The sequence below is a fragment of the Apium graveolens genome, chromosome 8 (assembly GCF_009905375.1).
Source record: "Apium graveolens cultivar Ventura chromosome 8, ASM990537v1, whole genome shotgun sequence".
Lineage (NCBI taxonomy): Eukaryota > Viridiplantae > Streptophyta > Magnoliopsida > Apiales > Apiaceae > Apium > Apium graveolens.
Genome location: NC_133654.1, coordinates 90,523,512 through 90,595,600, shown reverse-complemented (window position 1 = coordinate 90,595,600; position 72,089 = coordinate 90,523,512). Strand labels below are relative to the sequence as shown.

General features: G+C 34.5%; 2 protein-coding genes across 5 annotated transcripts; one reads left to right on the top strand and one right to left on the bottom strand.

Moving 5' to 3' along the window:
- Positions 1–41,452: 41,452 nt before the first annotated feature.
- Positions 41,453–57,535, top strand: LOC141676484 (mediator of RNA polymerase II transcription subunit 16). Of its 2 annotated transcripts, none has more exons than XM_074482136.1 (17): positions 41,453–42,002; positions 44,793–44,861; positions 44,992–45,080; positions 46,771–46,883; positions 47,078–47,179; positions 47,270–47,354; positions 48,161–48,754; positions 51,024–51,642; positions 51,852–51,931; positions 52,029–52,111; positions 52,704–52,940; positions 53,494–53,665; positions 53,855–54,375; positions 54,581–54,757; positions 55,132–55,509; positions 56,177–56,352; positions 56,881–57,535. In XM_074482136.1, the coding sequence occupies exons 1-16, from the start codon at positions 41,677–41,679 to the stop codon at positions 56,321–56,323; spliced, it is 3,792 nt and encodes a 1,263-aa protein (XP_074338237.1). In that variant the 5' UTR covers positions 41,453–41,676; the 3' UTR covers positions 56,324–56,352; positions 56,881–57,535. The 2 variants fall into 2 exon arrangements, with proteins under 2 accessions (XP_074338237.1, XP_074338236.1); XM_074482135.1 differs by having other exon boundaries at positions 56,849–57,535.
- A 2,190-nt stretch (positions 57,536–59,725) lies between these two features.
- Positions 59,726–69,973, bottom strand: LOC141677341 (splicing factor U2af large subunit B-like). Of its 3 annotated transcripts, XM_074483223.1 has the most exons (18): positions 69,752–69,973; positions 68,805–68,977; positions 68,368–68,469; positions 66,869–66,930; positions 66,192–66,262; positions 66,057–66,101; positions 65,915–65,974; positions 64,858–64,918; positions 64,642–64,754; positions 63,780–63,895; positions 62,573–62,671; positions 62,360–62,435; positions 62,001–62,089; positions 61,237–61,303; positions 61,062–61,154; positions 60,814–60,895; positions 60,201–60,268; positions 59,726–60,100 (listed from the first exon to the last, which is right to left on the bottom strand). In XM_074483223.1, the coding sequence occupies exons 1-18, from the start codon at positions 69,830–69,832 to the stop codon at positions 59,963–59,965; spliced, it is 1,596 nt and encodes a 531-aa protein (XP_074339324.1). In that variant the 5' UTR covers positions 69,833–69,973; the 3' UTR covers positions 59,726–59,962. The 3 variants fall into 3 exon arrangements, with proteins under 3 accessions (XP_074339324.1, XP_074339326.1, XP_074339327.1); XM_074483225.1 differs by lacking the exons at positions 66,869–66,930; positions 68,368–68,469; positions 68,805–68,977; positions 69,752–69,973 and adding an exon at positions 66,422–66,561 and having other exon boundaries at positions 66,192–66,326; XM_074483226.1 differs by lacking the exons at positions 66,869–66,930; positions 68,368–68,469; positions 68,805–68,977; positions 69,752–69,973 and adding an exon at positions 66,422–66,542.
- Between the last annotated feature and the right edge of the window lie 2,116 nt (positions 69,974–72,089).

The window sequence follows — 72,089 nt, the reverse complement described above, 5'->3', positions numbered from 1 at the left end:
TGAATTTGATGAGAATTTAGAGTGGTAATTATTTTGGGAATCGCGTAAACATAGCCGTCGTAATGCCCGATTTAACTTAGACTATTTTTGTGCTTAGCTTCAGGACCCGTGAACTCCCTATAAGATTCTAAACTTTTCCATATTTGGCTAGATCATTTCGTAAGCTTCGTTTTGTTATGTGGTTCGCTTAGATCCGATATACGGTTTAGGAGAAACGATCATTTTAAGTAACGGCGTTTCGCGAGCGAACCATTACCCCTCGCTTAATTTTGAAACCTTGTTTAAGGCCCTTAAAAGACTAATTGGATTACAAAACAATTATTTAAGGTGGATTAGAAAGTTTTTAAAGTATTCACGAAAGAATCTCCTTAAAATTTATAACGGTTAATTTATTAAAATTAGTGGATCCGAGGGTACGCGAGCGATTAATGCAAATCGTTAAGCGTATAAGCGACCGAAAGCGACCGCTAGGGTATGAGTGAGTATTGACTAGTTTCTTAAGCGAACGTGGTCTAATTCCGGCTTATGTTGTTGTTCATAGGTAACCGGACCCACTCTAAGCTTAAGTCTAACCCGGAACACTCAGACAAGTTTTCTACCCGTTATACTGTTGTTGTGATGTAATATATTGATGCATTATCTTGAGATAAGTGCATGGTTATTATTAGCAAAGTCTTGCGATATATTGGAGCATGTGATATGATATTTATATGCATTCCTGTTTCGTAATCTTGATATTTTATTATCAATTCAAATGCTTATAAGTTGCATAATACCTATGCTAGAGATAAGCAGTAGTTGCGTATACCCTTAGCATAGGGGACCCAAAGGTGAACATTTTCTAAACCGAGAGTCGATGTTCCCGAGTATAATATATATATATATATATAGTTTTCTATAACTATTAATCGAATAAGGTATGTTCGATAGTTTTGAATAATAATAAAACTGATTTTCGATTATTCAAATAAAGATCGTACTTTCGTATAAGTATATCTTTTGTTATTTATTATTCGTTTCAAGTATGAGTTTTTAAAACTTCCACTTCAATTATTTTATTAAGATTATCCTAATGGGAATATTATTTAAATAATAATATTCAGATATGTTCTAACATATCAGGAATGATTTATTTTATTAAATCATCATTACTCTAAACATTCTTTAAAATATTTTCGAGTCTTCAAAATGATTTTAAAAGTTAGAGCGGATCCCAAAACTCATTTTCAAATTTAAGATACTCCTTTCGAAGGGGATTTAAATACTCGCTCAAAACCTAAGGGATCTGGCTCCGTGGTGTATTTTTGGAGCAACGAAGTTGCTAACTTGATAAAAGAGTTTGATTACTTGCCCAACATTCGGGAAGTAAGCCCAATCGAAATGCATCGGCATAAGCAACATGGGCTCAATGGGGTCCATGAAAGTGTAAGTGGCTCAGTGGGAGTCCATCAATGCGTAAGTGGCTGAGTGGCAGTCCAGCATAAGGTCCTAATGCGGCCAGGGTGATGACCAGTGGGGGATTCATCCATCTACTAGTAGAAAAGGTGACTTAATTGGTATCTTTGCCTGATTAGCAAGATATCGGGCTTATGCCAAAGTTTTCTTCTTTTCAAATTTATTGGGTATTATAACTCTGTTTATACTTTTCATAACAGAGGGTTTCAAGGAATGTATGAGATATATATATAGGTGTATATATATATCGAGAATTAATGAAGTATCTAGTAACTTCATTTCTTTAATGGATATTTCGAAGATTGAATCTATTCAAGTCTTATCTTGTAGTCTCATCTGTGTGATGAACTTTTGAAACTGATTATAACTTGAATGGTGGTAGTTCAAGTAGTATTCGGAAAAGATATAAGTATATTGGAGTATCTTGTAACTTCATCTTTTCAACTTATATCTAGTTAATGATTATCTTATGCATGACAAAGATTTTCAGAAAAACGTTGAGACAAGGTTAGATATATGAGATCACCTTGCAAAGATATTTTTATACAGTTATAAACTGGAATCCTATGTATATTATGCATGGAAAAGGATTTCCAAGATTTTGAAAAGTAAATATACATATATACTGATTATTTTGCGACTTGGTCGCGTTAAGATATCAAACTTGGTTCATATCTGCTTGACCAAGACTTTCATGAGTACTATGAGAATGCTCATATAATGTTAATTATTATACATATTATTTCGGTGGGCTTGTTGCTCACCCTTGCTTTCTTCTTTCATCACACAACAATAGATTTCGCGAGTGGATAGGAAACGTTTCGCAGTTTCCTATAGGCGTTGATGCCGTTGTAGCTGAGGTAGTAACTACCAATAGGCCAGGCTTTCAACTTTTGATGTACCAGACTTATGTATCTTTATGAATTGTAATAATGGCAAAGAAATGTAAATTTATTCAGAAACCCTTTTGAGGTATAATGACTAATAATTATGGAATAAAATGACTTGTATTATTCTGGTATTCATCTCTGAGACTATAACTTGTGGTGTGTGTGTTTATTTTGGGGTCACAGTACGCAGTAGTTGGTTGTTTATTAAGATTGGGTGTTATTAAGGGAAATGGAACTCGTGACAACCCGGATCCACGACCCCGAATTTGGGGGTGTTACAGTACAGGACTAGAGAATTTCTCATGTTACCCTACAATTAATATTTAAAATCAGTTAGTGTTTTGAAGGACCCAGACTTGCTTGGATCTTTTGGACTTTTTAAGTTTGTTAACATATGCAGCAGAAGACTTCATATCAGAGTTTATGTTAACATTCTTACTATCAGTATTTACAAATGCAGAGACAAATTTTGCTTTTTTTAAAGAGGATTTCAGTTCAAAATAATCATAATATAAACTGTGATACTCTTTACATGTATAAATAGAGTGCCGCACACTACAACAATGAAAACAATGACTCTGTGATTTATATCTAATTGATTAATTCCTAAACTCTGATTTGGGAGGAATAATATTTATCTCTTTATTCTTCCTGCAAGAATTAACAAGATGATTAGTACTACCATAGTTCAAGCAAGTTTTTCTAGGTGCATTATGAGCAGTTACATAATTACCATTCTTGTTAACACCTACCTTGCCATTCCTGTTTTTCCTAGGCTTTTTCTCCTTATTTTTCATGTATAATTCCTTCAGCTTTTGCTTAAGCTATTTCTAAGTCATTAAACCAATATTTACTGATCTTGTGTGAACTAGTTCACTCTTATCGGTATTTAATTTTGATCTAGGTGCTGAGGTTGAACCTACCTCATTAACTGACTTAACAACATCAGCACTTGGATTAAACTTAACGGGCTTCAACTAAACCTTGTTTTGTTTAACCTTAGTATCAGTATTTCCAGATTTAGTTTTCTCAGTTTCTTTTTCAATTTTCTTATCAGAATTAGATCTATTTGCATATCATAATCCTGATCCCCAACATCCATTCTCTAAAATTTCCTGAGTTGTTTTTCCTGAGTTAGTCCAAAGCTTAATAACCTCTCTTTCTTTAGCTAACTCGTTTTCTAGATAAGCATGCTTTTTTAACAATTTTTTTTAACATAAACAATATTATCTCTTTCTTTTTGAATTTCTAGCATGGAAAGCAACTCAATTTCTAGGTGATCATTCCTTTTCTCTAACTAAGAATTTTCACTCTTGATTATATTATTCTCTAAGATTTGATCCTTATAACTAACATGCAGAGATTTAAGAAACAATCTTAATTCATGGATATCGTCAATATCAAAAGCAAGGGTGTTTGAGGTACCTTTAATTCAGCATTGTCAGCCTCAGTATCAGCATTTGCCATGAGAGCATAGTTGACACCATCATCTGAATCTGATGAATCATCCCAGTTTTTATTCTTTATGATCAAGGCTTGTTTCTTCTCAGCTTTTGGTTTTCTGCAAAGTGTCCAATTCCATCACAGTTGTAGTATCTTTCCTTTGACTTATCAGATTTTCCAAACTTTGATTCCTTCATATCAGTAGTTCTGCTGTCATTCCTCTTATCAGAGTTTGAGGAACTGGAACCTTTTCTGAAAAACCTTTTCCCTTTCTTAAAGTTCTTGTAGACCATCTTCTTGAAGTTTTTAACCAATAGAGCAGCCATTTGTTCCATGTCTTCAGTGTTGTCATGATCACTATCAATATTTGATTCACTATTGGTATTTGAATCATCATCAGAGTTTGATGACTCAGTATCATACTTTGTAATCATATCTTTTCCTTTGGAGTAACCTTTTCTCCTAGATTTCTCCTTTGGATTCTCTTCAATTTTAAGTGCAACTGATCTAGATTTTGATCCTTTTTTCTTACTTCTTTGCTCCATCTCTAGTTCATGAGTTTTCAGTATGCCATAGATCTCATCTAGAGGTGTTTCATCAAGTTCATAATTATCCCTTATTGATGTGACCTTATAGTCCCACTTTTCAGGGAGTGCAAGCAGAAACTTCAAGTTTGAGTCCTCAAAATCATATTCCTTGTCCATAAGAGATAAGTCATTCAACAGCTTTTGAAATCTGTCATAGATCTCAGTTAATGACTTATTATCTCTTGAGTCAAAGTGCTCATATTCTTGAGTAAGTATTGTCCTCCTATTTTTCTTGATAGCAGTGGTGCCTTGACACTTTACTTCTAAAGCATCCCAAATTTCTTATGTTGTTTTACATCCAATTACCCTATTGGACATAACACTATCAAGACTGCTATGCAAGATATGTCTGACTTTTGCATCCTTTATAATAGATGAAAGATCTTCAGGAGTATAGTCCTTCTTGTCATTATTAACAATCTTTTCTTCTTCTCTTGCAACAACAACAACTACCTTCATTGGTCTATGAGGACCATCATAAATCCTACTCACGTATTCAGGATCTGTTGCTTCCAAGCACATGGCCATCCTAACTTTCCAGATTGGATATTCATGTATCTTCGGGATTGGAACCTTGATGGCTTTATACCTACTCATATTACTGCTAATCTGTGAAGTGGCTGGGGTGGTAGTGGATTCTGTGGTGCTTCTTTGTCTACCATTAAAGATTGATTTTCAGATCTAAAACTGTTTATATGTCAACAACAAGCTCTGATACCAATTGTTAGGTCCATAATCAACTGTAATGGGGGGTGAATACAGTTTATGCAAATAATTCGATAAAGCTTTAACAGAATCAACAGTTTTTATATTAATCTGATAAAAACTGATTACAAAAGTACTCTCTCAAAGGATGAACAATTATCCTTGAGAGCTGCTAGGTTATCTAAAAGATATTACAATTCGTGAACACATAAAGTGTAAACCTAATATGTGCTTATATAGTGCACAGTTACACAATAAATAAGGAATCCTATTCTATTACAATAAGGAAACCTAATACATATCCATGTATGATTGCTTCTGAGATAAGTCCTTCACCGCTTTGAATTTCTGCTTTCCTTTTCCTTCTTGAATATTAACTGATGTGACTAAATCCTGATGACATCAAATGCTGATCATCAAGTACTGATGGACAAGTTCTGATGACGTCACCTTTAGTAAATCCTGATATTAAGTCCTGATAGTTTATCTCCTGATATCATCAATTATATCTAACATATGATGATAGAAGTGATGTTGATTTCTCCAAGATCAATATATTGATCTAGATCTTGATGAAGATTTAGATGAAATCATATTTGATGAAGATATGCCAGAAATGAGAGGCAAAAACTGATCAATGCAAGGGTAGCTAAAGTCTCTAAAACTTATGAAGCTGAGGAATAGAACTCTAATGGAAAGATCACACTTATCCTATGACTCTTCATAATGCTTGCAGACTACAGAGTCTGAAATCAAGAATCCTTCATTGATTGCTCATCCTAAAGCTTCCACAATGATGATCAAATATATATATATTCCACAGAAGCTAAGGCTCAAACCCAACTGGATGCTCTCAAAGATTATGAGGAATAAAACTCTAATGGAAATATCACACTTATCCTATGACTCTTCATCATGCTTGCAGACAACAGAGTCTGAAATCAAGAATCCTTCATTGCTTGCTCATCCTAAAGCTTCCACAATGATGATCAAATATATCTATTCCACAGAAGCTAAGGCTCAAACCCAACTAGATGCTCTCAAAGATTCTTTCCATGAGGTTAACTTCAAATCAGAGCATGCCCTTCAAAAGCAATTAAAGCCTATCATTGCCAGACAAGACAAAATTGAAGCCAATCAGGGTAAGTTGGAAGTAACTCAAAATAAGATGTCCGGGAAATTGGATGAGGTACAATGATCAACGGAGCTGATGATCTCCCTCCTGCTTGGTGATGTAAAAGGGGGGGAGAAAATTTAGAAGTCTAAATGCAAATAGCTCCAGCTAAAGGCTGATGCAATCCAGATGATGGGAGTAAAGGTGGAAAGTCACTTGCGAGATTTAAAAGTGGAGATCTAATTGGATCTAGTGGTGCTTTTAAAACCACTAGCCAATCTAGAAAAGGCGGAGAAGGAAAAATGGAAAATAGCAAGTCTCAAAAACTGTGCTTATAAAAGAACTGACTGTGACTACAAAGCGAACTCTGACAGTCATAAATGCTGATGAAGACCAAGCTGTTCTGGAGATAGAAGTTTTTGATGAGGCAAGTCAGTTTTTACAAACTCTGAAATATAATGAAAAGAAGACAACTCTATTCTAAAAGGATCCTAAAATAACAGCTTATGATTCTGAGGTGAGTAAAAGGATTTTTGAAAAAGAAAATCCAGGAGTTGATCTTGACAGCTGAAGTTCATAAAGGAAGAATTCAAATCTTTGAGACCAGTATATACTGATATTGTCTCACCATATGCTGATATTCCTAGACAAAGACCAACCAAAGGTGTCGTGATCAAAGAAAGCAGCCAAATTAAAGCTGAAAGACATGTTCTAAGGTCTCAAGTTATTTTAAATATTGATAGGATGTATAAGAGAAATAAAAAGGTTGGTGAATCTTCAAAGCCTGCATTGGAAGACTTAATTTCTGATTCTGACATCTCAGCCCCTGACAAAGTTCATGTTAAAGACATTTTGGTAAAAGCTGATGAAGTTGCAAAATTAACCTCTGACATTGCTCAAGTTAAGGAAACATAAATTCAAACAGTCACAACCTCTGATTCTACCCATATTATTGACAGTACTGCTCAACGAACAAAAGCTGATCATATTATTTCTGAAGGAGACTTAAACTCTGATTTAGAAGGCTTAAACTCTAATAAACCAGAATTGACCTTTGAAGAGAAGAAAAAGTTGTTATGGGGAAGCAAGACACCTACACCTAAAAGATATTCTTCTAAGACCATTAAAAAGATCTACAGTGATAATTTACAAACTAGAATGGCTGGCAGAAGAGGTGGCTTGGGACTTCCAAATGCTGATAACTTCACAGGGAATTCTTTACTTCTAATGGAGCCTGTAAATCTAACAAGGATAGACGAAAATTTGAAGCTTGAAGATTTACAAAAGATTATTTCAGTTTAAATAATGCTTGATTTGTTTGATACAAATAAACCAAAAGAAAAGATGTTATATTTTCTTGAGTTTGGGAAAAGGTTGAAGATCTCACTAGAACAAATGAGAGATAAACCATGGTAGGAGTTGGAATATGTCATAACTTTACTAAAGGTAATTAACTCTACAACTACTATGTGGTCTACTTATTTAAAAGACTTAGTATTTATGAAGAAGAGAGGAATGACTTATAAATCAAAATACACTCCAAAGTACATTGATGAAACTGGAAATACTGTTGATATGCCTAAAAGAGGATCCAGAGTTACTACATCCATTGGTATAAATGTTCTTACTTTCAATCCGAATGGCAAGAAAGTTGGATTCTTAGACCTGGATGATTTTTCACTTGGAAGATCAAAAAAATCATGACCTCAGAGCTGCTATATATCAGAATGATGAATCTACAGAAGAGCTCAAGGATATCAAACAGAGAATGAAGATGTATATGAATGTTCTTGAAGAAAATCTACTCAAGAAGTTCTTTGATGATGCTATTGGATTTGCCAAGGTAGACTGAAGATAAAGTCTAATACACTGACTGTAAGATTATACATTTGTTAGTATTTCTTTAGATAGTTTTGACATCATCAATTAGAAACTTGTACATATTTACATATTACAAAAGTTGGGGGAGATTGCTAGATGAAATTGATGATATCACTATTTAGCTATTAGAGTTTGCCATCGGCATTTGATATCCGAGTTTGACAAAGATGAGGTCATCAACATTTATCATCAGTATTTACTGATCAATACATGTCATAAGTATTTGTTCATATCAGTATTTATCAAGCTGGAAATCATGAGATATCAAAGGAGAATTTATTTGTAGAGATATGTCGGTGTAGGACTTTACTTAATGAAACAATCAATAGTTGGATATGTATTAGGATACCTTATTCAATTATAACATATCTTCTAGATTGATTATGTAGTTGTGCAGTATATAAGCACAGGTTAGGTTAACATTATAGGTGTTCGAACTTGATATATTATTCATATAACCTAGCAGCTCTCAAGAATATTTGTTCATCCTTTGACAAAGTATTTTAATCAGTTTTTATTTATTAATATAAAAATGTTCATTATGTTGAGTTATTTAATTCAATTTGATTATTTAAACTATGTTCATCCCCTCTACAGTTGATTTAAAGGCTTAACAGAATCTGATGAGGAGCGGAACCCCTCAAGAACGTGCCAAAAGTGCCCCCGGTGGGCTCTATATGTTGATGAGGCCCTTATCTTTGGCCTTAGGACTGAGCAAAACTGAACTGAAACCGAACCGTGCTAATTCGGTTCAGTTCGGTCCTGATTTTTCAGAAATTTGGTCTATTCGGTCCGGACCAAATAGACCGGAATAAAATTTGGTTCGGTCTGGTTCTTTTAAAAAATATTTAGGTTCGAACCGAATAGACCAAATATAAATACTATAATTTTATATTATATATATATTTTACATATATTTTACATATATCTTAAAAATTATAATCATAATTTTTAATTGTATTTATACACTCTTAGTACTTTATATATCACCTTACTTTAATTATATTTTAGATTTTATAATTTTTGGTTTAAAATTTCAATACAATTTTATTTTATTTTAAAAATCGGTTCGTTCGGTCCAAACCGAATTATTTTGGTTCGGTATGGTCCATTCCATATTATAATTTCGGTCCGGTCCGGTCCAAAAAAAATGCTAATTCAGTTTTTCGGTCTATTCGGTTCGGTCCGATTTTGGACCGAACCGACCGGATGCTCAGCCCTACTTGGTCTCAAGCTAGCTCCCGAGTTGAAGGGTTGAGCGCATCTCTAAGGATTAGAATCAAGAGGCAGATGCATTGAAAAAGTTGAAAAAGTTGGACTCTAAAAAAAAGGCTATATTGCTTGGAATTATTTCCCTTGAAATTTCAAGTCAAAACTAGCATGTCTAAAGAATTAACCATGGATTATAATATAAAATATATATCGAGTAACAAAGGACATTCTATGTTATTTATAGCAAGATTCTCTATAAGGTAAACTTCAACACATTATCATTGAGGTGTGTGGATAGAGAAGAGGGAACCCACTTCTAATAAAATACATAAAGACGTCGGTGTCAACCACCCCCTAGGTAGTTTTGATAAGGCCTCATGCCCCCGGGGTTGCGTTAAAGAGATCATGTGACCCGGTGTAATGTTGAACAAATGGAGTTAACTCAAATAGTACAAAAAAGCACTACAATATTTTTATTCCTCATCACATCTATAATGATAACAGGGAAACGGGAGTAGTGGCATTATATTAACACATACTTTGACATGACATATGAAAATTCCAGGGCAAGACCAACATCTAGCGACGCGTGGCAGCAAACCTGACATCTTGTAGTATGAGACCTTTTGGCCACATTGGCAATCGATGATGGTTTAGTCCGTAAGTCTTTACATCTTGCATGTGCTAAAATCAAGTTATAAGCATAATGGAAATATTTATAAATAGTAGCATGAGGTATTTTGAGTCTCGCTAGGCCGGTGAATGATGGCATGTGGCTAGAAATATGTATACAATGTAAGGTCAACATGGGTTATGTAACAAATTTTACGAGGATCTTACCATAACATGAGGGAGACTAGAAATTTATTTTTGGAGAATTCAAAATAATGTACAAAAAATGAAGATGCATCGATCAAACAAGCTAATTTGAGTTCCAAATGCATCCAAACAAGTTAAAGAAATCAAGTCCAAAAGTGCAAGGCAAATAAATGGAATGCCCGCATCTCCAACGAGTCTAGTAGATAAATTCTAAGAAGAATTTAAAATTGAAGATCATGGAGCCCCATTAGCTGCTTCCTCCTAAGATTATCAGCAAATTTCTTAATTTCTTCACCTAATCGGTACCAATCAAAGTCATCAATCCTATCAAGGAAGTTATTCATGACGTTAACAGCTCTCATGTATTCAACCTTATCAATGATAATGGGGAGAACATCAACATCATCCTTAACTTCTTTCTTCAACTTAGCAATGCGATATGTAAGGTCCTTGAACTAGGACTCCATCTTCTCTTTCCCAACTACATGATCCAGCTTGATTTTCTCTTTGGCCGTATTCTAATCCTGAAGTTTAATTTTGTGCTTCTCAACTGCATTCTCAAACTTCTTCTTCCAAAGTATCCTTTGAGCCCTCTGCATTGGCCTGAGTATGTGCAAGTATAAATTCGAGGGTTGCTAGTTTTTTGCTCATCTTTTGGTTCTAATAAGCCAAAGCCTGAATCTCCTTGTGACAAGTGGTCTGATGATAGAAAAGTTCAGCTATAGCTCGAGTTATGGAAGCATTAGAATTCTTCATGGACTGTTGGGTCCAGGTATACATATCATCTTCTGCAATATGGATATACGCCAATTTTCTAAACGGTAGGCTGACTTGTCCAGGAGGATGATTGAATAAATATCATGTGTTTTTTTTGGTCCGCTTTGGTGGTGGCTCTTCATGAGTGACCATGATCTCAGTATGCTTATTTCTACTAGAACAACATGGTTAAGATGTTCGTCAAAGATACTTGGTATGGGTTATCTGCTTAGGAGGCCCAACAAACTCTCACGCCAGGCCTACATCCCTTAAAAAATCCAATTATAAATTACCCAGACATGAGACCTCATGAATAGAGATCACTTCTCGTCACTATGCATACCCCCATCTAGGGGTCGCATCGCTAAAATAACGAATATGGGAACCATCCCAATTTGGGGTCACATCTCATCAATATCTCTAGGAAAAGCTAATCTTAGCTACTACAAGAGAAGAAGTGAGAACATGCTATCTTATCACATAAAGGTCACTTCACTATCTGAAAGGAATATGTCCTAAGTCCAATCATGTATTAGGATTTAGGAATAACTTCCTGTGTAATCTGTTTTGATTTCATTGATATTAATAAAAGACTTGTTTTGTTTTTATTACGGGTTCTATCTATTTAAGTGTTTAAATAAGATATACCATAGTTTAGAGTAAAGCTTTTTATGGATTATGATGAGATCATAATAGTGAGACCTAAAAGATGATAACTCTAAACTTAAATAGTTCCTGATCATAGGATTACTAACTGGTAATTAATAATCCGCAAAGATCGGTACATACTATGCTTGCTTCATTATGAAGGATGTCTGTTCTCATAGACATTTGTGTGGTGACACTATAGCTAGTATGTAGGTGCTTATTATAGAATAAGTTCACTGAACATGACTCGCACAGCTGAACAACTGATGGAGTTCATTCACGTGTCAGCAGTTGTTAACATAGTGATAGTTGTACAAGTATCCTTAGACTTGAGATCATCATAGTCATCTTGTGTACACTGAACTATGCTTTGGTTTAGTTCTTAGTCTCCAGGGACAATTATTAGGGCTCTACTGGGTATAGGAATTTGTACACGAAGATAGTGTATGATCAATAAAGGATCTACCCCTTCCAGTGAAGGAAGCGAATGTTCAAGGCTGATCCACTTATGCTAGTTCAGGAATCTCTGGCCAGAGTGAATGAAATTAGAAAGGAGTTTCTAATTTGCATAGAACTACGCATAGTAAATGGTAAGCAAGTGATTGAATTAGATAGGCTTGACACGAGATCCATGCCTTGTATTTAATCGGGACATTGTAGGGTAGAAGGAGTTTATTGTACGGTAACTATTCACTGAATAGGTTCTTGGTATTCTCAGCAGTGAATTCGTATTATCCGGATAGTCGGGATATGCTGAGAAGTATCCCTCACGATGTAGAATAAATGTGATTAATTAATTAATCATATTTAATAAATTAGAGAATTTGTATAAATAATGATAAAATAGTTTTATTATTATTTATTTCTACTACCGGCTTAATATTGAACCTACAGGGTCACACCATAAAAAGAGAATGATTTAATGGTGGAGGAATTAATTAATAATGGCTAATAATTATTTATTTATGAAATAAATAATTAACTGGCAAATTTAATAATTGATTAAATGAGATTTAATTGATTATAAATTAATTAAGAAAAGTTCTTAATATTATTAATTAAGAATTTAATTTTTGGAAATTAAATCAAGAGAGAGAATTATTTCTAAAGTGTTTAGAAAAAGGATTAATAATTAAAGGTGTTTTAATTATTAATGAGAATAATAAATGGGATAATAATAATAATATTTATGGAAAAATTTCAGCTGAAAATTTTGCCTATAAATATACTATTATAAACCCTTTTTTTATTCTAACCCCAAAATTTTATAAAACCTAATTCTCTCCACCACCTCCTCCTCATTAACGTCGTTTTCTTGGTGGATACCGGTGGAGTGCTTCACGTTTGAGGAGCAGCTGCTAAGGATCTCCGATTGTTGCTCTTGGATCGCATATTAAAGGTTAGTAATCGATCCCTATGTTTTTACCACGATTTATATGCTTTTATTTGGATTTTATATGTGTAAAAGTGTTTTACCATGCCTCCGCTGCGATTAAAATCCATCAATGGCATCAGAGCTTAGGTTGTATGCATATAGATCTGTGGTAAAAATTTCAGAATTTTATGTGCTTGTATGAATTAATTATGTTTTTTACAAGTTATATCATGGATTAATTTTATTTGATGAGAAATCATTTCTCAGAATAATTTTGAATGTTAATCTGGGTTCTACAAGTGTTGTAGATTGTCTGGGTATTTTTTTCATAATTTTATGATGTATAGATTTTTTATTATGAATTTTTAAAGATCTTGCAATTAAATTCGTAATTAAATAAACATATATATATATTATTTGTTAGTATGTAATATGTATATATATCTTTTCTGCTGTTGTTTGCATTATCTGTGTTTAATGTAGCACGGAGAAAGAAAAGACAGGCACAGAGTATAGTACGGTGGCACGGTGACCAAGAAAACAAAAAAAAAAGCGGCGACTCACAGCAGAACGAAGGACCGCGAGTCGACCACGCGCGCGTGGGGCTCACGCGCTGGCGTGCCACGCGCGGCGCGTGGTAGACACGCGCTGATGACGTCGTGCTGACGTCATGCTGACGTCATCAGATGACGTCAGCATAGGAGTTAGGGCGCGTGTGGCGCGTAGGGCGCGTGGAGGAAAGTCAGACACGCGCCGTCAGGCGCGTGTGCGCGTGTGCGCGTGGGGGCGCGTGGGAGACCTTCTTTCGGCGCGTGCGGGCGCGTGGAAGCTCAGAATTGGGTGATTTTGGTGCCGTTGAATTTGTCTTTTCGAGACGCTTCTAATGGTATATTATATGATATTTTATGAAATTGTTTCTAACTGTTTATAGCTGACAGAAGTGTTTTTAACCTATTTTTGACCGTTTTAATTGCTTTTAAATGCTTCATGTGATACATAGAGATGTATATTGCTTAGACTAATATACTAGATGATGTAACATGCCTACCTTGATGTTTATTCATGTTGATATATGTGATATATGCTTAGTTTATCATGCGATGATAGATTTAGGTGAACTTAAACGAACAAAAGGCGTTTGTTAGACAACCTAGTATAGTGAAATTGTTTCATAACCTTAAGAATAATATTATGAATACAATCATGAGATTCTTGTGTTTATGAAACACGTAATTGAATATGAATTTTCGATATGAGAGAAAGGATGATTCTGTCAACAACAGATTTCTATCTGTAAGAAAGGGTTATTAAGTGACGCCTCTTGACAATGCTCCACCCGATCTGGGAATCATCTGATTATTGATTATTGATTTGAAATATTTAATTTAAAAGGAAGAATCTCTTTATAATATGATTATGATTGTAACGTAATATAATCCCTCTAAAATTAAATAATATCAAGTAGTAATTGGCCAATGACACAACGTGTAATAACCCCAAAATTTTTCAACTTTTTGTAACCCTTGTGAATAGTGTTTTAGCTGAATGAGAAAACTTTTCGCGCCACACTATGTAGGGGTTCTGTTATGGATATTCTGGGATTTTATTAGTACTCTATGAAGTATATAAGTGTATGTAAATATCGTCAGAATCCAATTCCGAACACTTTGGTTTTTCCCGGAAATCCACAAGATACGGAGAGAATTGAGTATAAGGTAACAGGATAAAAAGGATTTAAATTTAAGGATTATATTAGAGGATCATAAAAAGGAATATAATGTATTGAGAAAGGTTAAGGGAACCTAAGTAATAAGATCCCGGGTATGATCCTTCAAACGATAAACGAGAACGAAAGTTAAGCGAACCGTATAACAGATCAGCGGTCATTAGGCAAACGATTAGGAAGTTAATCAAAGGGATTAGTGGGAATGATGTCATCCAACCAATAGAAAGAAGACAAGGAAGGAAGGATGACATCATGAGGATGAGGTAAGCATGACATGGGAAGGAAGGAGGTGTGGTTGAATAAGGACCACACAAATTCAAGGGCAAGGTAGTAATTTACTAAATCAAATACAAATCAAGCCAACCAAGCTAGCAAAATCATTTCATCAAAAAATCAAAAACAACCAAGGCATTTGTTCTTAGGAGCTCTCGGCTTTTTACATTTTAAAGGCATAGATTTTTCAAAAATCAAGATCCAAGCATCCTAAATTGGTAAGAAAATTCCCTAATCATCTTTATGCTTAGTTATGGCTATATCATGAGTTTAAGCCATTAATTCTTTCTCTAACTTCTTCATTTAATCAAGGAAGAAGACAATGAATAGTGTTTTCAAGTTTTTAACTTGAACTTTTTCTTGTTTTTCTTGAAGATCCAAGCTTTCCTAAGGCTTCTCAAAGCTTCTTAAGGCTTCTTAGCTCCACCCACCACTTCAAGGAAGGTATACCATTTCCAAACCCTAGGTTCATATATATTATAAGGTGATTTTGAGTAGTGGGTTGATATTGTATCTTGTTGTTATGATTTAGAGTTTGAGATTTGGTATGGTAGTGAATGGAATGGTAATTATTATGGTTTTGATTTAAAAGAACTTAAGAATGATTAAAGTTAAGTTTAAGCATAAGTATGAAAGATTAAATTGAATTGGTTGGGGTGGTTATGATGTGATAAGGATGGAGGATGGTTGTATGTTGGATTTGAGGTTGATTTGGGTTGATTGTGGATGGTTTAAAAAATGGGAAATCGCGTAAACATAGCCGTCGTAACGTCCGATTTTCTTTGGACTGTTTTTGTGCATAATATTAGGACCCGAGAACCCCCTGATAGATTATGACCACTGCCATGTTTAGATAGCTCATGTTACGAGCTTCGTTTTGATATGTAGTTCGTTCGATTCCGATGCACGGTTTAGGAGAAACGACCGTTTCAAGTAACGGCGTTTCGCGAACAAAACTTTTCCCCTCGCCTTACTTTGAAACATAGGTTAAAGACCAATAAGGGTTAATTAATGTATGAAACATTTATGGTAAGTGTGTTAGGCAGTTGGTAAGACACTCGCGAAGGAATCGCTTTAAAACTCGTAAAGGTTAAATTATTAAAAATGGTGGAGCCGAGGGTACCCGAGTGACTTAAGCGAATCAGTAAGCGCAAAACAAGCGTTAGAGTCTAAGTTAGTTAAAGTATAGATTTACAAGTGATTTTGGTTTAATTCCAACTTACTTGTTGTTTATAGGTTACCAGACTCGTCCCGAGCCTTTTATCACCCCAAGTCGCTCAGGCAAGTATTCTATCCGTTATACTGTTGTTGTGATGTATACATTTGTATATGCATGATCTTGCGATAAATGCGTATTGGTTATTTAGCAAATTCTTGCGATATATTGTAGCATGTGATATGGTATATATGCATGCCTGTTTCATATTCTTGGAATATATATCTGTTGGTTCAGTTGATAATACCTATGCTAGAGGATAGCGGTAACTTGCATATACCCTTAGTATAGGGACCCAAAGGTGAAAATATTTTCTAAAACCGGGAGTCGAGGATCCCGAGTACATTTTGTATATATGGATATGGATATATATATATATATATATATATATATATTTATATATATATATGGTTATAGTTTTTCCAAACTATTAATCGAATAAGGTTTATTCGATTACTTTAAACTTTATTTTATTATTGAGTATTATTTTGAATATTATTCGAAGGCGTATGACTCCTTTATATTAAATGAATATTATTTTGAATATTAATTCGAGGACTTATGACTCCTTTTATCTATTTATCTGAATATTATTTTGAATATTCATTCGAGGGCTTATGACTCAGTTTATATTATTTAATGAATATTATTTGAATATTCATTTGAGGATCTATGACTCCGATTATTTGCTGAGATATATTCTTTATTTTATTAAAGAATAAGGTGTAAATAATCAAACTTATTTTCGATTATTCAAATAAAGATAATACTTTCATATAAGTATATCTTTGGTTATTTAATACTCGTTTCAAGTATAAATTTTAATACTTCTACTTCAATTATTTTTATAAAGACTATTCTTTATGGGAATATTATTTAAATAATAATATTCGGTCATTTTCTAAATATTCTGGGGACTGATTTACTTCATTAAATCAGCTTTACTCCAAACACTCTTTAAAGTGTTTTCGAGTCTTCAAAATGATTTTTAAAAGTCAGAGTGGATCCCAAAACTTTTTTTATATTTAAGATCTTCCTTTTAAGGGGATTTAAATACTCGCTCAAAACCTGGGGAATCCGGCTCTGTGGTGTATTTTATATTCGCAACGAGGTTGCTGTTTTGAGAAAACAATTTGATTACTTGCCCAATGTTCGGGAAGTAAGTCCATTTGATTGAGTCGGCATAAGCGACAGGCCGGGGTACGGTCTATTATTGTGTAAGTGGCTGGGTGGCAGTCCATCAACGCGTGAGGGGCCGGGTAACGGTCTAGCGCGAGGTCCTAATGCGGCCAGGGTGATGACCGGTGAGGAATTCATCCATCTACAGTAGAAAAGGTTACTTATTGGTATCTTTGCCTGATCAGCAAGATATCTGGTTTATGCCAAAATTCTTTTCCTTTCCAAAATTCATTGGATGTTTCAAACTCTGTTCATACTTTACATAACAGAGGTTCCAGGAAATGTTTAAAGGGATATATATATGTGGATATATATATATCGGGACTAAATAAAGTATCTCATAACTTTTTCATTCAATAATATTTCAAAGATTGAATCTATTCAAGTCTTAACTTGTGGTCTCATCTATGGGGTGTTTTTCTTAAAACTTATAATACTTCGAACGGTGGCAGTTCAAGTAACTTTATATATGATATAAGTGTGGTGAAGTATTGGTAACTTCATTCCTTGTTTTTACTTATATCTAGTAAGTAATTATCTTGCATATGATAGAGATGCTATTAAGTATCCATTTAGATACTTATATTATTGTTATCACTATATATATTATCTTGCGAGCTGTAAGGCTCACTCTTGCTTTATTTCTTCATCACACAACAACAGTTAGGAGAGATGGCCAGACTCCAGCAGACCCAGCGCAAGCGCGTGGGAAGCGTCCCGCGTCTTCCCGATGATGTTGTAGCTGCTATAGCTGCAGAGGTAGATCCATTGTAGTTTAGACCATCTACTTTTGAGAATCAAATTATATATAATTATAACTTGTGGCAGATAATGGCAATTAACTGTAAATTATCAAGTAATCGTTTTGGGTTGTAATAATTTTAAAATTGTGGATTTAAAGACTTGTACTTATTTCAATTTCATCTCTGAGACTATAACGGGTTGTGGTGTGTGTTAGTGTGGGGTCACAGTATGAGGTTATTTATTATTAATTAAGTGAAGTGATATTGTGGAAAGAAAGACCGTGACAACCCGGATCCCCGACCCCGGATCTGGGGGTGTTACAGAAATGGTATCAGAGCTAAGCGTTATAAACCTCAGAGATGATGGGACGTTAAGATAATAAGTTCACTAAGATAATAAGAACTCTTGCCAAGTTCATAGTCGGACTACCTAACGTAGTACTGACAGTTAAAACCCTTATGGGAACCCATATAAATGTAGCGATAGAAGCGTAGTTCGTTATCGTATATGGTAGCGGGACTCCGAACCCTGAAGTTGAGGAACATCAACGCGATGATGTTTTATTACTAATTGGAGATCAGATTGTGGATCCAATAGAGCGTCCTAACGCAGGACCGGATGATGTTGATATTGAGGATGTAGCGGTTGAGGATGTTGTCCTAGAAGGGATAGTTGCTGAGGAGGATCCCATGGAGGATCCTGACGAGATTGGATAAAGGACCACTGATGAATTGATGACCCTGGTTGGGTCGACTACCAGAGGTAGGATTGGCCGGTCACTACCAGAGGTTCGTTCAAGTTTGTAAAGATAGTAGCCCCTTTAACGTGGCTTACTCATAAGACTGAGAAGTTCGAATAGACAGAGAAATGCGAGAACAGCTTTTAAGAACTGAAGCAAAGGTTGGTGACGGCCCCTATGTTGGCGTTGCCGGATGGAAAAAGGAGATTTTGTGATTTGTAAGTGACGCTTCGCATAAGGAATTAGGGTGCTTCTTAGCACAGCAAGATAATCGCGTCTGCGTCAAGACAATTAAGGTAATATGAAATTCGATATCCCCGCCCATGAGCTTAGGCTCGTGGCAATAGTTTTACCCTAAAGATTGGAGGCACTATTTGTATGGAGAGAAGTGCGAGAATTACCTAAGCCATAAGTGCTCTAGTACATTCTTACGTAGAAAGAGCTCAACATACGCCAGAGGAGGCGGTTAGAGCTAATCAAGAATTATGATTGGGAGATTCTTTATCATTCGGGGAAAGCCAATGTGGTGGCTGATGCCATTAGTAAAAAGGAGAGACTCAAGATGATAATGTCTTTGGGAGAGTTGATAAGAGATTTTGAGAAAATGGAAATAGTAGTGAAGGTAACCGGAGCCGGTACCGAAAAGCTGTTTGAGATTGTAATACAGCCCGAATTATTGGAAAAGATCATATTGTGCCAGAAAAAGTTATGAATGAAGGCAGGGAGCCAACAATTAGATAAAAGATTAATATCGAGAAAGATGATAAGGGAATAATGAGGTATTCCTATAGAATTGGGTTCCGAAAGTTCAAGAGCGTAAGGATGAGAACTTAGATGAGAGCCATAGTTTGAGGAATAAGATTTAGAGTAAACCCTGAACGTGATAGTCAGGGAGGTAGTCATCAAGATAGAAGGAACCCATGACATAATGGAGTGGAAAATAAGGATTTTAAATTAAAAGATGACCCCAATTATGGGGAGTAGGATGAAACATTTCATACTAAGGAAACAGAAAGTCAAGTAAGGAAAGGAGACCCGAGACGGTACTCCTATACGGCAATTCATGGACCTGTCTAAAAAGAACTTAGACTATTATCCCCAACCACCACCCTGAGGAGACAGTGCGGTGAGAAATTCTTTCATGACCTTTAAGTCGCTAAGCTCTCAGAGTTCCAAGGAACAAGCTGACCCAGCCGAGGCAAGAGCCTGGCTAAAGGAAATATAGGAATCATTTGAGATTCTAAATGATTGACGAATCTCAAAAGGACTGTTTTTGTCACTTACCCTCCCAAGAGAGAGACCACCCGCTGGTGAAAGGCCAAGGAAGGCACGGAGCAAGAGAGTATAATAAACTGATTAAAGTTCAGCCAATTGTTTTCGGGAAAGTAATTCCCAAGGTTATGGAATAGTGTAAAAGCTTTAGAGCCAGAACAAAGGCAGACGAGTATGATGAATTATGAATCTAAGTTGTAAAAGTTATCAAGATTCGTTCTGAAGACACGAATCCAGAATGACGGGATGTTTGAAATCAATGCTTATGTTGTGTTGGTTCATGAAATAACGATAAGAGAAAGGAATATAAAGGCAAGAGAGTTTGAGGAATGATAAGGGAGTTGGGTATGAGGAAACCCTAAAGACTCGTAGAAATAGAAATAGAAGAGTATGTAATCGTCAGGATGAGAGTGATTCACCATGAGTTAAAATTGATGGTTGAAGGCATAAGAGTTATGTATATTTTATCCCCTTTAAGTTGGGAGGATTCGAGGAAACCTTGAGGTAATTCGAAGGATAAATAATGAGACGCGGATAGACTGAGGAGACAAGAAAGTAAGAAATTAAGAAAATTGGATGAAGGAAGTGACCTTCAAGAATGGGAAATGTAAGACCGGTGGCTTGATACCCAGAAAGGGAGACGCCAGGTATGAAAGATATCCCAACATTGAGGTGACTGTTGAGATAAACAACAAAAGTAAATAAGGAATTATTAAGAAGAAGTTCACGTTGAACACGACCAATATCTTCCAGAACATCCTTGTTATCGTTACCAAATTAGGCAAGACTAGCGGATAACCGTTGTTATCTTTTGGAGGCCATATGAATTGACCTCAATTTGAATAAGGATGCTATTATGAAGTTAGGTATAGACTATCGAGGTGGGAATGATGAATATGATAATCTATCAAGGAAATATGACTTGATTTATTCGTGGAAGGATGCAGGTACCTTTTAAAGGTGGAATTAAGGATAGAACATTGGTAACTTAAAATGAATCCTAGGGGACTGCATAAAGGTTGGCATGTCACCCTTAATAGGGACAGTATGAGTTTTGACAGTATGATTGGGAAAGGGTTAAGGTAACAACAACCTTTAAGAATCAGTGGAGAAATTTTGCAGAAGTATATAGACAATGGTTCTACTATTAGTAAATGGTATTGTGATATGCCCTGTATCTAGGGAATACAGGAGGAACGATTGAAGGATAACCTTAGAGGTTTTATAAGGAAAAAGGTAATATTCAAAATTCTCAAGAATAGAAATGTGGATAAAGGAAATATGACGTAATTATAATGATGCCAAGTGGGGCACGTGTTAAACCACGAGAAAGTATGGATCGAACCAGTAATGGTCGAAATTGTTCAGGGCAATTAGGACTTAAGATAAAAAAAAATGTTCTAAGTATGATTGAGAGTCAGTCTTGACAGTGATTAGCCTCTAAAGAATGAGGCAATAACTTATGGAAAAATGGTGATATTTTTTTCCCATCTGATTTTAAGGAAAACATCTTCACTCAAGCAGTTATCGGAAATAAGGTAGAAAATTTATTTGGAGGTGGTTAAAATGACATTGACTGTAAGGAAATTTTACTATCAGGAAAGGCCAAAGAGGTGGCCGACACTTTAAAGGTAAGTGGATAATTATAGGCGCGTGTGCCAAAAGAATACAGTGATGATGGTTAAAAATGTGAAGGTTGAATTATGGTTTGGAAGATTGACATTCCTTCTGATGACTGTGCAATACCCAACCGTAATAGTAGTTGGTAAAAGTTTAATTCGTGTAATCGCCATGAACGGGCTATCTATCTTAGGAGGTCCTATCTTGGGATAAGCCAGGACCATGTTTCCAAAAGGACTAGACGAACCTTTGAGTTAAGTCTTCTATTTAAGGCATATGATTAAGAATGGTATTAACCTGCTATCGTTGCTTTGATTGAAACTCTTCTGCAATTTTATCTGCTTCACGTCATGAATGTACGTCAGGATCAGGAGTGTTCTTCATGAATCAAGAACGGTGATCATGTTACCTCCTTAGAAGAATTCGATATGATATGAATGGACTCCGTATGGTTAGCTATTAAAACTTCATGGAAAACGAATGACTACAGTAGGTCAACGGTGGGCCATAGTAATGTAGGAATGATTCTGAGAGTAATGAGCTGATTACTTACAACCGTGAGAGTTGTATTGGAATGGATGTTGAGAGTAAGTACCACTAATCGGGTCGTGGTGGTGTATAAGTTATCATTGATAGACTAATTAAGTCAATTATCTACCTATGATATATTTATTCCTTCTTATCGATAAAGAGTAGTATTACCCATACGAAGAAGGTTGCGGTATAGAAATGGATTCTAGTAACGATGAGGTCTAGAATGAGATCTCAGATTCGATTTTCGATATCGAGGGAGTTTTAAAGGTGATTGTGTATAAGCTCGAGGAAGAGCATGGGTCCATAGAATGATGGACGGAATAGAAATATTTAGGCATGGGAAATACGATGCTATAATACTTGATGCTGATATAAATACGTTTATGTTTTGTTCTCCTATGACAAACCTCTATAATTCAGAGGTAGGTTCCAAGCCAGATATTTTGTGGAAGTATATATTTTTTTCTTTTTTTTTTATATATACAATTCTCTTCAGTTCGTTCTTTTCTCTTCTTTTCATTTCATGTAATCTGAGAAGAACAACCCTTCCAGAAGGGGAGGTATTGCCGAATGACTATCTATCTGTGTGATAGAAGCCTAGTAGGATACCATCTATTGTTTAATTGCTTGTCAAGTACTAAAGGCTGGCCACCTTCTGTACTAACTATGCAATATAACAAGTGTTCATGATCATAGTGATCTCTCAACAAATTCCTTTACTTCTATTTGATTGATCAAATTTTGGAAAATAGAAACAACTGAAAAAGGAGTAATAAAGTAGTGGTAGTATGCGGAATGGAAACACATTCGTGATACTAAGGTTGTCGTGGTCATTAAAAGGTTATAGAACGCTAACGAGCAAAAGTATAACTAGTATAATATTAGGAACGGAAGGTTGTAGCGATTACGAACTAGAAAAGAATGGGTATTGAGAAGCAAAAGCTCTAATGCTAAATGCTATAATGAGAGTCTGTGCAATAGACTTGAAAGAATTTGGAATGATCACTTAACGCGGATTTAGTTATATCACGACAATAGATCATATGTCATTATCGAGGTGTCACCTTATGAGATCCTTGAGGGAAGATAATGTCGATCTCCCTTATGTTAGGATGAAGTTGTAGAGCGCAAGATGCTCGGACCCGCAGTAGTCCAAAGGACCAGGGATATAATAGATCTAATCAGAGGACGGCTGGTAGTAACCCAAGATGGACATAAGAGGTATGCTGATTTGACTCAAAAAAGGACAAAGAGTATGAAATAGGGGGCCTAGTAATGTTATAGGTATCCCCTTGGAAACCCTTGAAAAGGATTGATGAGGTTCGGAAAGAAAGGAAAGCTAAGTCTACAATTTGTTGGACTCTTGGATATATTAAGACGTTTGGGAAGTTAGCATAGGAGCTAGCCCTACCCCCGAACCTGTAGCAAGTTCATAACGTGTTCCACGTATCAATGTTAAGGAAGTCTAATTCGGATGCCAGACAAATAGGGGCATATGAGCGCATAGACATGCAACCAGACGTAACCTATATGGAGCAACCAGGAAGGGTATAGAGTAAAAAGGAACGAGTGCTTAGGAGAAGGGTTATCAAACTAGTAAGAGTTTGATGGTAGAACCACAATGTGGGAAAATTTACTCGAGAGTTAGAAAGTGCAATGCTCAGAGAGTATCCCTATTCACTTTCTATCTGATTCCGGGACGGAATCCTTTTAAGGAGGGGAGATTGTAATAACCCCAAAATTTTTCAACTTTTTGTAACCCTTGTGAATAGTGTTTTAGCTGAATGAGAAAACTTTTCGCGCCACACTATGTAGGGGTTCTGTTATGGATATTCTGGGATTTTATTAGTACTCTATGAAGTATATAAGTGTATGTAAATATCGTCAGAATCCAATTCCGAACACTTTGGTTTTTCCCGGAAATCCACAAGATACGGAGAGAATTGAGTATAAGGTAACAGGATAAAAAGGATTTAAATTTAAGGATTATATTAGAGGATCATAAAAAGGAATATAATGTATTGAGAAAGGTTAAGGGAACCTAAGTAATAAGATCCCGGGTATGATCCTTCAAACGATAAACGAGAACGAAAGTTAAGCGAACCGTATAACAGATCAGCGGTCATTAGGCAAACGATTAGGAAGTTAATCAAAGGGATTAGTGGGAATGATGTCATCCAACCAATAGAAAGAAGACAAGGAAGGAAGGATGACATCATGAGGATGAGGTAAGCATGACATGGGAAGGAAGGAGGTGTGGTTGAATAAGGACCACACAAATTCAAGGGCAAGGTAGTAATTTACTAAATCAAATACAAATCAAGCCAACCAAGCTAGCAAAATCATTTCATCAAAAAATCAAAAACAACCAAGGCATTTGTTCTTAGGAGCTCTCGGCTTTTTACATTTTAAAGGCATAGATTTTTCAAAAATCAAGATCCAAGCATCCTAAATTGGTAAGAAAATTCCCTAATCATCTTTATGCTTAGTTATGGCTATATCATGAGTTTAAGCCATTAATTCTTTCTCTAACTTCTTCATTTAATCAAGGAAGAAGACAATGAATAGTGTTTTCAAGTTTTTAACTTGAACTTTTTCTTGTTTTTCTTGAAGATCCAAGCTTTCATAAGGCTTCTCAAAGCTTCTTAAGGCTTCTTAGCTCCACCCACCACTTCAAGGAAGGTATACCATTTCCAAACCCTAGGTTCATATATATTATAAGGTGATTTTGAGTAGTGGGTTGATATTGTATCTTGTTGTTATGATTTAGAGTTTGAGATTTGGTATGGTAGTGAATGGAATGGTAATTATTGTGGTTTTGATTTAAAAGAACTTAAGAATGATTAAAGTTAAGTTTAAGCATAAGTATGAAAGATTAAATTGAATTGGTTGGGGTGGTTATGATGTGATAAGGATGGAGGATGGTTGTATGTTGGATTTGAGGTTGATTTGGGTTGATTGTGGATGGTTTAAAAAATGGGAAATCGCGTAAACATAGCCGTCGTAACGTCCGATTTTCTTTGGACTGTTTTTGTGCATAATATTAGGACCCGAGAACCCCCTGCTAGATTATGACCACTGCCATGTTTAGATAGCTCATGTTACGAGCTTCGTTTTGATATGTAGTTCGTTCGATTCCGATGCACGGTTTAGGAGAAACGACCGTTTCAAGTAACGGCGTTTCGCGAACAAAACTTTTCCCCTCGCCTTACTTTGAAACATAGGTTAAAGACCAATAAGGGTTAATTAATGTATGAAACATTTATGGTAAGTGTGTTAGGCAGTTGGTAAGACACTCGCGAAGGAATCGCTTTAAAACTCGTAAAGGTTAAATTATTAAAAATGGTGGAGCCGAGGGTACCCGAGTGACTTAAGCGAATCAGTAAGCGCAAAACAAGCGTTAGAGTCTAAGTTAGTTAAAGTATAGATTTACAAGTGATTTTGGTTTAATTCCAACTTACTTGTTGTTTATAGGTTACCAGACTCGTCCCGAGCCTTTTATCACCCCAAGTCGCTCAGGCAAGTATTCTATCCGTTATACTGTTGTTGTGATGTATACATTTGTATATGCATGATCTTGCGATAAATGCGTATTGGTTATTTAGCAAATTCTTGCGATATATTGTAGCATGTGATATGGTATATATGCATGCCTGTTTCATATTCTTGGAATATATATCTGTTGGTTCAGTTGATAATACCTATGCTAGAGGATAGCGGTAACTTGCATATACCCTTAGTATAGGGACCCAAAGGTGAAAATATTTTCTAAAACCGGGAGTCGAGGATCCCGAGTACATTTTGTATATATGGATATGGATATATATATATATATATATATTTATATATATATATGGTTATAGTTTTTCCAAACTATTAATCGAATAAGGTTTATTCGATAACTTTAAACTTTATTTTATTATTGAGTATTATTTTGAATATTATTCGAAGGCGTATGACTCCTTTATATTAAATGAATATTATTTTGAATATTAATTCGAGGACTTATGACTCCTTTTATCTATTTATCTGAATATTATTTTGAATATTCATTCGAGGGCTTATGACTCAGTTTATATTATTTAATGAATATTATTTGAATATTCATTTGAGGATCTATGACTCCGATTATTTGCTGAGATATATTCTTTATTTTATTAAAGAATAAGGTGTAAATAATCAAACTTATTTTCGATTATTCAAATAAAGATAATACTTTCATATAAGTATATCTTTGGTTATTTAATACTCGTTTCAAGTATAAATTTTAATACTTCTACTTCAATTATTTTTATAAAGACTATTCTTTATGGGAATATTATTTAAATAATAATATTCGGTCATTTTCTAAATATTCTGGGGACTGATTTACTTCATTAAATCAGCTTTACTCCAAACACTCTTTAAAGTGTTTTCGAGTCTTCAAAATGATTTTTAAAAGTCAGAGTGGATCCCAAAACTTTTTTTATATTTAAGATCTTCCTTTTAAGGGGATTTAAATACTCGCTCAAAACCTGGGGAATCCGGCTCTGTGGTGTATTTTATATTCGCAACGAGGTTGCTGTTTTGAGAAAACAATTTGATTACTTGCCCAATGTTCGGGAAGTAAGTCCATTTGATTGAGTCGGCATAAGCGACAGGCCGGGGTACGGTCTATTATTGTGTAAGTGGCTGGGTGGCAGTCCATCAACGCGTGAGGGGCCGGGTAACGGTCTAGCGCGAGGTCCTAATGCGGCCAGGGTGATGACCGGTGAGGAATTCATCCATCTACAGTAGAAAAGGTTACTTATTGGTATCTTTGCCTGATCAGCAAGATATCTGGTTTATGCCAAAATTCTTTTCCTTTCCAAAATTCATTGGATGTTTCAAACTCTGTTCATACTTTACATAACAGAGGTTCCAGGAAATGTTTAAAGGGATATATATATGTGGATATATATATATCGGGACTAAATAAAGTATCTCATAACTTTTTCATTCAATAATATTTCAAAGATTGAATCTATTCAAGTCTTAACTTGTGGTCTCATCTATGGGGTGTTTTTCTTAAAACTTATAATACTTCGAACGGTGGCAGTTCAAGTAACTTTATATATGATATAAGTGTGGTGAAGTATTGGTAACTTCATTCCTTGTTTTTACTTATATCTAGTAAGTAATTATCTTGCATATGATAGAGATGCTATTAAGTATCCATTTAGATACTTATATTATTGTTATCACTATATATATTATCTTGCGAACTGTAAGGCTCACTCTTGCTTTATTTCTTCATCACACAACAACAGTTAGGAGAGATGGCCAGACTCCAGCAGACCCAGCGCAAGCGCGTGGGAAGCGTCCCGCGTCTTCCCGATGATGTTGTAGCTGCTATAGCTGCAGAGGTAGATCCATTGTAGTTTAGACCATCTACTTTTGAGAATCAAATTATGTATAATTATAACTTATGGCAGATAATGGCAATTAACTGTAAATTATCAAGTAATCATTTTGGGTTGTAATAATTTTAAAATTGTGGATTTAAAGACTTGTACTTATTTCAATTTCATCTCTGAGACTATAACGGGTTGTGGTGTGTGTTAGTGTGGGGTCACAGTATGAGGTTATTTATTATTAATTAAGTGAAGTGATATTGTGGAAAGAAAGACCGTGACAACCCGGATCCCCGACCCCGGATCTGGGGGTGTTACACAACGGGCTTGTGTCGGTCATAGCCTTCCAACATGATAGAAAGTAGTTCTTATTTTTAAATCATTGTCGTTTCGTGCCACAGCCGAGGGCTTTGATTTTGAAATAAGAAATACTTGTCTATTACATAGAGATGGTTACATTGAATAAGAATCTAAAGGTCATTACGTGCCACAGCCGTGGGCCTTTGGGGACTGATTCAATTGTACGTAATGTCGGGTTAGACTTGACTTAGAATATTGAGTTTGTCGTGCCACAGCCGTGACTCAATTACTCAAGAGGCTAAAGTTTGATTAGGGAATAACATTAGATGTAATTGACAAGAGTTGTCTGCCTATTGAACATTACATGGCGTTTCGTGCCACAGCCGGGGTTGTGTAATGGAATGTAGGATCCCTATTCCCACTAGCATTATGAATGCTTAATTTTTCACGTAGGGGGTTGAATAAATTAGGTAAACTAGTGGGAGCCACTTATGAATAAAGACCCGATTCATATAGTGTTTTAAAATGAAATCGAATATTTTCTAAGTGTTGTTATGTGTTTATCATTTACAGATTTATAATATACATTATGTCTTTTGCACTATCACTCAGGAGTATACTGGATGCTCACAAGTTGACTGGTCCTAATTATGTTGACTGGCTTCGAAACTTGAGAATTGTTCTCAGGATTGAGAAGCTGGAATACGTGATTGACTCACCTAAGCCTACTGAACCTGCTAGCGATGCGCATAATGATGAACATGTTGTGTATCATAAGTGGATAGATGATGCAAATGTTGCTCAATGCATCATGCTAGCTTCCATGAACATTGAGCTACAGAAGCAACATGAGCATATGGATGCTCACACTATCCTCATGCATCTACAAGAGTTGTATGATGTGGCAGGGAGGACAGCTCGATATGAGATATCGAAGGAGTTGTTCGGTTGTAGGATGTCTGAGGGATCATCTGTGAATGACCATGTACTTAAGATGATCAATTTGATTGAACGTCTTGGACAACTTGGTTTTGCCATGGATGGGGAGCTGAGCCAAGACTTGGTCTTGCAATCGCTTCCGAGTTCGTTCTCGCAGTTTGTTATGAACTTTCACATGAATAAGTTGGATGTCAGCCTGCCTGAACTCCACAACATGTTGAAGACTGCGGAATCGAATTTTCCCCCTAAGAAGAGTTCTGTTCTTCTAATTGGTGAAGGTTCCAATCCTAAGAAAAGGAAGAGGAACCCTTCCAAGAAAAAGAAAGTAGGTGAGAAAATGCCGGTTCCACCAAAAGCTGAAGACCCCAAGAGCAAAGTTGTTTGCTTTCACTGTAACAAGGTGGGGCACTGGAAGAGGAACTGCAAGGTTTACCTTGCAGAATTGAAGAAGAAGAAGGGTAGTGAGACTACCGCTTCTGATTCAGGTATGTTCATGATAGAAGTGAATATGTCATTAAATCAAATTTCTACTTGGGTATTAGATACCGCCTGTGGTTCTCAAATCTGCAATTTGTTGCAGGGACTAAGGAGAAGTAGGACTCTTGAGGAAGAGGAGGTGATTCTACTGATGGGAAATAGAGCAAGAGTTGCTGCTGTAGATGTAGAATCATTTCATTTACATATGCCTACAGGCAAGACTATTATTTTAAATAATTGTTATTTTGTTCCCTCGACTGTGAGGAATATTATTCCCATATTAGACTTGGCTGGATTTTCATTTATTATTGAGAATAATGAATGTTCTATTCTTAGAGATAATATTCTTTATGGACGTGGTGCTTTAAATAATGGTCTGTATATATATGACATAATTTACTTCAGATTGAACAAACTAATAAAAGAAAAGGGATGATGAAAATCTCACTTCATTGTGGCACTGTAGTCTCCATTTAGTAGACATGGAAAAAGGACTGCAAATTTGCTAGGAATGGTACACACAGATGTATGTGGACCAATGTCTAAGCAAGCCATGGGTGGATTTTCATACTTCATTACTTTCATGGATAATAGATCTAGATTCAGATATGTGTTTGATGAAACACAAGTCTGAAGCCTTTGAAAAGTTCAAAGAGTATAAGTATGAAGTGGAGAAACAAACCAAACATAGTATTATAATTCTTCGATTAGATCGAGGTGGTGAATACTTGAATGGAGAGTTTCTAGATTATCTCAAAGTAAATGGTATAGTCTCCCAGTGGACTCCTCCAGATTGGTATCTGAAAGGAGAAATCGAACTTTGTTAGACATAGTTCGGTCCATGATGAGCTAAGAGAATCTTCCAGTATTCCTATGGGGTTATACATTGGAAACCTCAGCATACTTACTGAATAAGGTGCCTTCCAAATCTGTTCCTTAAACTCCGTATGAGATATGGAAAGAAAGGAAATCGAGTCTTAAACACGTTAAGATTTGGGGATGTCCAGCTTATGTCAAATAAGTTGACCCAGATAAGCTGGAATATCGATCCGTAAAATGTAGTTTTGTGGGATATCCTAAAGAGACTTTAGGGTATTACTTTTACACCGATCATCGGGTGTTTGTCTCCAGACATGCTACCTTCTTGGAAAAGCAGTTTATCCTTGAAGGAAATAGTGGGAGCAAAATTGAACTTGATGAAGTTCAAGAAGCACAAACTACTACGGATCAAGTGGAAACACCTGTTCTGACTAAACAACCTTTTGTGGAACAGCCCATTCATAGATCAGGGAGAGTGTCTCGCCAACCTGAGAGGTAATATGGCCTTGTCATTAAGAATGACAATGAGTTGTCGATCATTGATGATGACGACCCTGTGACCTATAATGAGGTTATGAGTAGTGTTGACTCAGAGAAATGGCATAGTGCCATAAAATCCAGAATGGAATCTATGTATACGGTATACAAAAGATAGATTATAGCAGATGGCCAGGTGGAGACCTATAAGGCCAGGCTTGTGGCAAAAGGATTCAAACAAAGGCAATGGATTGACTTTGATGAAACCTTTTACCTGTAGCCCTGTTAAAATCAGTTCGGATTTTGCTTGCGATTGCCGCTTACGATGACTATGAGATCTGGCAAATAGCCAGATGGTTTTCTTTCCAAGAGAAAAGAAAACCTAGTGTGTAAGCTGCTGCGAACCATATGTGGTTTAAAGCAAGCTTCTCGAAAGATGGAATATTCGTTTTGATGAGACAATCAAAGAGTTTGATTTTATCAAAAAACGTAGATGAACCATGCGTCTACAAAAGGGTTAGTGGGAGCGTGGTAACATTTCTTATATTGTATTGAATTAGAGTTGACACACATAACAACATAGCAGACCCACTCACAAAGCTACTTTATGAAAGTCACTTTGATCATCATAAAGACAAGATGGGTATTAGATACCAGAGTGATTGGCTTTAGTACAAGTGGGAGATTGAAAAGAATATGTCCTCAGTCCAATCATGTATTAGGATTTAGGAATAACTTTTTGTGTAATCTGTTTTGATTTCATTGATATTAATAAAAGACTTGTTTTGTTTTTATTACGGGCTCTATCTATTTAAGTGTTTAAATAAGATATACCATAATTTAGAGTAAAACTTTTTATGGATTATGATGAGATCATAATAGTGAGACCTAAAAGATGATAACTCTAAACTTAAATAGTTCCTGATCATAGGATTCCTAACTGGTAATTAATAATCCGCAAAGATCGGTACATACTATGCTTGCTTCATTATGAAGGATGTCTGTTCTCATAGACATTTGTGTGGTGACACTATAGCTAGTATGTAGGTGCTTATTATAGAATAAGTTCACTGAACATGACTCGCACAGCTAAACAACTGATGGAGTTCACTCACGTGTCAGCAGTTGTTCACATAGTGATAGTTGTACAAGTATCCTTAGACTTGAGATCATCATAGTCATCTTGTGTACACTGAACTATGTTTGGTTTAGTTCTTAGTCTCCAGGGACAATTATTAGGGCTCTACTGGGTATAGGAATTTGTACACGAAGATAGTATATGATCAATAAAGGATCTACCCCTTCCAGTGAAGGAAGCGAATGTTCAAGGCTGATCCACTTATGCTAGTTCAGGAATCTCTGGCCAGAGTGAATGAAATTAGAAAGGAGTTTCTAATTTGCATAGAACTACGCATAGTAAATGGTAAGCAAATGATTGAATTAGATAGGCTTGACACGAGATCCATGCCTTGTATTTAATCGGGACATTGTAGGGTAGAAGGAGTTTATTGTACGGTAACTATTCACTGAATAGGTTCTTGGTATTCTAAGCAGTGAATTCGTATTATCCGGATAGTCGCGATATGCTGAGAAGTATCCCTCACGATGTAGAATAAATGTGATTAATTAATTAATCATATTTAATAAATTAGAGAATTTATATAAATAATGATAAAATAGTTTTATTATTATTTATTTCTACTACCGGCTTAATTTTGAACCTACAGGGTCACACCATAAAAAGAGAATGATTTAATGGTGGAGGAATTAATTAATAATGGCTAATAATTATTTATTTATGAAATAAATAATTAATTAGCAAATTTAATAATTGATTAAATGAGATTTAATTGATTATAAATTAATTAAGAAAAGTTCTTAATATTATTAATTAAGAATTTAATTTTTGGAAATTAAATCAAGAGAGAGAATTATTTCTAAAGTGTTTAGAAAAAGGATTAATAATTAAAAGGTGTTTTAATTATTAATGATAATAATAAATGGGATAATAATAATAATATTTATGGGAAAATTTCAGCTGAAAATTTTGCCTATAAATATACTATTATAAACCCTATTTTTATTCTAACCCCAAAATTTTATAAAACCTAATTCTCTCCACCACCTCCTCCTCCTTAACGTCGTTTTCTTGGTGGATACCGGTGGAGTGCTTCACATTTGAGGAGCAGCTGCTAAGGATCTCCGATTGTTGCTCTTGGATCGCATATTAAAGGTTAGTAATCGATCCCTATGTTTTTACCACGATTTATATGCTTTTATTTGGATTTTATATGTGTAAAAGTGTTTTACCATGCCTCCGCTGCGATTAAAATCCATCACTATCAACTTACACTATCTATTCTCTATTGACTCAAAAACCTATGACCATGACTCAAAGGTCGTGGGAGGAAGGATCGTTATGTGTGGCTAAGTCTTTCGTGATCGCACGCATCCTCTATACGGCTAAATCACAGGACCATACTCTAAAGGGTCGCGTGCGAGGCCATGCTCTCTATAAAGCCACATCGCATGACCAGAATTTAAGGGGTCACATGCGAGGCCATGCTCACCAACAAGATATCTTTTCCTAGCTCTATGATAGCCTATTACAACCTAATTGGGCTTGGTCCATGGACACATATGAGCTTTTAATGTACGGCCCAGGGTCAACGAACCTGGGTCTTGATGGACTGGACAAAACCCAAGCCCATTTAGATAACTTGTCCTCTAAGAACTACGTGTGGCTTAAACCTCTATAAAAATGTACGCAAGCCTCTTGTTTACAGATGATCAAAAATCTGAAATAAAGGAGAACAAACACTTTTACTCTGACATTCTAAGAATCATCAGACAAGATCATTTACAACATTCATTAATTTCCATCCAGCATTTTTTGTTAAAATAGTTTCAAATTAACATAATTTGCTCTGTGATTCTAGAAACCTCCGTTTTCATGTTATTACGAATTTCTACAAACAACATAGGGTATTATGTATAATAATACGTACGTTGACCTCACATATATAAAACCTATTTGTATGGTTATTAACAAATGCAATATAATCTGATGTTGTATGAAAATGTAAGTTCGGGATGCATTTCCTGTATAGTACAAACATAGTCTTTGTGTAATGCTAAGTAAACATTTGTTTTAGGGCATAGACTTTGTGTATTAGTGGAGTGAAAAAACGCCATATGACCTTGCGTTTCTCAATAACGCCGCTTTAAGTTGTGTTATAATAATGCCAAAATTATGGGCCATATTTTCAAATATGTAATGTTTGAGACCTTATTTAATAAAATTGTTTCTGACAGGGCCAACACTCTTATTTCATTGAACCCTTACATAGACTTTGTGTATTAGTGGAGAAGAAACGCCATATGACCTTGCGTTTCTCAATAACATCGCTATAAGTTTCATTATAATAATGCCAAAATTAAGGGCCATATTTTCAAATATGTAATGTTTGAGACCTTATTTAATAAAATTATGTCTGACAGGGCCAACACTCTTATTTCATTGAACCCTTAATTTTTATCTTTAAAAGTTGTCATCTCAATAGTTAGGCATTTAACTATAAAATTATATATCCTAAAAATTTATTTGTCAAAATAATGTATCGTCGTCATGATCTACATGTAAAAACATATGATGTCATATATGTTAGAATATATATATTTATATTTATTATTATATTATATATATTAGTGTATTTTCGATATTTAGCTTATATTGTTTTTCTATATAAGTTCGGACATGTATTATAAATTTTGTGTTGATCGTAATAATATTTTACGTTCGTATTATATCTCTAAAGTTAACATGGTATCAAGAGCTTGGTTTTGAGTGATCGTGGAAGTTTAGTTGAATCATTAAATAGATAGAGTTACGTTACAACAACAAAAGTTTCTTGAAAATTTGCAGAAAATTTTCTACACATATCAGCCAACTTATTTTTACGATTCCCGGAGTTTCAACCGTTGGATCATCCTGAAATTTTAACCACGTCTTCTTTACATCGGTATCCAAATTTTGAATAGTGAAGATCATATTTACAATAGGTTACTGTTTACTTTTAATTCATTCTTTTCATCGTTGTTGATCTTGTAATTTGGGTTATTTGATTGATTGGATTTTTTAGTACTCGATTATAGGGATGTTACAATTGTATTAATTGATCTATCTGCTTGAGATTTGATATTACTTTTGGATTTGCAATCGGAATTGGAATTGGTTATTTGAGTTTGGATTTGATTTCGGGTTTGGTTTCTTGATTGAATTTGGATACAGTTTAAATTTGGTGAATTGGTTATTTGAGTTTGGATTTGATTTCAGTTTTGGTTTCTTGATTGAATTTGGATACAGTTTAAATTTGGTGTTGAATTTGGATTCGACTTTATTTCTGATTTGGTTTGAATTTAGTTTCAGCAATATCTCGACATGTATGTCTCATCATCAACAGGTCTTTTGTCAACTGGTACTTCAAGTTTATATTCTTCTCTATGGATTCTGGATTCAGGTGCATCCCATCATATGTCTCCTCATTGGTCATCTTTCATTTCATTTTCTGATAATTCATCTTTATCCATCATGACTGCTTATGGCACTCATATGTCATTACGAGGTGTTGATCTGTAGTTACCCCAACGGTATCTCTCTTTTATGTTTATTATATTCCGGATCTCAAATTAAATCTTGTTTCGGTTAGTCAATTATGTGAATCTGGTTACTTGGTTTCTTTTTCTTCTACTACTTGTTGTGTTATGGATCTGAGATCTCAAAAAGTAATTGGGAAAGGTCGTAAGCAGGGAGGATTTTATATTTTGGATGAACTCAATGTATTTGTTATGGGTACTCCTAGTGTTGATTTATCATCCTTTCGTTTGAGTGATTTGTTTTCTGACTTCTACATATGGCATGCTCGTTTAGGTCATGTTCTCAATCTCGTTTATAATTTTTAGTTTCAACTGGAGCCTCGGGACAACTAAAAGCTCATGATATTTCTGACTGTAGCAATTGTAAATTAGCGAAATTCACTGCTTTACCTTTTCATAAAAGTGTTACGTATTCTCTTGCTCCGTTTGATATTGTGCATTCTGATGTGTGGGGACCTGCTCCTATGCCCACAAAAGGAGGATCCAGATATTATGTTTCGTTTATTGATGATTTCACTGGTTATACGTGGATTTATCTTATGCAGCGTAGGTCTGATTTTTTGGATATTTTTAAAGATTTTAGAGCTCATATAAAAACTCAACATAAAGATGTCATTAAATGTTTTCGTTGTGATTTGGGAGGTGAATTCAGCTCTAATGTTTTTTGTCGCTTGCTTGCTTCTGATGGGACTATACGTCAAACTAGAGATGCACAAAAGGCCCACCGGGCCGGGCTTTGACCGGGCCTTAAAAAGCCCGGGCTTTGACCGGGCCGGGCTTTCCGGAAATGTCAGAGTTCGTTTGGGCCCTCGAGGCGGGCCTAACCGGGCTTTTTTCGGGCCGGATCGGACCGGGCCGGGCTTTTTTCTAATATAAATCGGATCGAGTATTATTAGAGATTCCGAAGAATACATGTGTTAGCAACTAGATCATTGTAAAAATGTATTAGTTTACATGGAATATTTTATGAAAACATTACTTCGTTGAAAATATTTAAATTCGGCAAAAAATAAACATGTTTATAGAATAATATGTTTTATCATTGTTATGATAACAATGATAACAATGATATCCAAATATTCATAACAATGATATCCAAATATATATAGTGTACTTATTATATCTTCTTTCATTATTTATGCAACGAAGTATATAAATAATATTAGTAATCACAAATATGTAAATATATATGTGTTTAAAGTATTATTTATATTTATAGTAAATATGAATTTATAAATATATAAGAAAATATATTAGAATAATCTGAATTATAACCGGGTTTTTCGGGCTTTTAATCGGGCCGGGCCGGGCTGAAGCCCGGGCTTTCAACCGGGCCGGGCCGGGCCGGGCTTTTCCTAAAAATATAGGGCCCGTCGAGGCCCGAAGCCCGGGCTGGGACCGGGCCGGGCTTTGACCGGGCTTTGACCGGGCTTTGACCGGGCCAGGCTTGACCGGGCTTTGACCGGATCGGGCCGGGCCAGATTTTCGGGCCCAGGCTTTTTGTGCATCTCTACGTCAAACCTCATGTACTGACACTCCTCAACAGAATGGTGTTGTTGGAAGAAAACATCGTCATCTTGTTGAAACAACTCGCTCATTTTTGTTGTCGGCTGATGTTCCAAGTGTATTCTGGGGTGAAGCACTTCTTATTGTTGTTTATGTGATTAACCGAATTCCAATTGCTCAAAATTCTGGTTTGTCACCTTTTGAGAAATTATATGATGAAGTGCCTGATTATGCTTCCTTGCGTGTCTTTGGTTGTACCTACTTTGTTCTTAAACCCCGGGTTGAGCGTAGTAAATTGTCTGCTAAATCTGCTTTATGTGTATTTTTGGGCTATGGTGTTACCCAGAAAGGATATCGTTGTTTTGATCCGGTCAGTGAAAAATTGTATGTTTCTCGACATGTTTACTTTTTGGAGCATATTCTGTTTTCTCTGTTCCTGCTGGTTCGCATCATATGACACAAGAAGAGCTTGTTCAAATTGATCCTTTTGACACAAATATTGAGGATGCTTCAACCACAAATTCTAATACTTCAGTTCCGGAGGCATCTATATCTCAAACTCCCACATCTCCACCGACTTCTACATCTACATCTCGGACTCCAACATTTCCGACGTCTTCACCTGCTTCTACAACCACTCAATCGTCTACCGAAAGTTCAACTCCTCCGCCAGTTCGTCAGTCTACTCGCATACGTAAGTCCACCCAACTACCTGATTTTGCTTATTCATCTTATTCCCCATATTTTGCTTCATTCGTTACTTTTGTTCACCATTTGTCTGAGCCTGCATTATATAGAGAGGCTGTTCATGATCCTCTATGGTAGAATGCTATGGCTGAGGAACTTACTGCTTTACATCAAACTCATACATGGGATTTAGTCCCATTACCTCCAGGAAAACATACAATTGGTTGTCGTTGGGTATATAAAATTAAGACAAAAGCTGATGGATCCGTTGAGCGTTATAAGGCTCGACTTATTGCTAAAGGTTACTCTCAAGAGTATGGCTTGGACTATGAAGAAACATTTGCGCCTGTTGCAAAGATGACAACCGTTCGTACTTTGATTGCGGTGTCTTCTATTCGAAAGTGGAAAATATTTCAGATGGATGTTAAGAATGCATTCTTGTATGGTGATCTCCACGAGGAAGTTTACATGACACCTCCTCCAGGACTTCCGCATCAACCAGGTTATGTCTGCAGACTTCGTAAATCTATTTATAGTCTTCGTCAATCATCTCATTGTTGGTTTGAGAAGTTTTCTACGGTGTTTTATTCACTTGGATTTCGTCTTAGTAATCAAGATTATGCTCTTTTTGTACGATCTACGAGTGCTGGTTGTATCTTATAGTCTTTATATGTCGACGATATGATTATTACTGGTGATGATTGTGATGGTATTGAGTCATTGAAACGTGAGTTGGCTCGTTGTTTTGCTATGAAAGGTTTGGGTTTGCTCCGTTACTTTTTGGGAATTGAAGTTGCTAGCTCACCAAAGGGGTATCTTTTGTGTCAATCTAAGTACATTGCTGATTTGCTTGACCATGCACGTCTTACTGATAACAAGACCGTGGAAACTCCTTTAGAGATGAATGTTAGATATTCTCCATCTAATGGTCTTCCCTAAGCAGATCCTACTTTATATCGTACGATTGTTGGTAGTCTTGTTTATCTCACTGTTACTCGTCCGGATATTGCACATGTTGTTCCTATAGTTAGTCAATTTGTCACTTTTTCAACTACCGTACATTGGGCTACAGTTCTTCGCATTCTCAGGTATCTTCGTAGGACTCAGTTTCAGAGTCTTTTGTTTCCTTCTAACTCATCTTTAGAGTTGTGTGCTTATAGTGATGCTGATTGGGCTGGTGATCCCCAGGATCGTAAACCAACAACTGGGTTTTGTATTTTTCTTTGTGATTCTCTTATTTCATGGAAGAGTAAGAAACAAGATGTTGTTTCGAGATCGTCTTCAGAAACTAAGTATCGTGCCATGACTTCCACTACTTGTGAGATTGTTTGGTTACATCGCTTACTTGCAGATTTGGGTGTTAGCCTTCCTAGTTCTACCCCATTATATTGTGATAATAAGAGTGCAATTCATATTGCACGTAATTTGGTATTTCATGAGCGCACTAAACATATTGAGATTGATTGTCATCTTACTGACCATCATCTGCTGCAAGGCACTATCTCATTGCCTTTTGTTCCTTCTTCGCTGCAGATTGCTGATATTTTTACAAAAACTCACTCTATTTCGCGATTTCGTTTCTTTTCTGACAAACTCTCAATGCTCATTGCTGCAGCATCGTGAGTTTGAGGGGGAATGTTAGAATATATATTTATTTTTATTATTATATTATATATATTAGGGTATTTTTGGTATTTAGCTTATTTTGTTTTTCTATATAAGTTCGGACATGTATTATAAATTTTGTGTTGATTGTAATAATGTTTGACGTTCGTATTATATCTCTAAAGTTAACAATATAAGTAACATAATATATATTTTTTATTTTAACTAATCAATCTGTTATATAGTCTACTATCATATTTAACGAATAATCGTTAAAATAGTATAATAATATCTAATTCTATTTTTTTTTATAATTAACCACATACACACACGTCAGGAGTCAAACTCGTGGTCTCTCGCAAGCGGGACACGAGCTCAACCACTACACCAGTTTTGTTGGCCTTTTATTTCTTTTAATTATTTAGTTTATATATTGCCCATATGCCTTGTATTGTTGATTCTAATTTAAAAGGTACTAAACAAAAATATCGTTTCAATATCAAAGAAACACGTATTTTAGATTTTTATTCTTCCGTATAAGTGTATACATAGTCATTGGATATTAATCATAATCTCTTATGCCTAGTAAACATCACATCAATATTGAATAAAGTCGTAGTATATTTTTTTGTATACATGTATATATATATAATCATTTCTATAAATATTACATCATGAATTAAAAACATGTTATATGTTAATTTAATTATTTGTTTTGCAAAATAGTTATTTTTATATATTAATATGAATTAGTATTATTATTATAATAATTTATTTATTTTTTTGAAATATATAGATCACCAAATTGAAATATATAAAAGGACAAATATATAATTAAAAATGTTATTCTATAACTCACATGTGACCCATAAATATAAATACATAATTAAAAACACAAATCATATATATGCATAGTGGGATGGGATAGAAGTGTGTAGTTTAGTGCCTAGACTCAAGTTCAGTTCTCAATAATAGCATTTTTAAATAAACACACGAGAAAATGTGTTATTTCACGTGAATACAATGTATTACTAACTTTATAACTTCAAGTATATATAGAAAAGATTAGTTCCTTCGAAAGTTGTGAGCCATTTTTGAGGCCACTATTTTATGTATTTTTCTTCGTCGATCCTAACTCATATTCATTATAATATACTCGATTATTTGAGAAATTTGAGTATTTGTAATGTTATTTTACTTATATCTTGTATATTTGTATTTATATTTAATAGATCTATCATTTTATATACTTTATTCAAGTTTCATTCACTTTGACATAAAACCATATTAGTTCTTAATTTATTAATTTAGTACATTTTGGAGTTTGTATTTACACTTTTTCTTAAAGTTTGAGCCGAAACCTACTATAAAAAATTGGGTGGGACAAACAAATTGATTGATAATAATTTTGCATTACATAATATTTGGATTTATGTTTTTATTCCTGTTGAAGCCCATTTTCTACAAAAAAAATGAGCTTCTGTATTAAATTATAAAAAAATGAATAATAAGAACACATATAGGAATTTAGGAATTTTTTGGAGTGCTTTTAAGAATATGTTAATCAATAATAATTTTCGGATATGTATACCCTTATTTGCAAGGATCAACGGCAGATAATTCGTTCAGTTTAGTCTCAACCCATTATACATTGATGGCAAGTTATATATATTATGAGAATTTTAGATCTTTCCACCACATTTATCATTTGATTACTAACGTATGATCTTCCTCGTCAGGCCACTAACTAAATATATAATATTTTGATGATATTGATCCTTTAGATGGTCAGGATGTTATCGACAAAAACCCATATGTTTTGTATTTATGATAATATGTACTTAAATTTAGAATTATGATATGATGTAATGGTCGATAAGAGTATTTAAGGCTCAATTTTAGAATTAAGCTATTATGTAATGGCTGATAAAAGTATTAAAATCTAGATTTATGAGTAGTTGACAAAATATAAATGTTCAATTCGAACTATAATATACTATAAAATATTTTATTGAATATAATTATATAAATTAATAAAAAAACCAAAATCTACTAATAAACAATAAAAAAACACACCATTATATATTAAAATATGGGGTTTGTCTACTGTGTGGCTATAAGCACATATTAAATATTAAATTCTATGAATTTGAAGTATTTTTTATAAAATTGATGTAAATATATGGATTTATCAATATTTATAATTGAAAACCAATTAAATTTTGACAGATATTTTTTTATTTTGTACCCATGAACAAAGAAAATTCGTTAAAATATAACGAGACAAACATCTATTCTAATTTCTAGCAAGTTGATTCAAAAAAGTTGCAACCACCAGAATGAGCAAAGCTTAAACGAAAACAAAGGTGCCCCCAGGCCCCCACCAAAACAACATCGACTCAACAAACACAATCAAACACCCAATCAAAACCCCCGCACACACAACACACACACTAAAACGCCCCCAATCTCCCCACAATTTACCCCTTTTCACACCAAAAAAACCCCTAAACTAATATCTCTCTCCCCTCTCTCTCTCTCGTCTCTATCTACACAGTCATTTCTGTCGCAATCACTCGCGACTTTCCGCCACTCCACTTTCTCTCTCTATATAAAACTAGGGCTTATATATATATAAAAATTCACACAAATGACTCAATCTTCTTCAGCTACTACTACTACTCTCAAGGACTCTGAACAACAACAACCAGAGTCATCTCCTGGCGCTATTGTTGCTGCTACGACGGTTGATTCGACGGTTGTTGAAGGCTCCGAGAAGCCTGAATTGATCGCTGCCGAAGAGGCGAAACACGGAGGAGAACAAGGAGAGGAGGAAAGAGTGGAAATGAAGAGTGATGATCCGATGGAGGAGGATGTGGAGGCGACAGCTGCTGTTGTGTTTTGTATTCGCTTGAAACAGCCGCGCTCCAATTTGTTGCATAAAATGAGTGTTCCCGAGCTTTGTCGAAAATTCAGGTGTTTTTTCGTATATGTGTATTTTTACTTGCAGTTGCATTTGATCCTTTTGATGAATGAATTGTGCTATTTGGAAAGCGTAATTGTTGAAATTTGTGAGTTTTGTTTTTGTTCATAATGTCATCGGAATTTAGGTGATTTTGTGTTATAAGTTGTTTTTTTTAGTATTTAAACATATTTATCCTGTGATTGATTGAGAGATTAAGACATATATGTACCTTGAAAATTAACTTGTCTGTTAGTATATTATCTACAAATTGTAATTCTTCCCGAGATTAGGATCAAAAAGGAGATAAGTGAAGTACAATTGATTACATTCTGGACTGCAGAAAGTCCTGCTGCTTTTTTTATCAGGTAGGAACTTTTATTAAGACTCTGTTTAGAAACTGAGCAAGTGTTTTTCACGTGCTCTCGTTTGTGTACTAGCAAAGTTTTCATGTCGGAAGCTGGATCAGAATTGGGATTTATACTTGCAGATAGAGATGCCTAGGAAAAATGCAAATTGAGTATCTAATTTCTTTCACTGGATACATTTAAGACGATGAAGTAATCTTGTTAGCTTCTCGATAGACTATTTGGAAAATAAAACTAGAGGTGGAAAGAGCATTCGAGTTTTAGAGAGAAAGTGAGTATACAATTATGAGGGGAAAATATATAGTGTTTACGTAGTACACTTTTACTGTTTAAAACCATGCATAAATCCTGTGCAAGAACATACTTGTATTTAAATAAGTTTGATGTTATCTTGTATTCAAAAATAGTTGTAATAATATTATAAACTATTTTAACAGAACTCAACTTCTAATTATTTTTAGGTTTGTAATATTCAAAATGATCAAAAATTTACGAAAGATGTAGAAGATTTACAATATAACCCCCAATATATATGTTAATGACCGACTATAATCTTTAACTTTTTAGTAGGCCCGTATCCCGAATGAACGATTTAAATGATCTAAGAAAGATGCACTTTTATTTGAACAAGATAGACTTTATAAAATACTCCATTTGTCTCATTGAATTGTTAACATTTAGTTTGAACGCGGAGATTAAGAAATAAGAATAAAGTAATGGAAATGTGTAAGAAAAGTGGGTACGTGGTGAGTCCATTAATATTTAAGTAATAGAATATAAAAATAGTAGGAGTTAGTGGGAAGTAGTGGGTCCATTTGAGTTTTTAAATTAATAATTTTTTTTTACTATTTTGGGAAAGTTTTGAAATGTTAACAATTGGATGAGATATCACAAAATAGAAAATGTTAACAATTGAACGAGACAGAGGGAGTATATAATAAGGCTGATGTTATTACATTATTTTACTTCAATGTGAAAGGAATAACGTGTTTAAAATTAATGGCTGATTACAAAGATCTCATGTTCGTCTATTGTGATAGATTAAGGTATGCAAAGTATTATGATGCAAGTACTTTTTTAAGATTACAAACAAATCTTTAAATTGATTTTTATTGTCCTATAATAGGAATGACTGACGACGAACTATATTTGTTACTTAATATGCTTAAATTTATAAGTGTGTTTATAAATTTATGTAGTATTACAAATTTAAAAATAAGTATTATAGAATTAACATATGCTACAAAATTACAAATTGTTTGATTTTTTTTTAATTATAATGGGTTTTTATATTATCACAATTGATAAATCTTGAATAAGAAATCATATTTATTGAATTAAAGCTTTTTCCTGCTGTAGGGTAAGGATAGATTCTTTCTCTTTATTAGAACCGATACTGCACTTTACTTAGCCGAGTCAGTCCCATTCATTAAAGAAGAGAAGCTTGTATTGGAGTGCGCTGGTTGAATGACTAGAAAGTAAATCTTAAGTAGGAGTAATCAGCATAATTATTTCATTTTTATCATAAGTAGTTGTATCTTTAATATGAGTTTAACATATATAGTATTATATTTCTATAATTAATTGTTAATAGATCTTCTAGGATCATAATGCCCGCGTTGGTCCATGCTAAAAACCTTGTATTGCTATCAAAATTTATTTTCCATAGAAGTCTTGATAAAATTGATGTATATTGGGAGTGTAAGGATGACCGCAAAATTGCAAGTATAAACTGCTTATATAATTATAGAGCAGAAGTCAGAGAATCGGAAGAGAGCACAATCAGCAAGCAGATGTATTTATCAATATTTTATAATTTACTTCTGTCCAATAGCAAAGATTATGACTGTTTACATAGAGATCCCTAGATAAAAGAAACTAATCCTCATTTGTAACTATCATTATAATACTTATCTATTACAATATTTAATGTAATAAAGAAAGATGCAACATGTTATCTTTAAATATAAATTTAAAGAAATTTAATCCCCTTTTTTCTTAGTTCTGTGCACCGCATCAGGTATATTTGTCTTCATCTCATAGAAATGTTCATGACGAAGATCGTGCGCTTACATGTGTACTCTGTCAACTGGATACATGGTTATGGTGATTCTTGGCTTGTCTGTGCACTGATTTCCTACAGCTGAGACTTCACACTGCAAAAAGAAATAGCATGTGGAGTGAATCTTTTGTTGAATTCCGTGCTTCCTACACACATATTTTAATTTGAGTTTGTTTTCGTCGTTGAATGTTTCGAGTGCTTTTAGATTGTCTATTCTAATGTACATGTCCATCCAAAGTTGTTACTATTGTCATTCGCGCTTTGTAATGGTTCTCAGGTTTCTTATAAAGTTATCAGAAAGTCAAGAAGATAAAAGTATTACTGTTATAAGTTATAACATTCATCTATTCTCATCTTTTCCTGCTGTTTTACAGTGCTGTCGCTTGGTGTGGGAAGCTAAATGCTATAGCATGTGCATCAGAAACCTGTGCAAGAATTCCAAGGTCAGATTAAAAGCTCGTGCATGTTTTAAAAGGAGTGGATTGAAATTGTAAATATGTAAAATATTGCTTTATTTGCATAAGTTCTCTCTCTCAATGTGGAATAATGTTATTTATTGCAAATATGCTGTAGCTCCACTGCAAATGCACCATTTTGGATCCCTATACATATCGTGATACCAGAACGACCGACTGAGTGCACGGTTTTCAATGTTATAGCAGGTACTAAAGCAAAAGTGATGATTTATTTATCTTCCATTCTTAAATAGATGTCCCATTTAATTTGATCGATAAAAATTAGCTTTATCTACTTTTCAGAACTACCATCATATTTTTCAACTGAATCTAATAGAAGTACAATTTTAAATACTGTGAATTGTCTTGAATTAAAGTAATGTACCAAATTAAGTATCGTAATTTTTCAAATAAATCATAAGATTTAAATTCTAAATGAAATGACTAGACTATTGAATTTTAAACAGATCATTAACTTTAGATGGGGCGAGGGGTGTTATGGTTTTAAGCCAGTAGATTGATTAAGTTTGCTTTCATAACTAATGGGATTGGAAATGTGTTTGTGCCTTTGCTCTATTTCTCGCATATTCCCGTTCTTTCTCTTCTTTCTTTTTTCAAAACTATCCTTTTTTTTTGGCAAAGTCAATTTCATTAAATATAATATGAGCGGCCAATTGATTTAAAATGCTGAATAAAAGAATGCACTGACCGGATAGGAGCCTTTGATGAAAAAAATATTGCTACATGAATTTTTTTTGTTTCAGGGTGTGGTGGCGGGAAGAAAATTCGTATTTACCCCTTTATATTTCAAGTAACTGTTTATTTATTTAATAAATATATGTCAATGATGATAGTTATAGAACAATAATTTGAGTATTAATATGAACCGTAAAAATATGTCAGAGATAGACAGATCAGAGTTTAGATGAGAAGAGAAATTTGAAGAACAAGATAGATTTCTAGAGAGAGAAACCCTAGAGAGAAGAGAGACGAGAGAAGAATCAGTTATAGAGAGAGACAGAGATTGGTGGCAAATCCCTTTTTCATATATTCAACATAATAAAAAACACGTATTTATAGACATGACTGTTATGTAACTAAGACATACATGAATTTACTACACTGCCCTTGCTACTCTATACTACACTTGTACTGCTACTTAGCTATCCTGACACACTGACCATATAAACTTATGTATATAAGCCTATGATGTTTCCAGCTAGTTATAGTACTATACTGGTATATCTTTAATAACTAGAGCAATCATATACTTATATTTTACCTCACAACTCTTATGGCATATAATACAGTAGTTATGTTACTCCAGGACAAATTTATAAGTGCTCGAAGTTTTTATGTTGAACACAGGAATGTGATATAATTACTGCTGACTGCTATCAGTTCAAGATAATGATCTCCAAGACCACAAGCGCCAATCCGCAAAATATGAAAGATTTGCATTAAGTTCTTCACAGTACTGATTCAAAGTATTTTAATAGAAATCGAGAAAAGAAGCATAAATATAACTGTAAAGATGCTAGAATAGGCCATGGATCGGTGCTGTCCAAATAATTGTAATTAGTTTATCTGGTTAGTGTCATACAATTTAATCTTATGTTGGAAAATGATATTTTTTTATCAAAAAGCTGGGAAGTGTGCCTTGGATGGTTAATGTTTTGCCTTGTTATGCATTCTGGTTGAAGTAATTGCACAACAATTTAATGGCTTTATATGTAGTAGGAAAGGAAGTGAACTCTAGTTTTTGTGTCAATGTATTTTGTAAGCTTATCTTTCCTGATCAAGAGGAAAGTAGAAGCAAATAAGAACCTTTTTTACCACGTAATGAAAATAGATAACTCTGATGACTTAGTTCCCCTTCCACCTGATCATGTTGCAGATTCTCCTCGTGATTCAGTTCAATTTATTGAATGGTCTCCTACTGCTTGCCCTCGTGCATTACTAATAGCTAATTTCCATGGCCGGATCACCATTTGGACTCACCCTACACAGGTAAGCTGCCATCATTCAAGTCTATTCTCTAAGTACTTAGTTACATACTGGTCCTAACAGCACCGCTGCACAGCCTTTTGGCACATACTGCCGATCATGCATGTAAATGAAATTTCGCTTGGTGTTTCATAATGTCCTGCTAAGTTATTTAAAAGATTGTTATATATTTTCGAGCTTACATCTGATATGCTCAGGGAACAGCTAACCTTGTAAAAGATGCTAGTTGTTGGCTGCGAGATTATGAGTGGAGGCAGGATATTGCGGTTGTTACAAAATGGTTATCAGGGATGTCTCCGGTATGCTATTTATTCTTGTCTTATATTCTAATATAGATTATCTGCATTGTGGATAGTGATGGTCCTTTGGACTTCTGTTATGAGTTTCAGTACAGGTGGCTTTCCTCAAGATCTGGCAGTAACGCACAGACAACTTTAGAAGAGAAGTTTCTTAGCCAGCAGCCTCAAGCTTCAGGTGAGTTTCCTGTTGGCCTGTTATTGTGACTGATTGCCGAGTCTTTAAGTTTTTACCCAGTAATGCGATCTTGATCGTAGTTATCTCATAGGACGGTTGATTTTATCTATAATAGAAAATATGAGAAAATCTTTAGCTGCCTTTTACTTGTCAACACTAGTCACACTGTCTAACTGGTATTGCCAAATTAAGATAATTGTTTGCTACTAAATTTGGTCCTTTCATTGCAACATTATATAAAGCTCACATGAAGTAAACAGGACACTACTGTTAGGCGGTCTAATCAAGAGGAATTGAGGTTGAAATGCTTCTTTTTCATTGCGTGTTGCCGTGTGGGTGGGTGGAAATATAGCTTGAAATGTACTTGGAAGTTTTTGTGAAACTAAGGCGTATGGTACATATTTAAGTGCTTGTTTGGTTGCTTGTAAGTATTTATTTTCTTTTGAAATTTTGATGCCTAGGTGTTTAATTCCTTCGTGAAATTTCTGGGAAGTGAAAAAACTTGTTTGGTTAAAACTTAAAAGGTATGAAGTTGTACTTTCTAGGAAGTTAAGTCCCCAAGAAAGGGTGAGTAAGCAACTTCCACATTGTGTGGGCATTCTGATTTCCTAGGAAATACTATTTCCCATATAACTGTCAACCGAACAACTTTGCAAACTATTACTTCCTAGGAAATTGATGTTCCTGGATACTTAAATGTCAATTAATAACTTTAAGATGTAGTTGCACAATTTCAGCTGTTGTAGAGTTCTCCTATAATTTTTGATTGCATGATACAAAAACTTCAGCAGTTTTTTTTTTTGCAGCGGGTTGGCCAAATTTTCTCTGTGTTTGCTCTGTCTTCTCGTCTGGATCTGTTCAACTGCACTGGTCCCAGTGGCCCCCTCAGAGTGGTGCAGCATCAAAATGGTTTTGTACAAGCAAAGGACTGCTGGGAGCAGGGCCGAGCGGTATTATGGCCGCTGATGCTATAGTAACAGACTCTGGAGCCATGCATGTGGCTGGGGTTCCGATAGTAAACCCATCTACGGTTGTTATTTGGGAAGTTACACCAGGCCCTGGAAATGGATTTCAAACAATCCCAAAGGCAAGTGTGGGGAGCGGGGTTCCTCCCTCCCTGAATCCTCCTTTTTGGGATGGATTCTCTTCTTTGGCTGCTTATTTATTTAGTTGGCAAGAGTATCTGTTATTAGAAGAAAAACAAGGGAAAAAACAAACAGAGCAAGAATACAGTGACATGGTAGCGCTTCATTGTTCACCTGTTTCAAATTTTTCTGCATATGTAAGTCCAGAAGCTGCAGCTCAATCAGCAGCAACCACTACCTGGGGTTCTGGAGTTACTGCAGTTGCTTTTGATCCTACTCGCGGTGGTTCAGTGATAACAATTGTAATTGTTGAAGGTACTGATATATAATGAAATTGCATCTGATGTCTTACGACTGTTTAGCAAGTCCTTATTTTTAATCTTGACATTATATATATAACCTATCATGTGTGTGCAGTTGCTGTTTTTGAAAACCTTTAACTGAATTTGAAACTTGCTATTTGGACGAGTAAGGTCTTGATGAGATAAATTGGTGTTTTTCGAAAAATCTTCTCGGCAAGTGTTGACTTGATTATAGTTTATTGCTTATGCCTTCAATGCATTTTACTTGTAGATATACTCAGGAAGACAGTAACATATGATCACTATTTATATTAAAATAGTAACTTTGGGGTCTTCTAATAGTTTGTTACCTGGTGAAGATCTTAAAGTCAAATTTTTATCAATGTCACAGTGGGATGTTGACAGAGACTTTAAATATTTCCCTAGTAATAGTTAATTTTTTCATCTTGTCTGATTTGATATGATAATCTTTTATCCTTCCTAAAATGTAGTAAACTATCTATGATTTCTTGGCCTTTCAATGAAATTCATTTATGAAGTGCTGATCGACTAACTTGAGGACTGACATTTTCTTTAATTTAGAACATCTTAGTTCTCTTGCAAGTTGCATCAATTCACTTAATCTAGTTCACACTACACTGTAGATAAACTAGTTCTCTGTAGCTATGGTAATCTTGTGGAATTTGTCAGTCTACCTTTGAACTATGAGTCATGAATATGATATAGAGGCGGAATATGGTTCTCTTGCTCCGTCTTGTTTTTTTTTTGCTAAATGGTTCTCTTGCTTCTTTCATCATTTTTATTTTTATGTGTGTTTGCTTATCAAGTCGTTACAAAACGTTTCTTCTTTCCATGTCTATGGCTATGAATTTAATTTTACTATTGATATAACCTCTGAAAATTGTGTTTTCTTTCTAGTAAACCTCTAAATTAAAGAATTCTTTGTAATCTTTCAAGAAATTGCCTAAAATGTGTATGAAGTATGTTATCCTAGTGAGATTATTATAGAAGGTCATGGGCCCTTGGCGGAACGAATGAGGGCCCAAAACTTGTTCTGTATAGCCGGGGAATGTTGTTTTTCTGTCAATAAGAAAGTATTGAGGTTAGCATCGGATTTTATTGTAGTTATAGCAGTGAAACTCATACTTGAGGAGATTAAATTTTAAAGAAACAGATCCATGTTTACTCTATCAATCCTTATTCTTCTTCTAGCTATTCAGGTGCAATTACAAGTATGCATCTGCTTCCCCGGGTGAGCGTTACAGGTTTTCTCTGTGGTTCATGAGTTGTTTGGGTTTATTTAACTCATTAAGAAAAAAACATATGTTATAAATATAAACCAGAATATTTTAATTATGATATAAAGTTCAATGAAGTGGTACTGTTCAGTCTTAAATACAGAATATTAGAATTTTATTTCAGTACTTTTACTGTAAAGTAATAGTCTTTTATAGATGTTAATATTATAATTTTAGCACAAAACAGTGTTAGACTCCACGACGATAATATTAATACATTTTGGGATATTATAATTTTTGTTTAATTTCTGACTTCTTTGTGATTTTAAGATAATTAGTCTTTTTTAAGTTAAGTGATGTATATTCTTTTATTTTTTTGTTCGAGTTGGTTTGTCAATATAATTGATTCGGTACTTATCTCGAGTTTTCATATCTCATTTTTTGCATGCACACCGGCTATATATTTTTGTAAACCCTGGCACCAGGGTTACAGAGGTCTTGTGATAACAAGAACCTCCAAAAATAGCCAGCAATTAAAGAAGTCAATATGTTTGTCATGTAACTCCCAATGTAGCTCATAGGTATGCTATTTGGAATTTATTTGTCAACCAAATTCCTCAAATTTGCTGTTCTATTAATTAAAAAGTGATCCAAGTCCTCCATTAGTGTGTGGTATACCAATCTACACCTAATTCCAACATTTCTGGCGGGTTTGATACATGTTGTGGTAGGTCTAGACATATGAAGGCATTTGCATTTGGCTAATTTACTGGTGTAAAAGTGAACTCTGGACGGTGAAGGATTCTAGAAAAGGGTGGCTCTCCAATCTTCTCATTGTAGCTCTTGGTTCCACACTTTTCACTGGTTTTCATAGCATATAATAGGTCCATAGTTTTAGGGTATTTATTTATTTAAGTTTTTATGTTACAAAAGCTACAATTTTTTTATACCCAATGTTAATTAAGAAATGATATATCAAAAGGTAATGCATTACTATTGTTTATTAGCAGTGTGACCAAATACTTGATGATTTTTTCTTTGCAGGTCAATACATGTCCCCTTATGATCCGGATGAAGGCCCATCAATTACAGGATGGAGGGTTCAACGCTGGGAATCGTCTGTTGAGCATGTTGTTCTTCATCAAATATTCGGGAACCCGACTTCCAGTTTGGGGGGACAGGCACCTATGCAGACAGTTTGGGTGACTAAAGTAAACAAATGCATTCCAACTACTAGTGATATTAAAACTCGCCAAGTAGCTGCAAGCGGGTTATCTTCAGATGGGCGCCATACATATGACGCAGGTGTTGATGATGAGAATAGGGTCAGTTTTGATCCCTTTGATCTTCCAAGTGATGTAAGAACTCTTGCTCGTATTGTATATTCTGCTCACGGGGGTGAGATTGCAGTTGCTTTTCTGAGAGGCGGAGTTCACATTTTTTCTGGTCCAAGCTTTACACCTGTTGATAACTACCAGATTAATGTTGGTTCTGCAATTGCTTCTCCTGCTTTCTCCTCTACAAGCTGTTGTTCAGCTTCTGTCTGGCATGATACGAGCAAGGATAGTACCATACTGAAGATAATTCGTGTTCTACCTCCTGCTGTTCCTAGTAATCAAATCAAAGCAAACACTGCAACATGGGAACGAGCAATTGCAGAGAGGTATATTTTAGTGACTCTTATTATAGTGGGGGTATCAAGGCCTTGTAATTTTGTATATCCAAGTCAAGTTCTCTTTGCAGTGCTAGGTAGTTGAATCTGACTGCTATACAAAGTGATTATGTAAAACCAGGTCGATTCATTGTTTTTGTCATGCAAAACGGTTGTTTTTTCAAACACAATCATTCAGTTATATTGCTTCAACTTGACAGATTTTGGTGGAGTCTATTGGTGGGAGTTGATTGGTGGGATGCTGTTGGATGTACACAGAGTGCTGCAGAGGATGGAATTGGTATTGAGCTTTATTGTGTTAGTCCAATTACATAGTTTTTGTTGATGTTCCATCTCCTGACTATTGTTTATTTGCATTTTGTTTTATGTTTTACCAGTTTCTTTAAATAGTGTCATAGCAGTGCTGGATGCAGATTTCCATTCTCTCCCTTCTACACCGCATAGGCAACAGTATGGTCCTGTATGTTTTCCTAAACTTTTGCTCTTCATCTTCTATAATTTCTGTAACTGTCTATAATTGTCTCTTTAAGGTTTTCTGCTATTACTTTTACATGGCTTTTTTTATGTTTTTTTTAAAATTGTTCTGTACCATACAATATTATACTGTTAAATGTTTTTCATATATAATATTTTAGTAGTGCCTTAAGGTCCTCCCTTATTAACTTGCTATCAACCACGAACATATTTTTGACCAGAGAGCTCCATATCTAGAATATCAAAAGTTTCTGCTAGTTATAATTTTTGTATAAATTATGAATAAAAATGTTTTGATGTGAACTCTGTTTAGGATGAATGATTCTGCAACCATCATTTTATGTTTATGTGATGTTTGATCTCTATAATGACCCACCTACTTCAGTTCATGCTAGTAATCTAAATGGCAGTTTATGTTTAGGAACATGCATGCCTGATGTAGTTTCTATTTTTTTAAGCTTTTGACATGTTGTCTCTCATATTCTGTCCCTTTTTAAACACATCATGTTTATAGTCAGATCCTTCTGATGCAGCTACGAGAATATGATACTAACAGATCTAATGTTATTTAAACACAGAGTCTGGATAGAATAAAGTGCAGATTGCTAGAAGGTACAAATGCCCAAGAAGTTAGGGCAATGGTTCTTGATATGCAAGCTAGGTTGTTGCTGGATATGCTGGGAAAAGGAATTGAATCAGCGCTAATTAATCCATCAGCTCTGGTACCAGAGCCTTGGCAAGCATCTGGCGAGACATTATCCGGCATTGATCCTGAAGCAATGGCTGTGGATCCTGCTTTAGTCTTATCAATCCAGGTATATGAAGTCTTAGTGTTATTGGGTTTACGGATTTTTGTTGGGTTATAAGGGTAGCTAGAGCTGAAGTATAAAGCAAGGGTGCCTCACTAGAGTGAGGTTTATGCACATATGATATAAAAGCGTGCATGTTGCGAGAGGAAGATGTATACATACCCACAAGGCAATTATAAGACAATTAGAAATACTTGCATTATTTCTAGGAACTAGGCAAACGATTGAGCCATTTACATCCCAAACTTTTAACTTTTTGATCATATAGCAATATTGCAAGATTCTTTTGAGCAGTCGAATAAATTTATAAGGTATCCGAGCACGACCCTTAGATTTATGTCCATGTTGGATAGTTTCAACTGAGTCCAGGTAACATAGCGATTAGGTGGGAAAGAAACACAATATGTACTAGCAACTGTCCAATCCTTTACAGAAGTATAAATATTAGTATATAGTTCCTACTTTTTTCTAGTACTGATATCAGTAGAACAAAATGCTGAAGCCATATTTTGGGTATGCCAGTGTGTTTTATTACTGATTACCTGGTTGTATATTTCAGGCTTATGTTGATGCTATACTTGATTTAGCATCCCATTTCATTACACGCTTGCGACGTTATGCAAGTTTCTGCCGTACATTGGCAAGCCATGCTGTTACAACAGGCACAGGTGTTGGCCGGAGTATGGTGACGAGTCCTACTCAAAGTTCTGCTTCTCCAGCAGCCACTCCGGGTAGGTGTAAACTGTAAACTAAATATTCAGTTTTGACAACTTTAAAAGTTTAAACTATATCATTTTCTTTTTTAATCTGTTTGTTATCAATATCAGTTGATCGTGTACAGTGGTTTGTTGCATGATATTCGTTTAGTGCTCCCCGTCTTTTGAGATAACATCTGCAGTATTGTACTTGATGTGTTTCAGGAAGTCAAGGTGGTACAGCAAACTCCACCGGAAGTACTCAGATGCAAGCTTGGGTACAAGGAGCCATTGCCAAGATCAGTAACACTTCAGATGGAGTCCCCACTACAACCTCAACCCCCGTAAATGGCCCTTCCTCTTTTATGCCGATAAGTATCAATACAGGAACTTTTCCGGGAACTCCAGCTGTAAGGCTTATCGGAGATTGTCATTTCCTCCATAGACTATGCCAGCTTTTGCTTTTTTGTTTTTTCTTCCGCAGAACCCAACTACCTCGCTTTATTGGTGGGGCTCAAAGAAATGCTGATACTGGTACACAAAAAGCGCACCCTAATGGCCCCGGTAAGGTAGAAGAAATTAGTTCTGTTCCTACAAAACCCACATCAGCTATGGTTAGGACAGAAGAAGCGCAAGCGTCTCGGGTTGGTCAGGGTGTTACTGGAGCTAAAGGAGCTGAGGATGGTCCAGCTAGCAGGTCAAGGTTGGGTTCTGGAAACGCTGGTCAAGGATACGCATTTGAAGAGGTAAAAGATGATCTACCTATAATTTAACTGTGAAATTTTGTAAAGAAAGAAACCTCGTATAAGGAACATGAATATATATTAAGCACTTCGGAACTTGCTTTTTTTTTTGTTTCTAGAAGTTGACATCTGATAAGCATTACTTTAACTTCTGAATCTTCCTTCTAATTTCAATATAGTTGTTTCGGGAACTGTTACTTTCTTGCAGGTAAAGGTTCTCTTCCTCATACTAATGGATCTATGTCGGCGAACATCAGGGTTGGCACATCCATTGCCAGTATCTCAAGTGGGAAGCAACAACATACAGGTTCGCCTTCATTATATTGATGGGAACTACACCGTTCTGCCCGAAGTTGTAGAAGCTGCCCTTGGCCCCCATATGCAGGTACTACCATTCTTCTTAATAACTACTCTTACTAGTCACAACCCTCTAATCAAAGACGCATTTAACAAACTTGTGGATTTATATGATTTTGTTATCCTTTTCTTCTCGGATTATGTGTGCATAGAAGGGGCACAGCTGTATATATATTCATTTTACTTAAAGGAACAAAGAGATTAAGGAGAGAGCTTTTGACTGAGTTGTTTGATTTCATCTTTGTGATATTATGGGACAACTTCAAAATATAAAAATTTCACGATTTTATGGTTATCAGACGCTTAATGATATGCATTGGTTTACTTGCAAAGATAGGGACCTCTAATTAACCTCTTTTTTTTGCTAAGCTCTAATTAACCTCTTTAACTGTATTATGACAGAATATGCCCCGGCCTAGGGGTGCTGATGCTGCCGGTTTGTTACTCCGTGAGTTAGAGTTGCACCCCCCTGCCGAAGAATGGCACAGGCGAAATATGTTTGGTGGTCCCTGGTCTGATCCAGAGGATATGGGGCCAGTGGATGACACATCAAAAATGTGCAATTCGCCTTGCTCACTTGACATGCAGTTACCAGAAATCTGTGAAGTGTATCATGGAGCACAGGGCCTGTGGCCAAGGAAGCGCAGGATGTCAGAGAGGGATGCAGCCTTTGGCTTGAATACTTCAATGGGTTTGGGAGCATATCTTGGGATAATGGGATCTCGAAGAGATGTTGTAACTGCTTTGTGGAAGACAGGGCTGGAAGGGGCTTGGTTTAAGGTTTGATATTATACTTTTGAGTTGCTTTTCTTGTGATTTATTTATCCGTTTTTTCAGAATATTGTTTTCTAGTTTATAAAGCTGTTTCGTGATTTGGGACTAATAAAGCATTATAGAGTCAATACCTTGACCGCATTCTATGCATTTTCTGCATCTCTATTAGGATACTGAAGTTTCTTATTAGAATAATCAGATTTTGCCTACAGGTTTTAAGGAGCAATGATATATGATGTATCTTTGTCTCTTCACAGGCCACTTTTAAAAAATATAAGCAGTACTAAAGCAACTTATATATGCGGAGAAGTTGAACAGGATTTTCTTTCATGTTATATATGCGGAGAGAGCCCTAGTGTATCTTTGCTTCAGCTGTAAACTCTCTTATAGACCACTTCTAGTAAGGCTGATTATATTTGGTGACTGCACTAGGGGTTGGAATTTGATGGTGGTATTTAATTGTTGTTAGTTATGGAAATTGCCTAAGCCCTAAAGAGTTCCTCGAAACAATTAGAATATTTATTAGCATATCTTGAATATAACTCTCTATAACTCTAACGAGACAAGAAACCGTAACAAAAGAAAGAATGTTCTATTATATCTTTTCATTTTTGATGACTTAGTGTTTAAATTTGGACTCTTGTTGAATTGTCTTGATATTTTGTTAATGCAGTGCATTAGATGTTTAAGGCAGACTTCAGCTTTTGCGTCACCAGGTGCCAACAGCCCAGCTAGTCAAAATGATAGAGAGACCTGGTGGATCAGCCGCTGGGTTTGTGGTTGTCCCATGTGTGGTGGGACCTGGGTCCGAGTTGTATAGATTGCTTCTTTGATTGGTTTTATTAACTGGTAAGTCGTATTTTGCGATCTCCTAAAGTTCTGGAGTTTTCATGTATGCCTGGAATCTGGATTAAGCAGAAACTTCTTTTATTTTTCTCTGTATGTAATTGACGAACACAAGCAGAAGTTACAAAAACTTAAAAAGAAATGACATATTTGCGTGATAAAATGTTTTAAAACTAGTAAAACATTTGATAATTTTTTTATCAGCCTAGTTTTTATTAAAACCAGCAATTATAACTGAAGCACATGATAATTAGCTTTAAATTGTAGCCAGTAAACACAGTTGACAATCTCACGTGGTTTATATATGAATAATGTTTTGAAAATCCCAAATACTGTTCTACTTAAAGTATATGTTTAATTCATATAGAAAAATATCTAAAAGTAGGACCCTATGTAATAAAAGTATATGTTCATCTTATGATTTTAATTTTGGCAAATGAAGTTTTCCCTTTGTTTTAGTACTTTAACAATATTAAGATCTCATTGTTTGTTGTTTCAGAAAGTGCATTTGTAATTCTGTCTTGCTTGCAGAGGGTGAAAGTTTTGTTCATATTTATGGGGCTGTTTTAATTGTGCTTTCCTCTGGAGGCGCTGAGGTGGAGATAGATGTGTGAATAATGCGCAGCGTGTGGCTTTATGTTGCTAATCATGGGAAGTTTGTTTGAAAATGTATTCAGCTGCTGGACGCTCGTCATCATCTCATCTGTTGCCCACAGTACAGCTAATATCTGAATCTGGCTTTGGACCATATACGGAAGACTTGGCAAGTTTACACCACCAAATATTTGGGTGAAATAGGATTGCCTGCTTTTAGTTTTGGAATAGATTATTTATAGAACAGTTACATTTATGGTTTGGCATCTTTAGCTGCTTAAGGTTAAGGGGGGATATGTGTGTATTTTTACTATGATCGTCTTCCCGTTGCCAAATTATTGTCAATTTTGCGGCATGTAGAGAGGTTGAGAATAGAAGTTGTGGTTTCCAGAAGGTCGTGTAATCATATATAGAAATTCTTGTCGACCTGGTTAATATTCTTTGTACGTTTTTCCATATACAAATTATCAAATATGTTGTCGGGGATCAAAAGGTGGTCTGGTGCCCACCTTGTTATATCTGACTTGAATATATCAGTCTGGTGCTCACCATGTATCTACTCCGTTCATCTTCACATAGTTTTTAAGGTTTATATTTCAAGTTACATAAAGGTTTATGTTTCAAGTTACATAATTTTTAAGGTTTATGTTTCTAGTTACAAATGATGCATACATTCTTGTATCTCTATACCCAACTACTGATTTGTCAGTGTCGATACTGATTACAGACGTTCTATTTTCCAATGGATGTTACATATGAGCCGATGCTATAAATGTACTCCTTGTATTTGTATCTATACTTGTAAGCTTTTTCAATAAGTTACTTTTATACAGATCTGGAGAAATCTATTTGTTAAATAACTAGCCAAAAAAAATAGGTAGACTCAGGGTCACCTGTATCAGGCCATTTCTTTGCTATTATTTTTCATTTCTTTGATGACACGCAGTATACATTTATTTAAACACTCGGCCTTCTTCTGGAGTGAGTGGGAGGGAATGAACTTCTTTCCAAGCTTTCAACTTTTATTGGTGGGAATGAATAATGAACTTCTGAATGAATAAGAGGAATCTCTTAAAATGGTAGTTGTTTCTTCTGATCCAAGTTTTTAAAAACGGGACCATAAATGGTAATTTATTTCACGTCACTAATGAAAATTTTGTGTCCAAGTATTTGATGATTCACATTAGTTTATTATTTTACATTAGTTTATTATTTTTTTACATTACTGAACGCATTTTAAATAATTTATTAGTACTCTAAGAGATATGCTTGTTACCCCAAATATTTTATTCAAAATTTTCCAAATTACATGAATGATATGATGCATGATAACTTTTAATTTGTGATTAGTAGGCATATTTATATAGGGTGGATTTTGTATTATTATAAGAAAAATTAACAACTTACATATTAAAATTTTTGGAATTTTTTTGAGCTACCTAGCATTTTTCATATTCTAAAGAATAATTAATGTCATACGTTTATATTTTGCACTAAGTTTTAAATTTGATCAATTTAAACTCAAATTTGATGTCAGGGTTCGTATTATGAAATATTCATTTTGATACTTAATTTAATATGGGTGTCTAACCAAAATGATCCACTTCCGTACTATTTATACCTTGTTCTATTTATTATTATTATTATTATTATTATTATTATTATTATTATTATTATTATTGCGAGATTTTTTTTTTTTTTTGTGTTTTAAGGGTGATATTATGATTGCACGTGTTATCCTTCCTTGGAATATTATAGTATTATGTTCTGTGGTTAGATTATGAACTTCTAAAATGAAGAAAATTCTTCTCCACACTTTTTATTTACTTCCAGAAAGTATCTCATATTAAAATAAAATAAAATAACAATATGAACAAAGTCAAGCAAGGGAGTTTTGTTACTCTTGGCCAGAAAACAGTATCTAGAAATTGAGTTACCGGGGTTAACAATTTGCATGTAGTACAAGATGGGTATGAAATTTATTAGGAAGATAAATATTCATAAAAAAAAGAAAAAGTTTTAAGGAACAAATTAATTATTTGTAAAATTTAGTGGCATCAAGCTAAAAGTTATTATTATGTATAAAATATTTAGTGGGATCAAAAATAAAATTTTCAACAAAAATTACAACCGCCCACAGCCAATACATTGACTATGCCCCTATGTGATATCGACCCGTACAGATAATTGAGTTTCCTAGTAGTAAACTTGCCTATGAATAAAAAAAAAATTGCTTTAGAACAATCGTTTGCAGTGCGAAACTATTAATCTACCCGCATCATACCCTATGCACTGCTTAATGCAGTATATACGTTGAGTTGGTTTTGGTCATGAACACAACAAAGTTATAGTTATCATGTATGAATTTCAAAGAGATTCGAAAATTGATAAAGTACCAGTATTATGTTTATCAAGTGAAATTGTTCGGATTTTAAAGAACACTCTACAGCAGGCTGGTTAATAGTTTAGACAAGATAATATTAAAAATAATATTAAACACCTCAATTCCAATTTTATAACTGAAAATTATGAAGAGGATGCATGTTGTATTTGATTTTGAAAGTTAGGGGTTGCAAACTGTGTTTTACAAAGTAGGTATACTGTTTTGAATTTAAATGAAAGATAAAGATAAGGGTTGCAAACTGCAATTAACTCTAAGATATGAGATATGACAATTCCCAACACCTTGAGATAGAACTGGTAACTTGACATAATGTCAGAGCTACCTTGATAGGCCCAAATAAATGGGACAGAGATTTCCCAAATAACTTTACAAAACTGATGATGAATAAATCTGAAGTATAATCTGGGCTGATAAGAGGATAAGATATTCTTATATGTCAGTATTTAGTTATGTAGTTGTCTTTAATATGACTTACAAGGACTAATAGTTTTTCGGTGTCACTTTTAGTATCTAAAAATATCAAATTACAAACTAAAGGTACATTATACGATACCTTCACTTGTTTCTCATCATGAAAATGTGACATATGCCTAAACATGGAAAAGATACCAGTTTCTAAGCCCCATAGTCTCCATCATAAAACTTGTCTACGGGATAATAGACAGCAATGACACTGTTACCACCGAATTTCCGCCCACTAAGAGCTTCCCTTGCATTCGAACATCCCGTAGTATCAGCATACTCTAAGAACACCTGCAAAAACATGATACATAATATAGCTCAATTAGATTCCATTATCAACATATATATTTACTGGACAAAAATCTGAAGGCCAAACAACGAATTGACTTACCTTCCCAAGACCTTCAATTTGCTCCCCGCTTGGGCTTGGACGTGGAATCACAACACTTATCAGATCTCCTGCAACACCCATATATACATAAAATAGTAAATGACAATGAAGATCAGTTTCTTTAATAATACTTTGAGTAGTTCCATTTGCTATTGTTAGAGTAAAATAACATTTACTTCCAATACAGGACAAGTAATCAATTATCCGAGCTCGTCATTCTTAAGTTGTTTAGAATGCACATCTGTTAAACTATATGTAAAAGACAATCTCATTTTAGACTCAAACTATTGTACCCAAATCACAGGCGGAATTTGGAAAGATCTTTGCTGACCAAGAAACATTTCTTGCCCAAACTAAAAATGAGATGACTACATGAATGTTACGGCAACTAGACTCTACTGTGAACCAATCCCAATCCCAAGATTCATTTCCAGAGATAATGATCCTGTAGAGACAATGATCCTGTACATATATTTGATCCTTTCAGATCCTTACTCTTCTAATTTGGTTTTCAATTCATAGAGATACACTACCATAACGAGATCTAATACACAATTTGAAAATGTGAAGTAGTTTAAATACACAATATACGCCTATATAAAGAAAAGTATACCAAACTTTCCTCCTTCATCCTTCATGTCTTCTAGTATTTCTTCATATTCGCCATCATCCATCAGTTCATCAGCTGTTATTACCTTCATGCCCCCAAAACATAGAAAGTCAGAGCAAACAGAATTTATGAATACCATGCAATCATCAAAATAAGCTTGCCCAAAAGGTAAAATAGCTGCAAGTACTAATCGTGTCTTTTTTCATTATTGATCAACAGTAGAAAAGTGTAAATCTTAAAAGAGAAGATACCTCAGTTAAGCATAAAATTTTGGTTGGAGTTGCATTAGCTTCGTCTGTATCTACTCCAGGAAGAGACACACCACCAACTTGCAGGGCCATTTTCTAAAAAAGAAACCATTATTAGCTAAACACTTGTACAAGTGACGGGATACAAGGTTTATAACAAAAACACTTGGAGTTATACCTGTATTGCAATATGATGTTGTGCTTGAGCTAATATACTTTCTTGTTCGGACTTCACCTGCCCATTGCTGTAAGCACCAACACAGCCAAGACTGAGAACCTTTATGTTATGTCAGTGAAGACTGTCATGACTTGTGCAACATTTTTATCTTACTAAAGGCTCTTTTGTTGATTCCCTTAATTGTTCAATAGCTTCTAATAATTTCTTGCTATTAATGAATTCAGATTCGTTTTGGGACAAATTTAAGTACAACTAATATATCCTCTTGCAGACAACATATCTTCGATTGTCTTGAGGTTAAGTCTTTAATTTTAATTTTAACAAAAACTGAATCTACTTGATATATTATGTTTCTCTTATAACTCAGAAATACTCCGAGACCTGCAAAGTATATATATATATATCATCAGCCTAGTGTCCGTTTCACAACGTTCCTGGCTCTCTGGACCTAAAAAGATTTGTTAACACGCATATAAAACTTAACATTTACAAAGCCTGAGGAGTGGTCTTGAACCCAGATAATTAAAAGCCAAGGAAATAATTCAAATGTGTTAAGGGTTGCTAAAATAGCTAGAACTATTAGAAGTATACGCATGTCACATGTTGATTTAATTAACTACCTACTCTTAGTTCCTTGTAATTATAGCTATACATTCAGTAACAACTACAAAGTTATGATGTATACACTTTAGACTTCAGAGAGGTTTTTATCCCGCAAAATGCCGATTTTCATTTCAAACTATGCCCTTTAGTGTAGTATTAACCTGATGGTAGCACGCCGAACAGTAAGTGTTTTATCACCCATTTTTAAGCCATTTAAAGCAGCACATGCAACATCAGTAGCTCCTTGATCCTGGGGAAGAACACATATTAGTTAAGCATCCACATCTGAATGGCATATATAGAAACCTTAATATGCAAAATCCAAAAAATGATATGGAGGGATGCAAGGATACTGGCGGTCCGAGTATTCACAACATGGTAGGCCAAGTGGCAGTACTAGCAGGCATGACCATGCATGATATCAGTAACAAATTGCTATAAAAATTTAATAGCAGAAGCAATTGAAAAAAAATAGCTAATCTTTAATTTTGGCAGCGAATGAGAGTTTATTTAGGTTCACCTCATAGACACAGAAGCCATATCCTTTAGAGTTTCCAGTGTCACGATCCTTAACAAGGTCAAAACCACGCAAAGGTCTGCATAATTTGAAAGTATCCATCAAATCCAGAATTACATTTAGTTTGTAACATTTGACAGTGTCATATAACTCTTCTCGACTCGTAAACTTATTATTCGTCAAACTTTTTTTTAAATACACAAATAAGTAGCATACCCAAACGACTCTAGCAATTCTCTTATCTGCACCTCAGTAAAGTAGTATGGCAACCCACCAACAAAAATACGATCAGGTCCTTCAGCTCCACCTAGCCCCCTACCAATAGAAGTCAACGTTAATACAACAAACCAACAACTCATAGCTAAAGTATGATGTAAAAATTGTATCTTTTTACCATATACATGAATATCAGAATATATTAGGTTACTTGTTGGATATAAAAACAAATAATTAATTCTCTTTTGGAGAACTGAAATATGGATCCTGCTCGCATTAATCACTGTCCATTTATGTTTAAAAGAATTGGACTTGGCACGTATTGGTGAAGCAAGGGAAAGCTGAGTTGCTTTTTCATCAGCTGACAGTTCTTTTCGGGAAATAAAGGGTTTATCAGAATGTGTTTACTTTCTTTCTCAGATCTTTCAAATCCTCGACCTAAAGTAAGTAGCTATAAGAAGTCGGGGAGACCTCTAAGAATGAGGACATTGGATTTAAGAATGAGGAAAAAAGGGGCCCACTAATTTGGATTTTAAATAATTTAAAGATATTATTAAAATCGATGGATTTTGAAAGACTATAGCTGATATACATTGTACAGGGCTGGTATAGCCCACGCAAAGTAGAGCCTTAAATCAAACAGAATCTCTTGGATTTATGCTGGATTCCAAAAAGGCGAAAAGACATATGAAATCCTCAATAATAAATCATTAAAAGTTAATAAGTTTTTGAATACCATCCGGATAATGAATACTCCTATATTTTCAAAAACTTTTTGAAATCCGTATTAGCTACACTCCAAAACTTTTTCAAATCTTAAATGTATACCATCAGATTTTAAAGGAATTTTCAAAATTTCTTTTAAAAATACCCAAATTCTAATTGGATTCTTTGAAATTTAACTTGAATACACCCAAACTTATAAAATCCTACAAAATCTAGATTGAATACACCCCCTTGTTGGCTTTATATGCCAACACCTTCTATTTCTTCCTTTCACTTTATGCACTATGCTTACATATGAATCATTTCATAACTGAACTTCACTTATGTTTAAATAGAATATTGCTAATACTTGGAATGCTAGGCATTACCATGTATCAGCAGCTGATTCATTTTTTTAGGGAAGCACGTGCTAAATCAGTATGTACACTTCTTAATCGTGTTGTTTGCAATTAGGCAGTAGTAAAGATAGAATGATAACTACCCCGTTGTAAGTCCAGCAGCAGCCAAGTTAAGATGAGGGTTTGGTTGACTTGGACCAAGAGCTGCAGCCAACGAAGGATTGTAATCAGTAGGCCTTCTAACTCGGACAGAAACTCCCTAGAAATACCAAAAAAAGGATATATCAGAATCATAATTATCACTTTTCAAGTAGATTTTGCAAACAATGCACACTCATATTAGGTGCTTTGTCAAGACAACCTGTATGTAATATATTTAAGGTGGAGAACTTAGTTCGGTCATTTTACATTGATCGTGACCCTTTAATTTTATTACATTGCAATTTAATCATACAAATATTACTCCCTTAGTCCCAGCCAATTGTTATCGTTTCTGAGAGTGTTCGGCACGCATTTTAAGATGAATATAAAGTATAGTTCTATAACTTTTTTTTAAAATTTTCTTTTTCTGAATAAAAATAGAATGTTTAAACTTTTATTCAGAAAAAGATTTTTTTTTAAAAAAGTTATAGAACTATACTTTCTATTCATCTTAAAATGCGTGTCAGACACACTCTTAGAAACGATAACAATTGGGAGGGACGGAGGGAGTAGTAGTTTAGCCATGTTATTTCATCATACAAATACATTTTCTAATAATAATTTGGCAAAATACAAAACGTTCTCCAGTCTTGCAAGATCAGATATCCAAGTTGTCATTCCCTTAAAGCACATCCTTGGCTGTTTAAACGGTAAGAGGACGTAGCTACTACTTCAAAATAATAAACCTAATGATGACAACAAGATTTAGTGTTCTTTAAATATTTGAAAGTACTTGTTTTAAACGGATACAAGGTTGAAGAACGGAAACAACAATATGTGCTCAAGGGTCAGAACTTAGCATACCTCAAACATTATCCCATCTAATGCCATTGCATTACTTGCTTCTTCAACTGTTCTCATCTCCACAAAAGCAAATTTCTTTTCGTGATTAATGTACACATTCACAACGGCATCACCTACACCAAATTCCTTATAAGGTAAATTAATCCAAGTACTAATTATTATTTACGAATCAAGAAAACGAGGCATAACATTAAGAATGCTTATAGCTAATCTTGCCTGGGCCTGCAGAATTTCCTCCAATTGCTGTCATGATATGGCTAAAAAAGGTTGCAATTGTCTGCTCCAGATATAAAAAACAATATTCAATTATATGAGGATGTTAAGTTTAAACATGTGCTAGCAAATATCAAACAGACAGGTAAGAATGTATATTTGTATACGGATAAAGTGTTTTTATTCCGTACCAAAGTGTGAAGTTCTTTGAAATCTAGAAATATAACTTAAAAGTCCATCTGTTGTCACATAAGTCAATATACCAATAGGAATAAAATGATTTTGCGGAAAATTAGGTAACCATTTAGTACATTGGTGCCAAAAGTCTGGCCATAACTTGTTTTTGCAGTCTTCCTAGCTTTTTTATTAAGACCAATAGTAATTAGTTAAACATTAGAACTACCATTGGCTCCCTTTAATCACTTTAAACTTTGTCACCCAAATCAAAACAGTGATGACAGAGTTATTCAATAATACATAGTATAATATAATTTGTTATAATACTACTAAAAACTACAAAAGAATTTTTTAATATATATGTCTTTGGATGCGGTGACCAAACTGTTACGATAATTGCACCCGGCAGGACAAAGAATCTTTCAGAAACAGAATTTGTTGATTTAATCCAGCAACATGCTGGTAACAAGAGTATATAATTTAAAGCAAAATTATTCTACAATGGAGCCCTAATCTAGCAAAAACAATGCAATCTATGATCGAGGCTATCTCGTTAACTCCATTTAGTGATATGAAGTTCAATTAGTTCTCATCTGCTAACAAATTTAAACCACAGAACAGAACAGGGACCATGTGCTACGAGGGTAACTAAAAATTTTGAAGGACTACCGCTAGGAACAAAGATAATATAAGAGGAAAGCTATGGACTACTGGCTCTGTATAAAGCATGAAAATCAAATGATGTAAAAAAACACAACTATATATCAGATCAACAATTGCATCAAAACATTACTTCCAAACATGGTAGAAAGTGAACAATAAGGTTGGACTGACATAAACGAAGCTTAAAAAGTTGTAAGTTCTCAATAACTGTTATTACAACCTGCTCATTAGCCAGCGGAGGAAGACCACCAACATAAACTCGGCGTGCATGCCTGGTAGCCTATAGAATTGAAGGATTATTAGCTGCACATAAGATGTGGAAACCTAATAAAGGTCTACTAAATAAAAATTTATAAATATACCTGCTGAGTCATGGCTTGTGCCGGCATCATGGGAACAGCTCCCATCTGATAAACCAGTTAATACAAATATTGAGTTCATAAAGGATTAAACAAAAAAGTAACGAGTTTAGAATGCAGGACGTATGTGAGCTTAACCTGTGCAGTTCCAAAAGGAAACATATTCTGGAACATTCCAGGCATGGCTTGAGGAACTTCTGGCTGCTGGCCTGCATTGTAAAGTAAGAAGTAAATACCCGAAGAAGTATTCCGCAGCCAAAAGAACATAGCATGCTGCAAGCACACATAAAAAAGATTCTCCCTATGAGCAAAGAATTACTATTACCAATGTAGATAAAAAAAGATTCAACGAAAAACCTAATCCATACCTAAATCTTTTTATCATTGAGACTCTAAAATAAGAAATAAGTTCCACCTCATATGCTGGGAAAACAATTGCGAGTCTACCATAATATAACGGGTTGCCAGTTGAAGGAGAACAAGATCCAGCTAATCGAGCATCCCTTCCCCGTTGAAAAAATAATCTACTGATGTAATGTCCAAGTGAAGCACAGTAGGACATGCAACCCAACATTGCCTTCTTTACGCAAATGATAAACAAACACACAAAGAAACAACCACACACAACAGACAACAACACAACAATTGTTCTCAGTTTTGATGATAATAATAACAATAATAGTTGTATAAACAAAATGTACATGCACCATAATGACTAGAGACATGACACGGTATATTTATATGGGGAGTATCTGTAATGAAATAATCTTTTCAATGTAATTGAATGCATGCATATGAGATAGCCGGATGCTGACCTGGCGCACCAGGCATGGAGGTAGCAGCCGTAGGTGCCATGTCAAAACCACTTGTCCGCTTGCTGTGGAAATAATAATTCATAATACAACAATATTATAATCACTATGCATCTGAATTCCAATCATTTAATCAGCAAAGTTTTAACGTAATTATCACATGACTTAATAAGCAATAACATAGAATACAACGGAATATCCCAATCCTACAATCTACGCTAAATAAAACCATCTGTGGTCCTATGTAATACGAGAACAAAGAGGTCAGAACATAGTTGTTAAACATGAAAATCAGAAAAAAAAACACTTTTCAGTTTTCACAACTAAGGGCGAAAACTTAACCATCAAAAGAGAATAGCAAACGCCGTCGTGTACGTATACTGAAATGTGAATGAAAAGGGATTTTGGAACCATTAGCGCTTCCATATTTCTGACTTATAAATCAAAAAAATGTGCATGTTATCTTTTAAGCTACTTTTGCTGACATTTAAGCCAGGAAACTCAAACAGCACTTGATTCTAAGAAACATGGAAAACATACGATCTTCATATACAACAACAGAAGGAAGATAACCATGAAAAAAAAACCCACCCAAACCACAAACAGATGGATTCGTGTAAAATTTTGGAAAAGAGAGGACGATAGTCTGCTTTAAATAGATTTGATCAGATTTTATAACCATCATGCATTACTAATCGAATGCATGGAAAGACAACAATTTTTTTTTTCAGTGACAACAAAAATAATTTATCAGTTATTTATATTGTCACGAAACAAAATTAAGGCAATCTGCATCCCCTTGCATCATATTTATGATATTTAAAATAAGTTTAATATTAGTTAAATTCATTTTATATTCACATCGTCTCCTAATAGCAACGTAAGATCAAGTCCAACAATGTCCTAGTAAATGCCTAATAAATATAATAATTATAGTTTCCTAGTGTTTAAGACAAGGTTTTTGTACATCAACTCCAACAACATGCCTTATATTTGTGCCTTACAATAACAATATATTTAAATGATAATTGGAGGGAAGGGAAAAGATGAGAAGAAAGTGATGTTTAAAAAATGGAGGGGTCCCTTATAGGGCATGTAAAGTGGTGCCTTATAAATAAGGCATATGATGAATGTCTTAGTGTTTTAAGGCATTACTAGGACATTGTTGGAGCACCTAATTGTTCAAGATGCCTCAAAATTTAGTTTATGACAACAATTTAGGGCACTCTTGGACTTGCTCTAATTCTTAAGAACGTTTTCAGGACTAAATTTACTGAAAAGTAAATAGCATTACTATAAGCAGATGTTACTACAAAAGACAGACAAAATAATAGATAACCGAAACAGATGTCACAATATAACATACATATAATGCACCATCTCTTAGAAAAGAAATAAATTAAAACCTTATCAGCCAAAAAACACAATCATTGGCCAACAAAAATATTCTCAGTGCAGAAAATGACAGGAACATGGTAATGCTTAAGAATGCAAATAAAGACCTTTTTGAACGAGATCTGGATTTGTCCCTAGATCTCTCCACTGATGGGGATCGTGATCTGTGTCTATGATGCCTTTCTTTATCACGATCATAATCATGGTGCCTGCAAAGTGAACTTTCAGACAAATATATCCATAACAAGAAAAAGAGTATGCTCGGTGAGTGGAAATGAGCTGCTGGTTCTTTTCAATTTTGTTAACAAGCAAAAGATTAGCATGCAAAATAAAGGTATGTAAGCATCACTACGAAGAGTAAACATTTGTACATCTCACTTCTATTTCATATTTTGTACAAAAGGGGAAAAAAACATCAGGGTTACAACTGTTTATAAACAAAAGATAAACAAAAATACAAACTGGGTCCTTCATGACAATGGCGAAATGGAAAGAATAGAAACTGAAGCAAAAAAATGTGGAAACAGCAAGCTCCAACGACAACCTGTTGTAATCATGATTTCTGGAGCGACCACTATCCTCGTTTCTGCCCCTTCCTCTTCCATCTCTTCCACTTCGATCGTGGTAATCACTATGACGGCGATCCCTTCCTGTATCCCTATCTTGATCTCTTTCTCTAGTCCTCAACCTCTCACGTTCTGGCTCATTATATTTTTGCTGCAATGGTTATTGAAAAATACAAGCCACTAAGTTACATTGCAAAATTAGTCAAGTATATTGTACAAGAGGTGCGGTCAAACAAAAGAAAGCATAATTAGGAGTCATAACAACCAAGTCATTTTCTTTGTACAATTTAAGTCCAACGACAACCTGTTGTAATCATGATTTCTGTCCGCAATTGTATTTATATGTCAGACAAAAAAAAGTGTTTTATCTTGACATATTAATATACACTTAACATCACAAGGGTAACTTCAACATCCAACATGGCTACTGACAAGATTGAAGCTTCACTAAATAAGCACATATACCAAAAATTCATAAGTCACCGTAAGAAAATGAATAAGACCAAATATTTTTGACCGAATAAATCACTCTCTTCAAGAGTCTACCATATAAACACCCAATAAACATCCTTCAAAAAACCGAACACTTCTTCCAATATATACATCCCATTTTACTTAAATCACTATCAAATATTCCGCCAAAAACTTTACATAGAGAACGGAATTTGGCTAGTTCCAGAACATCTACTCATAACCAACGATCTCGAATGCCATCCTAATTCCTTTCCTTCTAGCATAAAAATAAACACTAATACACTAATTATTATCGAATTACTTTTAAATATTAACAGAATTAAATTAAAAAAAAACACAAACTGAACTCAAAGATTCAGACTTTATAAGAAAATAAACTTCAATTGTGCGAATTATAATATAAAATGACTGAAATAACAATAAAAAATAGAATCGAGAGTAAAAAGAGAACCTTTTGGTGTCGATCTTCGAAAACAGAAGCGCCTTGATCAGTATCGCCATCGCCATTGTATCGATTATCGTGACGAGACATGTCCTCTTAATTATACACACGCCAATTGTATATAAATTTGCCCTAATTGATCCAAAAAGAAAGAAACAAGTAGGGAGTTCGGAAATGGAGCCCTAGAAACAGAAGAGGAATTATTTTTGTGACTTGTGCCTGTACGACACAACTTGGAGAGCTTAAATGATATTCTCTCCAAAAATGATACTTCTCTCCTTAAATTTTCTACATTATTTTTCGACACGTTTTTTAATAATCTTTTAAAACATTGTTTTATAATATTTTTTTAAAAAATATTCTGAATAAAAGTTTTGTTTAAAAAAATTAAAAAAAATATTATGAAACTATACTTTATATAAGTCTAAAAACACGCACAAATAGTAGACTTAAAGAATATGGTGGGACGTAGGTAGTACAAAATAGTAGGTAGTACAAAATAGCTGTGATACATAGCGGCTTGAGTAATTTTGCTTTTTTTTTAAGTTCAAAATGTTAGATGAAGTAGTCAGTATTGTATTATCCTGAAACCCTAAGGGCTATTTACTTGTAGAAAATATTTCCATTTTTTTATTTTCTGTTTTTTTAAAATTTTCTAAAATTTTTATTTCTAAGAAAATAGTTGAAAACTGAAAGAATGTGTTCCAAATGCTAAAATAATATATTATCAGTTTTCTGTTTTCTTAAAAATATTAAATAAATGACGATATAATTTGAGTAAATATATAGAAGAGCAACCAGTAAAACAATTTAAACATTTCACAATTTAATTGTATATACATATTTCTTTAACATGTTTAAAATAAATTTTTTAGATAAAATATAATTAAATATGACAAATAAAGTATAAAACAATTTTCTGAAATAGGTTGAATAATGAAACTTTATAATTATATGATATATATATATATATGATTTTGTAGCTTTTAATTAATAATCCAATTAATAATTATATACAATTTTTTTGAATAATATCTTCTTTATTTTTCTAACATATAAGTTATTAGTTATTATATTATCAAGCTCCCTCTTATATTGTAAATATTAATATTAATCTAAATAACAAAATAATTGTTAAATTAAACTATTTTGAATTTTTTTACTACAAATATGTATTATACTTTTTAATTTAAAAATATGTATTATAAAGTTGAAAATTTATAAGTTACATAAGTTAAGTTAGTAATATATTGGTTGTTTACTCACTGCTTTTTTTTAACTTTCTAAGTAAACTTACAAAATTGTTAATGGGCCATATAAAGTTAAAAATAATAAAAATATAAAATGTTTTTGTATACGAGAGATCGAAGCGGTTAGGTGTTTAATGTGTTTTTCACTTTTCTAGGTTTGAAAAATATCAAAATGTTGTTTTCCACACTTTTCATATTTATAGTTATAATTTGGAAAACATCGAAAAACCGTGTTTTCTATTTTTCCAGTTTTTTGTTTTGAAAATTTTGTATCTGAACATGTTTTTTGGTTTTCCAATTTTCTTAGAAATTTTTTCTGGAAAACAGTTGAAGTAAACAGACCTAAAATTCTCTCAACCTTCAAGTAACTTCCCTATCATCTCTGAGGGGCTTCCATCGGCTTTCACCGGTGGAGAGCCCCGATCTCTTATTCTTTTTATTATTGTTAGTTCATCTCTTAGTTCATCTCTTATTAATCTTCAATAATTTCCCAATTTATTTGGGTTTTGTTTGACTCTCCTTGTGAGAGTTTGGTTTTATTTGATTTGTTTGCAGTTCATCATGCCCGAGATTACAAATCTGCGGAATTTTCATGGTTTTGATTCGGTGATAAAGGTTTTTATAGTGATGCATTTGTGGTCGATTGCTCAAAATAACAATTGGAGGATTACATCATGTAGATATCACTTCAAAAAATCGCTTGGTAGCCTATCAAAGAAGGAAGGATTCAACAGCGATATAATTATGCGTTTGTTCAATTTCGATCATATGTGTAGATGTCGTATGGCTTTTCATTATTGAATTATTTTCATTTTTCAAAAAAAGTAGTCAGTATTATTCGAGAAAAAATTATTAACCCCAAATGGAAAATTGTCGAAGTCTAAAATAATAAAAATTGCTTAGTTTAGGTTTTACGCTCAAATTAGATTTGAGGCTCTACACGAAATCTTAAACCCTATACCATTGTGTTTTTAATCACTTCTATAATTTTTATAAAGCTCGAAATTGTTAGAAATCTAAAATAATAAAAATTGTTCAATTTAGAGTTTATAATTAAATTAAGGTTTAGAATTAAGGGATAAGGGCATTTACCTAAA

Coding starts and splice junctions, on each gene's coding strand:
- LOC141677341 (XM_074483223.1), bottom strand. CDS start 69,832: ATGTCTCGTCACGATAATCGATACAATGGCGATGGCGATACTGATCAA. Junction 68,978..69,751: donor TCGAAGATCGACACCAAAAG/GTTCTCTTTTTA, acceptor TAACCATTGCAG/CAAAAATATAATGAGCCAGA. Junction 62,436..62,572: donor GAATTGCTAGAGTCGTTTGG/GTATGCTACTTA, acceptor CAAATTATGCAG/ACCTTTGCGTGGTTTTGACC.
- LOC141676484 (XM_074482136.1), top strand. CDS start 41,677: ATGACTCAATCTTCTTCAGCTACTACTACTACTCTCAAGGACTCTGAA. Junction 54,376..54,580: donor AAGGATACGCATTTGAAGAG/GTAAAAGATGAT, acceptor ACTTTCTTGCAG/GTAAAGGTTCTCTTCCTCAT. Junction 54,758..55,131: donor CCCTTGGCCCCCATATGCAG/GTACTACCATTC, acceptor GTATTATGACAG/AATATGCCCCGGCCTAGGGG.